The 72,089-nt window shown below is 40.8% G+C and overlaps 1 protein-coding gene across 1 annotated transcript; it reads right to left on the bottom strand.

Annotated features, from left to right (window-relative positions):
* Positions 1 to 7,633: 7,633 nt before the first annotated feature.
* gabra1 (gamma-aminobutyric acid type A receptor subunit alpha1) lies at positions 7,634 to 36,073 on the bottom strand (the record flags this gene model as incomplete). The annotated part of the gene is made up of 9 exons (XM_081390051.1): positions 7,634 to 7,951; positions 13,686 to 13,888; positions 18,201 to 18,353; positions 21,285 to 21,428; positions 21,862 to 21,944; positions 22,528 to 22,748; positions 24,620 to 24,687; positions 33,119 to 33,225; positions 35,994 to 36,073. The coding sequence occupies 9 exons, from the start codon at positions 36,071 to 36,073 to the stop codon at positions 7,634 to 7,636; spliced, it is 1,377 nt and encodes a 458-aa protein (XP_081246177.1).
* Positions 36,074 to 72,089: the final 36,016 nt, after the last annotated feature.

A 72,089-nucleotide genomic window follows, 5' to 3' on the forward strand; every position in this document is an offset into this window, starting at 1 on the left:
TGTTTAATAAAAGTTTGAGATGTCATGTACTGTAAATTACAATGGCTAATGTGAACTATTTGTTTTTTATATAGAAAGGACTTTTAGGACACTTGGATTTGTTTGTTTGGTACCTTTGTTGGTCCATGCTGCATGTGTGATCTTTAATTGGTCACCATTTACCACTCGTTCTTTCGTAAGCAACGTGGGTTTGCTGCTACAGATCTACAGGGCTGCCTATCTCCATTTCACACTCTTTTGGACTACTGGATTATAACATTGCATCGCTCTCAAATAATCGTTTGGATCATCGTCTTATTCATCGAACTCTGATCAATCATGATAAGTTTCATTTTATTGACTCTCTCTTATGCTCAAGGACAAAGACTGCTCTGGTGTTTAAATTGATTTATCTGTTGTGCACTTGGGAATAAAGCAAAATAGGAAAGTATTTGTTTGATGAAGTGGTTGTATTTTCAGTACATGTCGAATTCTGTTGAACCCCTCAGATGTATCATCTTAATTTAAAGGGATACTTCAGGATTTAGCATTAAGCTTTGTATTAGTAGAAAACCTGTAGTATTTTCGAATTACCATGCTTTCCACCCTCATATCCCCCTGAGACAAGAGATTTATGTATTTTTTGTCTGGAAAAAATCCTCCGATGACGCAAAAATCGTCATTTTGCGTCATCGGAGGATTTTCTGGCCAGAGGCTAAAGACTACAGCCAGTAGATGGCGTTGTTCCGCATGTTTTCAGCCCGCCCATAGAGGGTTGGATCTCACTCACAGAATGTACACACAGTGTCAGCCGTCTTTCTTTGGAAGCTAAGCTAGCAGGCTCTTGTTCTGTGGAGAAAGCTGAATAGCAGAAGAAAGCTGAATAGTACGGGTTACCATCCTCCTTTACCCGGACTTGTCCAGCGGGCGAGATCGTTCAAAATGTCCGGGATTCAGCTTTTGCGTTCTGCGGTGGCCATTTATTGTTTACATGCACACCTTTTGCTACAATCTAACTGAATTCATTCCGATTGGTGAATCTGAATGTAGTGTTTACATGAACGCTAAACAAGTGATCGGTTGATTTGCGTTTTACCATTGCTAAGAAAATTCCCGCTCCTCGGTGAGAGATGCGAGACCCGGCGCGTCTCAGTAATGACGCCACCGGCCTCGCGCCGTTCTCCCGCGGCCGTCAGCCTCGTCCTGCTCGCCACAGTAAACATAATGAATGAATGGTGACTGTAGAACGCAAAAGCCGAATCCCAGACATTTTGGGCAATCTGTAAATCCCTGGTAAACTCATCATGTAGACTAGCTAGCCTTGTTGTTGTTTTCAACTGTACACTCTTACCGGTAGGCGTGGCCTCCTAAGGCAGTGAAGCAAGTGCATTCTGGGAGTTGTTGTCTTTCATCCACATAAGCCAAAAATACATTTTCTGGCTTTTCTCAGTCTAGAAAGCTCCAAATTCAAAAATTTCTTCACATTTCTTCTACTTAAATGACCTATTTTAAATACAAATTCATCTTCCCAGAGGTGAAGTAACCCTTTAAGGGAGGTGTTACAACCTTTTGAATGGACTGTAAATGGTAATGAAATACAGTGATCTATGAGCTTCAATTAAAGTATATTGATGACTTTAGTTCACCTTGAATTATTATGGCTACTTATGATATGTTGCAACTGATTGTAAAACAGCAGGGCCGGTGTTGTCACGTTTCAGTGTATGTTTGGACTTTCAGTTTGTGTTTTGATTTGTTCCTGTTTTCCTTTGTTCTTTTCTCATCACTCCTTCGTTTCCATGGTTACTGTCATTATCAGTTCAGTTGTATCACCTGTTTAGTCATTATCGTCATCTGTATCACCTGTGTTCTGTTAATCAGAGTAATCTGTGTTTGTATTTAAGTTCTGTCTGTTCTGTCAGTCTCTGTCTGATCTCAGTTATATTTAGTGTGTGTTGCTACCTGTTCTGCTGTCCTGTGTTTAATTACCAATAAACCTTCGTTTTGGAATTATATCCTCGTCTCCGTCTGCCTTCCTGCAACCACCCGTGATAGAAGATTGGACCAGCCCATATGGACGACAGGGCTTCATTTGTCGCTATTGCTCAAGAGAGCACAGAGTTTTTCTCCTTCATGGAGAACTTTATTCGTTGAGCTGTCACTAGCCCCTTGACGACAACCCTCAAGCTGCTTTTCTTGATCGGGGCCAATTTCCACCATTCCATCGAGCTCCCAAACACAGATGGACTGAATTGGAGGGAAGCCATGAGCAGGTGTTTGGTGAGCGTCGCGTCCCGATCCAGAGAACAACCACCATCACCAGCAGCCGCCGAGATCACCCTTCCAGAGTCTCGTCCCGCCGAGACCATCCTTTCGGAGTCTTGTCCCGCCGAGACCGCCCTTCCAGGGTCTCATCCCGTTGAGACCACCCTTATAGAGCTTCTTCACGTCATGCCCGTCGAGCCCTCGGCAAAGATGGCCGCCGCCTTGCAGCCTGAGTCTTCAGCCAGGATGGCTGCTGACGCCACACCGCCTGAGCCTTCATCCAGGATGGCCGCCACGCCACGTCAGAGCCTGTTCCTGAGCCTGTATCTGTTCCTGAGCCTGAGCCTGTATCGGTTCCTGTTCCTGAGCCTGTATCTGTTCCCGAGCCTGTATCTGTTCCCGAGCCTGTATCTGTTCCCGAGCCTGTATCTGTTCCCGAGCCTGTATCTGTTCCCGAGCCTGTATCTGTTCCCGAGCCTGTATCTGTTCCCGAGCCTGTATCTGTTCCCGAGCCTGTATCTGTTCCCGAGCCTGTATCTGTTCCCGAGCCTGTATCTGTTCCCGAGCCTGTATCTGTTCCCGAGCCTGTATCTGTTCCCGAGCCTGTATCTGTTCCCGAGCCTGTATCTGTTCCCGAGCCTGTATCTGTTCCCGAGCCTGTATCTGTTCCCGAGCCTGTATCTGTTCCCGAGCCTGTATCTGTTCCCGAGCCTGTATCTGTTCCCGAGCCTGTATCTGTTCCCGAGCCTGTATCTGTTCCCGGGCCTGTATCTGTTCCCGGGCCTGTATCTGTTCCCGGGCCTGTATCTGTTCCCGGGCCTGAATCTGTTCCCGAGCCTGAATCTGAGCCCGAGTCTGTTCCCAAGCCTGAATCTGTTCCAGAACCTGAGCCTGAGATGGTTCCTGAGCCTGTTTCTGAACTCCCACCCAGCCTCCCTCTCCCACCTCCTCCCATTGTCCATTCCTCAACCACGCTGTCGCCACCCCCTGCTAGCCCCACAGCTTGCCCACATTCCACCTTCAGTGAGGTGAGCTCTACGCGGGTCTACCAGTGTTCAGCTCCAGCATGGTCGGTGGATGCCCGATCTCTACCTCCAACCTCCGCGACTAGGACTCCACCTCGGCCCGCTGATCCATCAGCTCAACCTTGGCTCCTACCTCCCTCATCTCCATCATGGCCCATCAGTCTCCGCCAGGCTCCCTCGTCCCCCCGGCCCTCGCCTCGGGACTACACTCTTATGGCTTCGCCTCGTCCCTTCGTCCCTCTGGCTCCGTTGGGCTCCTCACTCCCTCCAGCTCCAGTGCGGCCTTCTGGATCCCCGCCTGCACCTCAGTCGCCAGAGCCGTCGGCATCGCCATGTCCCTTGGGATCCTCAGCATCCACCCTGGCCTCCTGCACAGCCTGCTCCACCCTGGCCGCCTGCACCGTCTGCTCTGCCCTGGTCCCTCCTGTCTTCTGTCTGCCCTTCAACTTCGTCCTCCTCCTGAGCCCCGTTTTGATTTGTTCCTGTTTTCCTTTGTTCTTTTCCCGCCACTCCTTTGTTTCCTTGGTTACTGTCATCATAAGTTCAGTTGTATCACCTGTTTAGTCATCGTCATCTTTATCACCTGTGTTCTGTTAATCAGTGTAATCTGTGTTTTTATTTAAGTTCTGTCACTATTCGTCCGATCTCGGTTATATTTAGTGCATGTTACTGCCTGTTCTGCCATCGTGTTTAATTACCAATGAACCTTCATTTTGGAATTATATCCTCGTCTGCCTTCCTGCAACCACCCGTGACAGGTGTGTTGTAGCCATTAAAGAAAACATACTTAGTTTAGTATTGATGTTTAAATATTTAAATATTATTTGTTTAGCATTCCATTTATTTAAATGTATGTTAATTATGAAAGTAGACCATGATTGATATGTCATGAGGCTGCGGCTAATGGAGTGAACAGCAAAAAAAATGCTGGGAGACATGGAATGGGTGAGATGCTTTTTTTATCACTTCATTTGACTGTTTCTTTTGGAAAGCTTTTCTTTAAAGTAAATTTTGGTTTGTATTAATTATATTGTGATTTCAATTTAATGTACTAATATTTGTATTGGAAAACAAGACAAAAATATGGATTAAGCAAACAAAAATGACAATCTATGGATTTCTTTTCTTTTTTTTATTGTATGGCTAATGAAGATAATCAAATTATACAGGGCTATAACATTAAGACAGCAAACCTTTACGAAGACAATAGCCATTTCCCAGTATACAGTGCAGAATAAATCATTCTTCCCTCTTGACAAAGTTGTTTGTGCCAATGACCATGTATGCACAAGTTCATCCTTTAAAGTTAGTAGTTACTTCAACTTTTGCCAAGCACAAATGTAGTTTTTTTTTTACATTTTTTATTACAGCATGTGTTGAATATCTCCAGTACACTGCAAAATCAAAAATAAAACCACGTTCATAATCTGGTATGCATATGAAATGCTATAATCTCCCATAAAAAAAATACAAATTCTTAATTCATAACACATTAAAAATATATATTATTAGATGCAACAAAACAATCCAAATGTATCTATTAATTGATGTGTAAATAATATAAATACACTAACTGAATTATTTTTAATCCATATTTTTTATTGCAACATTACCATATCTTTGATTTTGTTTATTCCAAAACTGAACAACCCATTTTTAGATTTTCTGAATGACAAACAGTCCTACAGCTAAATAGGGTGCACAGTTTATAACTGACTTTTTACAATATATATATTGAAAACGACAGTGATGAGGGGTGGGAAGCTAATTAATATGGTTTAAAGCTATCCTTGCATAGCACAAAGCTGACTACATAAATATCAAATATGCCTATAATGTGCAAAATGCATAACAACAGGTTGGTACAAATAAAACGCTGCATCTTTAGAAGTATCATCATGGATATTGTTTTATATATATGGTTTCAACATGATATTAAACATCAATTCAAGATATTGAGTTGAAACCTCACTTAACTTAATTAAATTTACCGCATTCACAAAAGCCTGGCTCCATAGGACACCATGACTTTGCATGTGCATACTGTTTCCACACATATCCCAGAGTAAACTTTCGGTCTTTGCTTGATCTGGCACAAACTCAGCAAATTCCCAGGTACTTTCAAAAAGGTTTTTAAATTGGGGTAACATGACATTTATCTGCATCATCAAGTGCAGATAATGTTTCAGAAATATACTTATTCAGTGACATACACCAACAACATCCATTCAAAAATTTTGAAAAAGAAAAAAAGTATATTTTAAACAAAGAAAGTAACAAATTGACAAAACCGAGGAGCACTGCCAATTTAGGCATACATTAAAATACCAAGAATAGCAATTCAAATTGATTATAAAGGTGTGCCTTTTATCACTTCAATCACAAAAAAAGCCCTTACTAATCTATATTGCTACATCAAAGTAAAGTATGATTATGTCCAAGTTCCTCATTTAAAAGAACTTTTCTCTCTCTCCCTCTCTCTCAATCCAAAAATAGAGAGTATACTCCTTTATAAGTTTTTTTTTTTTTTTTTTTTTTTAGGTGCTTGAGCAACTGACATGCCACGAACATAAAAAAAAAATGTGGCATTGTTATAGCATTGCAAGACATATTTATATGTAGAACAGTGTATTCGCATACATGGATAATATCTAGAAATGTTTTCTTTTAGTTTGCATTAACAAGCAGAGACAAACATGTCTGTAATGGATTATGTTGGATTATGTTTATATGCTTACTATGACATGTGAGACAAAAGGCAGTGTGGCTGATACTTTCTTCAGTGATGTTTTTAAAAGGTTGCCCATAAAATTAAAACAAATAAGTAGACCACCTTCTAAGAAAGTACCCTTTCAACTTGCAAATACTGTATATACAAGGCACTACTCTTGAACCATTCTGACTTGATCACACTAAAGTGATGTTAGCAAGTAACTGCACACAAGTGATAACACTAGTGCCATAATTGTGCACCACCCACAATGTTTCAAAAACCATCTACCAAAATAAAGACTAAAGAGTATTTTAATGTTAATATAAAATTGCATTCTGACATCAACAGAAGTTTACATTTTTTTTCTAAGTATCTATTGTAGTCTCTCCTCTTAAACTCATTATAAACTGTGCAACTGCACACATATACTTTCATTTATTTATCATTATCATGAAAAAGTAAATCAAAACTAGTGTCTAGTAGATCTAGTAGATCTAAAAAAAAAAAACAATTCCATACCCATATTTTCTCAATGACCTGCACAAATCAAAACACAAAGCTCTCTTTCTGCCAAGCACTGAGTTTGTACCTTGTAGTTACATTTAGCAAAGCTCAAAATTAATATTGACATCTCTAACACTTTATATTTACATGAAAACTAAATAAATAGTATGCTTTATGATATACACATTAATCTTTTTTAAGTTCTCTTCAATTTTTTATATCCATGAGTATTTTTTTTTTCTCCACTGAGACATGTTTTATTGCTGTTAATGGAACCCTAGTAGAATATAAAGTCAAATAACAAAAGATTCAAAACACAGGCTAAAGAAAACAGAAAAACACATGACTCTTTTAAATCAAGCTGTTGATTGGGTATAGAAAAGCTTCACCCATGCAAACTTATTCCATGTACATTGCTAATGCAATGCAAAAACATAGTATTTAAATGTTGAAATAAACATCTAAAGAATAGTTCACCCAATTTACTCAAACTGTAGGCTTTTTTTTCTGGAACACAGAAGTAGAATATTTTTTTATTTTTTTTTATTTTGCACGTACACCTACATAGTCACCACATAAAAAAAAAAAAAAAAAAAAAAAAAAAACCACCATAAAAATATTCTATACAAAATCTATACTGTAAATCTTCTAAAGCCATATGGTAGTGTCATGTGAAGAATGGGACTTTAGAAGACTTGGAATAAAGTGTATGGTATATTTTTACTTTTATGGTGCTTGTTATTGGTGTTTTTGTCCTTTTCAGGTCTCGACAGACATAGTCACTAAACTGCCATTGTAACAAAAAGAACAAAGTGTCTCATTTTGTGTTCTACAAGATCATACATTGGAACAACATGAAGAAGAGTACATAATGACAGAAAATTTATTTATGGGTGAACTATTCCTTAAGGAAATTAGTTTTAAACTATTATTCTGTTACACTATTTCGATGGTCCATTTTAAACACTCTACTAACAATAAGTAACTTTGCAATCATATAGGAATATACAGTATGTTACATATGTTGACACAAACTTGAAAGTGGGAACTTGACTAACATTGAAACAAATTTGAGACAAATTGTTTCTTTTCACTTTTTTGTAATTGTTTAGAAACATAAGGAGAAAAAAAGATAGAGGAGATAGACTTAGTGTGGTTGCACGGCACCCTGTAATTTGGGTTTTTTATTCAAGTAAGTTGCCCAATACACTAAGTTAAAGGTTCCGAATAGCAACGGGAAGGCTATTCTGGCAATCCTATCGATCTTGCTCACGCTGTTGAAGGTCTTTTTTGCCTCAGGAGCTTTGGGTTTTGGCTCTTCCTTGGGCTCAGTTGGGGGAGGGGGGGCACTTTTAGCAATAGTTGCCAAACCAGGGTCTCTGGCAATGTTTGGAGCAAAAGCTGTTGCTGTTGCAGCAGTGTAGGTGTTGTTCTTTTTCAGCAATGACTCCTTCTTCTTCTTTTGCTGTAAAGGAGGTCAACAGGAAGTATGTCATCAGCTGTTACTACCACTGGATATTGCTCTAAACCTAACTATAGAGTATTTAAGATACTTCTTCATATACGTATTATTTGTCTACTACACCCAGGTTTTTAAAGAAGTTAACCAAAAAAAATAATAATTGAAAATTCTGTCATCAAAAGAATTAACTGCTTAGCTCAAAAAGTAAAAACAAAAAAAAAAAAAAAAAACACACCCTAAAATCAATTATAGTGCAGTATATTCCGAGTTAGTGATTTTATGTGAAGAACAGACATCTTTCTCATAATTATGAGGAAGTTTCTCAGCATTATGAGATACCAAGTTAGAAGTATTAGAAAGTTTCAGAAATAATCATATTTTTCTACTCAACTGTGGCAGAAATAGGCTTCCCTCTCGGTTAGTCACTTAAACGTGGAGTAAATGTGATGACACTAGGGGTTACACTTGGGAGCCCCAAACACCTCTGATACTTCAGAAAAGACCAATGAGAATTGGTGAGTGACATTTGCATGTGCCACTCCCCCAGACATACGGGTATAAAGGAGGCAGTGCACATCCACTCTTTCACATTTGTTCTTCAGAGCCGAGTGGATGTCAGCAGACAAACACTCATTTCCATTCACTCTACTTGCTTTGCAGGGAAATTTATGCCACATTGCAGCGGTCTCTCCATCCCACGCATAGATAAATATAGCAAGTTTCCCCTGGGCGCTTCAGCAAAAGAGCTATTTCAGAACTCTAAAAGAGTAAAACTCTGGGGGAAAGTGTCTTTTTAAAGATGCATTTCCGATTGTGTTCTCATTTGGGGCTCCAGATGAGGGCGATGTTTCAATAGCAGAATTTGGGGGTGGGCTTTCACCTTATGATGCTGAAGACTCGGCTGGGATCTAACGTTCTGAGTTGGCAGCCATGCTTGCCCAGGCCAACGCGAGCATTGGACTAGGGTGGAATCCTTCGCCCTGTCCTGAGCGCTCGCGGATGGATGATTGGTATCTGGGCTTGGAGCGCAATTCACAGTGCCTTTCTTCCTGGAGGTCTGCCCGGTCCCGCTTTGCGACAGTGGGGCAGACAGGGGGTACATGGAGTTTCCCAAGGTGCAGCGAAAAATTGCGGTGCATTTATGCCCGCAGAACACTGGCACCTGGAAGAATCGTCCCCGACTCTCATCCAGGATCTGGAAGTTAACTTCATCCCTAGTGCCCGACAGGCCATCTCTGCATTGCAGTTAGTTGTTCGGGTTAGTTCTGAGCCGGGATTAATGCAGTAACTGAATTTGGCAACTGATTTCGCTCTCAGAGTGACTAAAGTCATGGTGCGGGCTCTCGGCCAGGCGATGTCCATCATGGTGGAACACCATCTCTGGTTTAACCTTGGTGAGATGAGGGACGCCGACAAAATTTGCTTTGAACTAGGGGTAAAGTTAAAGTGCCCATTTGGAGACTAAATAATTGGTAAACAATTGTAATTTTTTGGCCTGCGATCTATTGCACCTCCTATGGCAACCTATTTGGATGGGCCTTTGTCCACATACATACTACATTGCCTTCCTCTATGCCCCAAGGGTGGCCTCTTCAGCGACACCGTCGATGACTTTGCCCAGCAGTTCTCTGCAGTCAAGAAGCAGACAAAGGCTATTAAACACATCCTGACTTGGCACAACTCCAGTGCCACCTACAGAACAAGAGGGATGGCAACCCAGTGATGGCAGAGACTGTTATTTTCCAGGTATCAGTGTGCAGCAGTTTCCTCCTTCCCTGGGTTACACAGTTCACGGCATGAGCATGCCTGACGCGAGTACCCCACCTCCTCATGTTCAACCGTTTCAGGCCATTTGCAGTGGGATACACAAAGCAAGGTAGGTGCCTATATGCACCCACATTCACAGATCTGGGACGCTATGAGAAAGATGCTCCTGTCCTGCATGCAGAAATTGCAGTCCTCTTGGTGAAGGAAGCGGTGGGTTGAGACTAATCCTAGACCTGCGTGTTCTAAATCGGCCCTACACAGGCTCCCGTTCAAGATGTAGATGCAGAAATGCATTTTTGACATGCGCTTGCCGACATAATTAGTTCACGGTGATAGACCTGAAGGTTCCTCTACTTCCATGTCTCGATTCTTGGCTAATCCTAATGCACTCTCGAGATTAATTGTGTGCACACAGGGACGCCTAGGCTGTTTGGGGCTTCAGGTCAACCAGGAAAAGAGTAAGCTCATTTCAGTGCAGAGCATCTCTTTTCTCAGAATGGAGTTGAACATGACAGCACATCTTACAAACAGATGTGCCCAATCAGTGCTAAACTGTCTGAAGACGCTTAGGGGGAGAACAGTGGTTCCACTGAAGCAATTTCAGAGGCTCCTAGGGCATATGGCATTGTCCGCGGCAGTAACACCACTAGGGTTGATGCATGTGAGACTGCTTCAGACTCGAGTCCCGAGATGGTGCTGCGTCACACAAAGCATGATCATTAAACAGATCTGTCGCCGTACATTCAGCCCTTGGAAAGACCCTGCATTTCTATAGCATGGATTCCTTTAGAGCAAGTGTCCAGGCACGTTGTTGTCAAAACAGATGGGGCTGGGGCGCTGAATAAAAATTTGGTACATCGATTGCCTCGCATTGCTGGCAGTATTGCTGGCCCTGCAGAGGTTTCGGCCGCTGATCCAAGGCAAGCATGTGTTGGTCTGGATGGACAGCACCGCAACTGTAGCTTGTTTAAACTGTCAGTGCAGTTTTTTCGCTCAGGTCGCAATGCCGCAACACGGCCGCCATCTCCTCCGGAGTCAGCAGTGTCTGTTCGCTAACTGGTGTGCTTCACGAAGGAAAGACCCTCAAAGATGTGCAATCTGGGTCAGTGCTTTCCTTCTTGAAGGAAAGCCTGGAGGGTCAGCTGTCCCCTTCCACCTTGAAAGTTTATGTGGCCACTATAGCAGCACATCACGATGCAGTAGATGGTAGGTTGTTAGGGAAACACGACTTGATCATCAGGTTCCTTAGAGGAACCAGGAGGTTGAATCCTCCTAGGCCTTGGTTTATTCCCTCATGAGATCTCTCTGTAGTCTAGCTGGATGCCCTCTCACTGAAGATGACAGTCCTGACCACACTTACCTCCATCAAGAGGGTCTGAGACCTGCAGGCATTCTCTGTCAGCGAAACGTGCCTTGAGTCCGGGGTGGCATACTATCAGATTATGAGACCCTGGCTGGGCTTTGTGCCCACATTTCCTACTACCCCTTTTAGGGACCAAGTGGTGAATTAGAAAAGAGGGAGACCAGCCATATAGTTGCTGTGTCCAGTACGCGCCCTGCACATTCATCTGCACCACACACAGAGCTTCATAAGCTCTGAGCAGCTCTTTGTTATGGGGGATAGCTGTCAGCAAACAGAGGTTGGCCCACTGGATCTTGGATGCTATAGCCTTGGAATATCAAGCACAAGGTGTGCCATGCCCCTTTGGTGTACAAGCACACTCTACTAGGAGTTTCACTTTGTCCTGGGAATTAGCCAAAGGCGCCTCTCTAACAGACGTCTGCAGAGCCATAGGCTGGGCAACATCTAATACTGTTGCGAGATTTTACAATCTCCTGGTTGAGCCAGTTTCTTCCCATGTGTTGTCAGGTACGAGCAACTTCCCGGGTGTACGACTTGGCACCAAAGGTGTAGCACACAGCACCTTTTCCCTCCCTGAGGTGATAACTTGCACTTTTTTTGTCCATGTGAGTTTCCTAGACCGCTGAGCCCTTGATGTATTTCGCCTTTCAGCCCCTGAGGCAGTCAAATTCAGCTGAGGAATTCAACGCCAGGCCTGACTCATGATGCATGCCCTTTCAGGTCAGTCTGTAAACTATGGTATATTGTATACCTGGTGCTCCGTATGTTGTGATTTCATAATGGTAATTCCATATGATGTATTGCCCATGATACGGATTTCCTGATGGTAAACATGTGTCTTCTCCTTGGCAGAGCTCTGTCTATGCCGTCAATCGTGTTTGTAGTAGTCCTACCGCAAGGACTTCTGTCTACGTGTGGTACTTCCTGGAAGGTAAGTCCATGTGATGTATTTTCCACATGTGAACCTTCCTTCGGGCAGGATGTGGCCTCCGTAGTGTTCTTTCTCCCACCTGGGAGGAATCTTTCTGAAGATTCTGTAGATATTTCCTTCAAAACAAAACAAAACCGAAAAACAGAAAAGGTCAAAAGGAAATCCAGCGACCTATTCCCATTGTAAATACTCTCCTTTCGATCCCTGAGTGGTACAACGGACTAGATAGCTTATGTGGGGTGCTGGGTAGGGTACATTGTCGCAAGTGCACCTGTTACCGGCACACAGTTGTTTGCCGACATCTGCATCACCAGGACCTCATTGTTGAGTTTTCCATAGGGACCCCTTAGTGTTATCACATCAAAACCATGTTAAAGTGACTGACAGATAGGGAATGTCTCGTTACTGTTGTAACCTCCGTTCCCTGGGCAGGTATAAAATGCCTCTTTTCTACCCATATGTCTGGGGGAGTGGTGAATGCAAATTCCACTCGCCTACTTTCACTGGCCTTTTCTGAAATATCAGAGGTGTTTGGGGCTCCCAAGTGCGACATCACGTCTCATTCCCTCCATAAGGGAACGAAGTTTACAACAGTAACCAAGATGTTCTGAAGTTTGATCATGACCACTCAAGTTTTGTTCCCTTTCAGTCGGTCACATTCTACTTATGTCTCCGTTCCCTCCTTTGGGGAACGAGGGCCACAAATGTAACCAAGACGTTTTTCTTTTCAAGCTTGAATCTAAATGCCATCTAACTAATGATTCCTGGGCCTTAAAAAAATTATGTCATGACAATGTTGATAACACAACAAGAACATGAACATGTACAGTCCTAGACCATTCACTATCAATTATCTGAGCATCAAAATAATTGATTTCATCACATTACACATTAGTGAATTCCCATATATGATGGTTAGATGGCATTTAGATTGATTCCATCACATTAAACATTAGTGAATGCCCGTAAATGGAGAAAGACTTTTCGCAGCCAAAAGGTATAGTTATGAAATCTATCAGCTAACTGAGCAAACTGGAACATGCAAAACAGCTAAACTGGACAATTCAAAACAGCCAAACTTTGACCCCTTGGATGCAACACATGTAAACGTGTTTTAATATGCACAAGCAAAAATTTGATTTTTTTTTTTCAAAGGGCCGCATTTACTAGCCAAATTAGCGTGAGACTGTAATCTCATAAAAGTGCCAATGCAAGTGAAAAGTTCTGCGGGTGATCTACTGACAGTTAGAAAATTAAAGAACACAGACACAGCCAGCTCATTTCCATCATGAGCAAAACAATCTATCAAGAGCAGCACAAATTAATGTAGGGTCGCAAACAAGTGGAGCCGATGATAATCAGGTGTGAGTGATCTACTAACAACTCGGGCGCAGCAAATTAAAAATAATGTGGCTTGGCAAACAATATGTTCAGATAACGTCTTCCTCTAGCATTGCAAAATGAAAACAAGTTGAGAAATGTTTTCAGTGTATCGAAAGTACCAAACACGTTCAGTGTATGGAAAACAGCAGCATTAAAATATCATATGAAACACAGTAACATGAGTGAGAAAATGATGACAGAATTTTCTTTTTTTTTCTCCTTTAATTACATTTATCTCTATTTGTGTAAATTTTTATTTTTTTTCCTTTTATTTGAAAACTGAAAGGCTTTACCTTTTCTGGCACCACACTTTTCCCATCCCAAGCGTAACCCCTCTTTGTGAAGTAGTTAACCGTAGCAAACTCTATGAGAGCCGAGAAGACAAAGGCATAACAAACAGCAATGAACCAGTCCATGGCTGTGGCATATGCCACCTTGGGTAGAGAGTTTCTCGCGCTGATACTTAGGGTAGTCATAGTAAGGACAGTGGTCACTCCTGCAAAGAAAAAAAACATATGGAAAGCACCTGCATTAAGCAAGTATACAGTATGTCAGGTTTTTATCAGTCTGCCAGAAAACAAAATAGTGTTTAAATACGTTTAAATCGATTGCTGGATTTGTTTTCTAGGTTAGTAGCTTCTTTAGAGATTTAGAATTTAGTTTGAAGCACATAGTAAGCAAAGTCAATATCTACTTGGAGAATTCTCTTGAACCCTTATTTAACTGACAAAAGTATAAAGAAAAAAGTCAAATTTTTTCACTGACCAAAGTTTTTTTTTACAAATAAACAAATTTTGATTGTGATGGCTGCACACACTCCAAAAAAAGTTGGGACAGAGGCAAAATAAAAGTGAAAATATTGTTTAAATTTTTAAACGTTTAGAAACAGTCCACAATTAGCAGGTGAATTGGTAATAGGTAAAGGTATTTTGAACAGAAAATAACATCCACCAAAAGCACAGACTTTGCAAGCATAGATGAGTCATGGCTCACTACTTTGTGCCAAATTTCATGTCGGAATTGTCAAACAATTTAAAAAACAGATTCAAGGTCAGATGAGTCCACTTTTCAGCTTGTTTTTTGGGAAAAAATGGATAATGAGTTCTCAGACCCAAAGATGAAAAGGACCATCCAGACTTTCATCAGCGACTGATGCAAAAACATCTGTCATGGTAATGGGGGTGCATCAGTTGCACTGCGAGTTTTGAGCTGGGCCCTTCACTGGCCTCCGTTCAAGATGCTAAGGAAGAAATGCATTTTCAAATGCAACCGTTCCTGAGATTGGTTTGCAGCGATCAACGCTGCAAGGGCAAGATCCCAATTCGTCAGATCACGTCTGACATTCCCTCATTACATACTTGACCGAGACATTTGAGCTGCTAGAACTACTTTGTTTTAGGAAATGTCAGTTTCATGTCATTTGTCTTTATGTCGTTAAAGGGAAGCTCAAGTTATTACAATGTGTGTATGGTGGGGTGGGAGTTGTATTAATAGTTCTGACAGCTTGTAGCCATAATTAATAAGCAACACTATTAACACTACCCCAACCCTTACTACCTAACTACAGTATATTGAACCTGCTGATCAATAAAGGTGTCCTCGAAGGAATAGAAAAGGAAGCCCTGCATGATTTGAGCATTGTAACAATATGATCGTCGTATAAATATGAGCATCAGTGTCAACCTGTCTCTATTTCAACTATAGACCTACTGAATACAAGTTTAACACTTTATTCCAACTATAAAAACATATTAAGCAATTTTCCACTTTTTGATATTTTCAGAATTTCTTAATTAAAATAAAAGTGTCTCAGAAATGATATGTGATTCGGAAAAGGAAAAAGAAAAGGATTGGAATAGGGCCCATTCTTACTCTCCACATGAAAGTCCCAGTTACCAGCTTGGTTTCTTTTGTAATTCTGTCTGGCTCACCCAGACAATGGTGGGTGAAGTTAGTGTAAGTAGTTTTTGTCAACAAAATTAAGCGTAGCGTCAGTTTTGGCAGGTCACGATAGTCAACTCGCATCAGCTGACTCTCAGCTGATACACGTCTACCTATAGGAATATGACGCCTATCACTGTATACATATATAAGTTCCTTCAGTATTATCAGCAGCTATTGCATTTCTCAGGAGCGAATTACCCTCCTCCCTCCCCAGCTCCTCTCGTCATTTAGGATTTAGCCTTCTGATTCCCCCTGAATCAGACTAAAATTCTCTAATTATGTTGTACATTAAAATTACTTAATGATATCTGCAATACATTCATGTTGGTTCTGTTCTGTTCTGTTTCCCCTTAGCGGGGTTATTGCTGCTCTTATCCACACTAGGCTGCATGGATGCGCAGGGAGTTCTTGCCCAGAACAGAACCATACCGCAAATCCTAACTGTATGCTAATTGTCAATCGTATTTGACATTAGTGGTTCTGACAGAAATAGGCTATTTTTTTTATTTTTTTTTATAGGTCCAAACACAAAACTGAGTGTCGTATATTTGACCCATTAGTCATTTTCAATCAAAAGTTCATAAAATTGAGAACACGAATATAGTTGCCCAAGGCTGCTGTAAAGCTACCCAGCAAGAAGTAAGGCACAGACAGCTCTCAGATGCAACTTTTTGTTTGTCTGAGATGTAAACGCTTGGGAATTCAGAGTGCCCAGTCAGGAGACTTCAAGCAAGGGTAGCCCAACAAGCTGACAGAAGAGCAAAATCTTTCTTTTCTGATGTGTTATATAATACATTTTGCAGGCTTCTCCTAAAAGAACTTACAACCAATGCATGCAACCTTTTAATAAAGTATTTAAAACTATTGAGAACAAAACTTAAGAATTTGACTAAAACATGTTATTAAAAATGAAGTACTTTTCAAGACCAAATAAGAAATAGAAAGATGTTTGATTTTTTTTATGCAAAATTATAGCAAGAACCCCAAACCCTGTTCCATTCCAAAACCGGCCAACCTGGTGAGCTGCCAACCTAGACAGCATTTTAGGCCACCATGGTCATGCTTTCTACTCAAAGTCTGTTTCAAAAAGTACGTGGCACAATTATTGGGGACGTGCAGAAGTTCAATACCTTATTAAAAAAGGAATTGATAATGACTTCAAACCAAATAGCAATTTCTAATTAAGAATATTAATAATAATAAAAAATAAATAAAAAATAAATAAAACATTAGATGCAATCACTCTCCCACCCACCCCACACACAAATGAAACCTAAGTACTCTACTAAAGAACTTCCCCCCCTTTTAATTTACCATTTAGTATTATTGTTAAAAAAATAATTATTGTATGAATAATTAAATAATTTTGCCATTGCTACAGATACAGATGCAAAGGTACTTCGCTGTACACCTCTGTGTGTCTCATGAGGAACACTGTTTTTGTGGTGTAAGGAGCTGCTGCTTAGGTAAGCCCCTTTCACACAGCGCGTTGATCCCGGGAAATTGCTGTAAAATTGCTAGAGTGCCTTCTGTGTGAATGCAAACACGATCCGGGATCGATGCCGGGATCGATGCCAGGATGGGGACTTAGTAATATTGCAGGGATCAGTCCCGGAACGCGCCCTGTGTGAACAAAAGCCAGGACCAATGCCGTAAGGGGTGTGTTGATGCAGTGATGACGCACGTTAGGGCTGTCAAAAAAATAATTAGAATTTCAAATTTTCACTGAGAAAAAAAAAAAAACACATTTGAATGCAAAAACTGTGTATCCGAATTTTTGGTGTGTCAAGATGTGCGTGAGACATCGTGATGAAGTAACTGACGCAGGTTTTTTTTTTCTTTTAGCTTATACAGTAGTACACAGCGTGGTGCGGTTGCATTGTTTATTTGATAAATGGTGGGCAAAGGCTTCCTGCTGACGAAACCCCTCTTAGGGCAAAAATCGTGCAGTATGTATGCACATATTGCACGACTGGCAAAGACATACTTGACCACACCTGGCACCGGTCAGAGCTGAGCGTGTGTTTTCATCAGCTGGAAACATTGTCAACAAAAAGCGCTCAGCACTCACTGCAGATCAAGTTGAGCTTCTGGTGTTATTGACGAACAATATGTAGATGTAGTGAGTGCAAGTGGATTGTTTCTGAATGACAGTTTGCTATTTTTGTGTAGTTCAGTCTGTTGAAGCGTGTTTTCTCAGTTACTGATGCTCAAACACAGTTTTATGCACTATTGTAGCCTAATTGTCCTTGCATGCACATTGTCCTTAAGGAAATTATATTTTATTTAGGAACAATTGTTTGAAAAGTTAATGCACTTTAAAAAGTGAATATAATTAAATTTCAATAAAAGATGCGATGCTTGATTTTGTTTAGGCTATATTTTTTTATTGCGCTCACTTGCGTCCTCTTGTGAAAGTCGGAGCCAATACAGTAATTTTTTCCTCTAACGTTAAGTATTGTCTTTAGAATTCGAATGTAATTTAAATTTTGCCAATTTTGCTAATATTTAAGAAAGAAATTCGAATTTAGCTTTTCAGCCATTTTGACATCCTGATGTACGTGTCTTTATGGGATTTTTACGGGATGTGTGTGAACGCACTCACAGAATGAACCAAAATCAAAAGACACATTATCCGTGTATTTTCTGGAATCTCTGTGTGAAAGGGGCTGTAGATTATTCAAAAGCAACAATTTATAAGATTCCATTTCATGCAGAATGCTGATTTAGAAAGTAGCTACGTAGACAGTAAAACAGCTCACTAGATTTGAAGATTTGGGAAAAGAGCTGTTGAAGAGTTGGATACTGCTGTAGAGTGATGGTAACATTGAATGGTTAACTTAAATAACAATTTGGACACTCACCAAACACAGTTCTGGCAGGGACAGATTCCCTGTTTAGCCAGAAGGACACCTGGGACAGGATCACGGTCATGATACATGGCAAATACGTCTGGATGACAAAGTAACCAATCTTCCTTTTGAGATGGAAATGTGTTTTCATGACAACATACTCTCCTGAAAGTGCAGAGAAAGAGATTGAAGTGAGAAAGTTTTGAAAGAAGGACTATAAACATGAATTGGTGTGTATATTAGAACAGTGAATTTAACATGTTATTTTACCATGGGTTACTATAAAGAAATGAACATGAAATGAAGGGATTTCCGTATCCCCTGAAAAAATCAAGCTTGAAGAGCTACTTTCATGTTTGAGTCTTCAAGTTTAATCAAATTGCACCATTGGTTCTCAATCAGGGGGCCGTGGTCCACTAGGGGAGCTCAGCAAACTTCCAAGATGACTTAAAATTATTTAAGTTTGATATTAAAAAATCATTTTAAAACTGACAAACTCAAATGTAAGATGGAAATCTGTGGACTATAGCCCAGTGATAGACTTGTGTTTAACTATATGAAAAAGAATGAGGGAAAAACAATCAATTTACCTCAAAAGTAAATATGACTATTCAATGATTTACTCATCTTCTATAACAATACATTTGAAACATATTTGAGGGACTTTTCTCTGCAATTACTGATATGCATGATTAATTATAATTAATCTGAACAGAAGCCATATGTTTTTTTGAATGTGTGTCTGCAATCCTCCATTGTGTTGTGTGTCTGTGAAATCAGTCAGGATTTTTCAGTCAGGACTCGCACCAGTTCTGCTCGGTTCAACTGCAGCGTGGCAACTCCGGTCATGGGGATCGCAGTTTGAGTTGGCAGACACAGAGTTTGAGACACTCTCCGCAGACATTTTTTATCTTGAAGTTCGCTCTGGGAATTTTTCAGACCAAAACGTGGAACTCATGCTTTCTGCATCTAATCCTGAAGGGACTGGATTTGGATAAGCAGGTGAGTGCTCCAACAGAGCAAATTCCTCAGTTTGACACGTTTGAAGAGCTGCTTGAGGTTGTTACTTGTGCAGTGGCCAAATTAAATCTGGATTGGCCCAAAGAGAGAAAATGGATGTAAACTGGATGACCACTTCCTCATATCAATGTGAGTACAGCCTCCTCACCGCCATATCACATTATTTCCCGATCTTCACACTGAGGTGTCAAGATTGTGGAAGGATCCATCCTCCGCTCATGTTCATACGCAAGCGTCATCAACCCATCATTAGCCCAGTTGGAAGAGCTAGCAACACGACCTCGAGATTGTGCTCGCTCATATGAAGCATTTGGGGCTCAGGCTGAACCTCAAGAAGACTGTGCTTTCTCCAAAACAGAGAACCACTTTTCTAGGAATAGTATGAGAATCGACCATAATGCAGGCACATCTGTCACCTGCACATGCAAATTCAATCCTAACTGTGAGAGACTATCAAGCTAGGCCAATAGGTCTCTCACGGGCTGAGGTGCGATTCTCGATGGCTGACCAGCCCGTGGCCTTTGGGAGGGCCCTCATACCTCATGGCACATAAACTTCCTTGAGATGAGGTCAGTGTTTCTAGCTTAGAAACACTTCCTCCCACAGTTGAAGGGACACCACATGTTAGTCCGCAGGACAACACCTCGGTGGTCTCTTATATCAATCACCAGGGCAGGCTGCGTTCTGGACACATTTTCAGGCGGGTGCAGCAGATCCTTCTCTGGGCAGAGAACAAGTTCCTGTCTTTGAGAGTAGTTTATATTCTGGGGGTTATATGCCCTGATATGGCAACTGCTTGTATCTTGATCTAAGCAACATGATGTGGATCCATTTAACTGCTCTGTCGGTCCAGGATTGGAGTTCCTTCAAGAGGATCTCGCAGCAGGGATGGCTCCTGCTACCTTAAAGGTGTATGTAGCAGCCATTTCCGCTAGCCACACATCTCTGAATGGATCTTCTGCTGGCAGGCACCCCATAGTTTCTCAGTTCTTGCATGGTGCCAGATGGATGCGGCCTATCTGTTGGTCACGAGTTTCATCCTGGTACCTAGAATTGGTCCTGGGAGCCTTAACAGAGGCCACGCTTGAGGCCTTGGAATCAGTCCCAGACATTACTCCAGAGAGTAGGAGACCTGCAGGCCCTTTCAGTAGCCTCCTCCAGCTAAGACTTTGCTTCAGGTGATGTCAGAGCTATACTACACCCTAGACCGGACTATATCCCAAAAGCTCCTTCTATGGCTGGTTAGCCAGTTGTCTTGCAGGCTTTCTTCCCTCCACCTTTTGAGACACAATGTATGTCCACCGCTCAGGTTCGTGGCATTGATCCTCTGTGCTTCTAGTTTCTTTCGGTGGTCACAGTGGAGGAAATACGGTCACCAAGCAGTGCATCTTGCATTGGATTACTGATGCTATCACCCTCTCCTACAAGGCGTGTGGTATGCCTTCACCTGTAGAGGTCAGGGGTCACTTCACTAGGAGTCTTCCAAGGCCTTTGCTGAGGGTGCATCACTTCACGATGTATGTGCTGCAGCAGGTTGGTCGACTCGGAAAATATTCATCAGGTTTTACAGTTTAGATTCAACCCCAGGTTCTCAGAAACTAAACAGAACTGAACATAAACTGAAGCTAAATATTACAATGTGTTTATATTTATGGTAGATTATGCATTGCTAATTCAATTCTACACTTTTTTTGTTTCATGTTTTGTCATGGATTGTCCATATGCTGCTATTTTGCACCTGAATTTTGCTCATGGGAACAAATATTTATTATTTAATAATACTTATTGCTCATATGTTGGCAAGAAATCTATCTGCCATGTGTTTTCATCTGGAAGCTGTGATATGTAGAGCATTTGCTCGTGTAAAACTGTTCACAGTTCATATTAGAACACAATTCAGATGTTTATGATTTAGAATTTTTTATGAATTCTGATCAATTGGCCAATAAAAAAAGAGAACAGAATAAATCAACAAGAAAAATTATGGACATGATACTTTGAAGTAAACTTGCACAAATAAAACCACAGAATGAAAAAGTATTATTATGTAACTTAATTTAAGGGTATAAAACGCACCAGTGCTGGATTGCACCACACCCGAATCGACAGTCTGTCCCATCAAGTCATACTGGTTGAGGCGCGAGCCGTCATCAGCCACAACCACAGATTGCGCTGCCCCTCGTGTCCATACATACACCACTTCAGCCCTTGTGTATGCATCTGGTGCAAACAAACAAAACACAAAATAAACTGTTTAAAGTGAAGAAGTCACTTGTCAGCCGTCAGTGCTTCCTGGGGTCATATACTGCAGTGGATTCTCAAGCACAGCAGAGACGCAGCAGACACTGAAATATTTAGAGCCTTGTGGCTTTGAGTCTCAAGCTTGTTTTTTATTCATGTTTCTTTTCCTCCTGATTCTTTCTTTACACTTTGTTCTTTCTTTTCAATGATTAGTTGGGCCAGGGTAGAGCTGGCTAAATCTGTCCGGCTGGTTGTGTGAACTCAGTTATGTGAGTTGCTATGTCAGAGATGATCCCTACACTCTGTAGACCTATGAGAAAGTCACCGTTTGCTCACAGGTACTCAGTTTAGAGACTCTGTGTAGGATCTGAACTTTCTACTGAACAAAAATGTAAAAAAGCACAGCACTTACAACTGCCGAATTTGAGAGGGCAAGCATGGGCATCCATTGGGAAGTCTTCTAAGTGCATCGGACATTCAGCTCTGACTGTAAGCCTGAGACACAAGAGAGAAGGTGGGATACATTATTTAGACCCCTTGGCAGTTAATTACAATTTTACCCAGTTACAACATACTCTTTCAAAATGATAGAAATACAGTTGGTATTATTTGTATGTATCTGTTATTAAGCGGTGTAATTAGATGCATTGATATGGAATTCACCTGATATGCAGTCACTGCTCATCCATTCCGAATTTAGAGATGTACACATCGATACATTTCACTTTTTGTGTTTAATATATTTCACTAGATTATCCAAAAATTGGCATTATCACAATGCTATTTAATATATACACCTTTGTTGTTGTTTTAATATTTAATATATATATTTTTAAATATAAATAAATATTTATATCCAACCATCTATCCTATTCATTCCCAAACAGCTTATCCTCTGTAGGGTCAAGCCACAGACAGGGAAACACCCTGGACAGTCAGGCCAGATATAAATGACTATTGTTCGGTTCTCAAGTGCAATCACTTGAGATAAAACACCAACATTAAAAGGAAATAGCATGAAAAGGTCACCAAATGCACCTCCTGTTGAAAGCAGATGAAAAACAAGTAGCAGCTTCACCTCATGGTGTAAAGCAGAGTTCCTTCCTCTGTGATCCGTAGAAGTTTGTTAGGCATGGTCATATTATGGGCGACTGACTTCTTGCCATTGTGGAAAAATGTGTCGGGGGTCCAGATTTTACTAGCCATGAGATTGTTGAGACGAAGCACTGCCATGGGACCTTTGAATTTCAGCCTCTCATCCTTCCAGCTCTGCCTGAAGAACACATCTATGGTGTACTCCTGCAAGAGTAAAATTTTTTCAATTTTATCTTAAATCAATGTGTAGTTTTAGTTTCAATAAATAATTAGTTAGTAACAGTATTTTGTAAAAAAAAAAAAAAAAATACACTCTTGTCACTGAATGTGACAAAACAAGCTTCTTCTCAAATACTTTAAAGGATTCTAATTGATACTTGTAGAGTAGCTGCTGTGCAGTAATTTCGGTAAAACTGCAGTCACAGGAGGAGCCATGAGCTTTCTGAAGCATTGGTGGCTATAATTAGTGGCATGAATCATTCTAACAACTACTGATTGTCATAGCTGCAGGCATCCCATCCCCCCCCCCATTTTCACATGATCATCCATTATGACACTGATTAGTGTTGAGTAAGTTACTCTAAAAAATTATTAATTAATTGCTACTAATTACATCTTCAACACTGTATTTAGATTACTGTACTAATTACTCTGTCTAAAAAGTATTGCGTTACTAATTCTAATTTCTAAATAACATATCAACTTCGACCAGTTGAACAATAATAGACATGAAATTGCTCTTTTAATTCTTTCAAATAAATAATAATATAATTGCATAAATTATTCTTGAAGAGACTAAAGTATTTAAAACGTGAAGGTTTCATTAATAACAAACATTTTTAACATTAGACGTTAAATTCTGATGTTAAATCCACTATTGCTTTTAGAATTGTTTTATAGCCTATACAGTATTTAATGCAATTACATCAGAAGTAACTGTAATTAAATTATATGAAATTAAGAGTAATCCCTTACTTTACTTTTTCAAGGGAAAAGTAATTATATTATACTAATTGATTACTTAGGAATACATTACACCTAAAACTGATACTGGTACAGCCGGTTGTTCTAGGTAAACTTACATAAGTGGATAAAAAAAAATAATAATAATAAAATTGCATGGACAATATGCAGAATTGCTTTCTGAAGGAACTTTGAATGGAGAAATGTGATATGGTAATATATTTTTGTAAGCATTTTTAGTGCTTAATATCTGATACTGTATGCCTGCAGGATGTTTAATTATGCAAAATATATTATGTAATTAATAATTAAAAAACAATATTTTTTTTCTGAGTTTGAGTTTTGTTTGAGATGTTTTCTGAGTTGGTTTTTCACTGTTTCCTGTTCAGTTTCCTGTGTTTGCATTTGTTGCTATGGTTGTTCATTGTTTGATTAAGTTGCCACAACTGTTTCTTGTTTCCTCTCTTTGATTATCCTTTGTATATACAGCCTTGTGTTTCTAGTGTTCTTTGTCCGATCTTGTCTGTATTAGTGGTTGTTCTGTTTGCCGAGTTTTTGTATTCTGAGAATCTGAGAAGTGTAATTTTGAGTTTATTCATTTTTTATTAAAAATCAACTGCTTGCGATTAGATTCAGCCTCTACTAACCCTAGAGTGACACATAATCATATTAAGCTGTTAACCCGTGGGAGGATGCCGGCATCCTGAAGCGTTCTTTGTTTACATTAGTTCAAATTTACTTTAAGTTTTAAAGCAAAATAATATAATTATTGGCAAACAATAAATCATTAAAAAGGTCTAAGACTCAAGCTTCATTTTTTGACCTCTGATCATAGAGTGCCCATGCATGAGCAATTATGTTTTATGACTATTTTTGAAAAGTAAATATCAATGGAATGTTTATTTTTTTGTTGCTTTTTTATAAGGACATTTGATACATGTCAAAGAAGGTGAAATGACAAGTTTTATCAAAGCAATAAGGTATTAAAACCATGTGAATAGAAAGTCGTCAGTAAGTATAATAAAGACAAAATAATAACATTTAGAGCCATATCCCAGTTGGAGGGTTAAATGTGTGTGACTTTTAAAAAAAGAAAGAAAAAAGAGTTTTACCATGTCATGGTCCGATACTGGTCCAATACTCGTCACAAAAATGTCAGTCTTGACTTCAGTTACACGCTCTGTTGAAGCAAGAAATTAGGAGTTTGAGTGTCAATCATAGTTGGTCATTAGTTTAAACAACCCTTTAATCCAGAGGTTCAACCAGCCTGTCTTTGATCTAAGTGAGGTTCAGCAAACTCTCCACACTCAAACTGCATGAGTTCTACAGTTTCTCTCTCTGATTCCTGGGATATTTTGGTCCAGTTTTCTTTTCTTATCTTATCATTTCTTTTCACAAAAGTACTTAAATTCAAGTAAAAACCTTGCTATAACGTTCTGCGTGCATAGTTTGGTGTTGTGTATGCAGAAATTAACCTTAAATTAAATTGTCTCTCTGTCATGTAATAATGACTGATGTTGATGGAAGTTGGTAGTCTATCAGGTATTGGGAGTAAGGCCAAACAAACATATTGAAAATTAAAAAAAAAATATATGCCACACGTGTGAAGACATTCTTGCCAACTTAATTAATTAGTCAGTTCTGTTCAAAGCTAATTCATGGCATTTTTGACAAGGAATGTTTCTGCATTCAATATGTAATGTTTTTAAAATTAAACTGATGATACTTAGCTAAAAAAAAAATCCAACCCTGATCGCATGCTTTCATTACAGTTATGCATATATTTTTAATATGTTACATATTTATTAAACATTTGGTTTATCACCACAGTACACAGCAATGTGATCTTTATTTCTCCTTTTTGTACTTTTAACATTCAGTTCATTCAATAGCAAACAATGCAAGATATGTTTCAAATTACCCTTGTTTTTTAAATAAAGATGGTACAGTACTTTTTTTTTTTTTTGGTACTGTTTTCACAAGTTGTACATTTTCCAACCTCTTAGTAAAAAAATCCAATCCAAAACCATTTTTTTTTCAAAACCTGCTTTCATGCTTTAATTACATGCTTTCATTGCAGTTATACATATTTTTGGTCCACGTAATCATTGTTTCAATTCAATACTATTGCAATATGTAATGAGTACATTCGATTTAATCACCAAAACACAACAGTGTGATCTTCTTTCAATATAGTACCTTTAACAATCAGTTCATTAATTTGCAAACAATGCGAGTTACATGTTTAAAATCACATTGTGTGTGAATTAAAGATGGTACAGTACTAGTGTCTACAGTTGTCAGATTAGACAATACACTTACATTTAGTGACATAATTGACATCAAATGTTTGTAAAAGTATCTATCCAGCTTGTTATCAAAAGGTTTGGTGACACTTTATAATAAAAGCTTTATAATAATAATAAATCATTTGCAAACAATTATTTTATAGTTAACTAATAGTTTATAAATTGTAGTCTCTACATTGTTATTATAATAACAGCAAAATAGTGAGTTCTTCATTCAATGTCACTGTAATTAACAAAGTATTATTGTTTAATAAGCTAAAGAGTCCATGAGGTTTTTTAATGCTTTATTAAAATCTTGTTATTCATACCTATCATGCAGTTAAATGTCATACTTGTGTAAAGGATGTGTCAATGATAATTCAGAGTAAATATATCCCACTTTAGATTAGATCATTGAAAATACAAAATTGCCATCAATTAAGTGCTTTAAACCTATCTTTATTAGACATTAATAGTAAGTGTTCTCAACATGTTTATAAATACATTAAGTCTAATTGTGTATTATTTTACTTTATACATAAACCTTCATATATCAACACCATATATATATGAGATCCCTTAACTCTATCTCCAATCCTAAACATTACATCTAAATTAAATAAATAAATTATAAATTATAAATATATATATATATATATATATATATATATATATATATATATATATATATATATATATATATATTAGTTTATGATTAATTAATGCTTTATAAGCTGTAGTTTGTATATTAATAGACTATGTAAGGGATAATGTATAGCGAGGCGGTTGTTATAGCGAATAACAACGACAGGCTGCGGCGCAAGCGGAGGGTTCTTGAATCAGCCTGAAGGGGTTGTTATTCGCTATAACAACCGCCTCGCTATACATTATCCCACTTATTACATGGTTACCTACAAAATAAATAAATAATTTGACACAAATTATTGATTTAAAAAGGAGTTTATTGATTTAAAAACGATTGTATTGCTTCCGCTAAAGAAAATAGTCTGTTCCGCGTCCATAGCAACGCGCTGTTTTTCATGGCGACGGTGTGTTATAATTCGCAGCGGTCTGTTATCAAGAAATAACAGACCGCATTCTACATTGGAATTCAACCAAGCCATTTAATAAATACAAATAATAAGTTCTTCATTGTCACTGTAATTAACAAAGTGTTATTGCTTAATTAGCTCATTTGTAAAGAGTAAACTTTATTTACCTTAACCTTAAAGTCCCCCGTAGTCAATAACTGTATCCCTTAAAACTAATCTTTGATCACAAAAATTACATTTAAAAGTTTTTTTCCAGGAAAAAAAAATTCTTCATGCCTTAAAATAGCTTGAATGTAACTCTACACCCTTGCCTCATTTACTATACACGGTTCTATGAATATGCAAATGAGTCCCGCCTCCACTCACTCACACCAGCTCAGAGATCCAAGAATTACAAGGTAGTTTATGACGTCAGAAACACCAGCGATTTGAAACCGTGTTTTTGAGACTGTTTTTGGTTCACTGCAGGTTTAAGGAGAACATACTCAGGTGTTGACATATAAAATGGTGTTGACTCATGCATTTGCACATGGTTTGTTTTAAAGCATATTAAAAACACCACATAGACATATAAACAACATTAAAAGCTTGATTTTCAACATAGGTTTAAAGCACTTAATTTTAAAACAAAGCTTGATTTAATTCTTTATATATTAGCTAATTAAACAATAATAATTTGTTAATTACAGTGACAATGTATAAAGAACTCATTGTTTGTATATAGTCTATTAATGCATTAACTATAGTTTGTAAACTATTAATTAAATATAAACTAATAGTTTGTAAATGATTTGTAAACACTTTATTACTGTAAACTTATTATAAAATGTTTCTAAAGGGGGTATGAAAAAATTAAAGGGGGTATGAACAAATACCCGATCACTGTGCTGTGAAATTAACCAAGCGAGCTTGGCTGTAGCCAGAAGCTACCATACAGCGCACTGAGTGACCAAGAGCTTAGGTGCCTGAGGTGCAGGGTCTAGCACAGCTCAATACCCTCCCTTCCTTACTTACCTTACTTACTTTGCTCTACCCTCAAGTCTCCTCAAGGAGAAATAGCAAAAGTACCCTTGGGAGATCTGGCGAGAGAGCACCTAGAGTGGAACCATGTTAAAAAAAAGTATGTTGACAAAGTTAGTTGCCGCCTGCTACTTCCGCGGCTAGAGAGGGCCACACAGTAGGAGCGACACCCACTGCGATTTCTCTGAAGTGCCCTATTACCGAAAGAATGTCACCGCTGAACCCCAAGAGAAGCACTCTACCTGTCAGTCAGGTCTCCTAAGGAAATGAGCCAATGTATTTAATTAAATTTATTTAAATTTAATTTTTTCTGTATTTAAATTTCGTTTTTTTTCTTTATTTAAATTTAGTTTTTCTTTATTTAAATTTCGTTTTTTCTTTATTTAAATTTCGTTTTTCTTTAGGCCTATTTAAATTTCGTTTTTCTTTATTTAAATTTCGTTTTTCTTTATTTAAATTTCGTTTTTCTTTATTTAAATTTCGTTTTTCTTTATTTAAATTTCGTTTTTCTTTATTTAAATTTCATTTTTTCTGTATTTTAATTTCGTTTTTTTCTTTATTTAAATTTCGTTTTTCTTTATTTAAATTTCGTTTTTTCTTTATTTAAATTTCGTTTTTCTTTATTTAAATTTCGTTTTTCTTTATTTAAATTTCATTTTTTCTGTATTTTAATTTCGTTTTTTTCTTTATTTAAATTTCGTTTTTCTTTATTTAAATCTACCCTTTACTGTGTCAGTAATTTGTTAGTCAGAAAAAATATTAGACTACCTTAAAAGTACTGCTTAAGTTAACAGACTGTGTGCGTTTTATATCACTAGTGCAGTGTCCGTTCTCAGAGAATATAAGCCCTGCTCGCGTGAGGTGCGCCGCTTCCCGCTCGCGCTGTTCTGTAGTTTACTATTAATTCTGAACGTGTCGCGTCTCGCGTGTCTGTCTATATTGCACCAAAAACTGCAATCCCTTGTGAAGTCGATTGGATGAACGGTTCTCGAAATAATCAAAATGCAAATGGACAGACAGACACATAGAGATTACTACCTATATTCCTTACTGAGCGCGAAGCAGCAGTGCAGCCAGCCACAGGTGCGGTTCCCGAGTGTTCTATGTGGTGCGCTAAAAACTGTGGCACTGTTACAAAATAGCGTAAATTAAAGCATTTAAAGTTGGGGATAAAAACATAGGCTAATTATATTTAGAATACAGTAATATATAACTGCTTATAAAGGAATAAATATCAAGGAGTAAATCAATGAAAATTTCTTTATTGGTGAAAAAAAAAAAAAAACAATTATGCGACTGGTCGACCAATGAGAATGTCAGTCGACCAAGACGGCATCGACCGATTAGTCGACTAAACGACTAAAGTTGACAGCCCTATTATCCACTGCATCAGAGGGGGCAGCAGATGGAAGTAGGACGCTACTAGCGGTCATGCCCACTCTTCCTACTCTGTGAACAGCCCCTTCCCTTGCACATCATATGGCGAAGTGCAAACATACTGTTTCCACACTCCATGTATTGGTCATATGAATGTGATTCCATAGGAAGCTCATTGAAGCTTCCTCCATACTCCAAGTGCCAGAGAGGGCGACAGATTAGGAAGTGTGATGCGAGTGGTGGTATTGCCCTTTCACCTCCTCTTTAACAGCCCATTTATATGTGATTACAGAGGGAGCACATTGCTTCCACCTCCATACTTCCAGTACCGGAGAGGGCAACAGATGAGGAAGTGGGACCTGAGTGTCGGTATTGCCCTAATACCGTAATTGCTCCTAATACCGACAGACAAAGGAGAGGGACGCAAGTGCCGGAATTGGTCACTCTCCTTCTTTGCATTAGCCGACCTATTCGCAATAGAAAAATTTGGAGGATACTGCCTCCATACCTTGTGTACTGAAGATCATGACAAATAAAAGAGTGGAACGTAAGTGGCGGCACTGCCCAATCTTTTAATTTGTTTTAGTCTGTTCACTCGGCGGCCATATTTGCAATACCAGGCATCCAAGACCAAGTCTTATCTATTTGAATCCTGACATCTCAAAAACTGCTTGCCGAACTCACAATTAAATAACATATTTCAAATCAGCAACACAATCTGACATGAACTGTCCCATAAATGTTGTTTCTTATGCTCAAATAGCATGAAAAAATCTGAATTTTTAGGCTAGACCAGCCAATGAGCATGTGCAGTCCTAAGTGCGAGTCTTCTAACGGCAGCTGTAGTGACGCAATGACTTTGCCAATCAGAAATTGGCTCTTTTACATAGAAGGCGTATTCTGCCATATTGTGCGTTGCATTTTCTCCAATTCATAAGTAATAGAAGTGAACCGTCATTCTATATAGTCTTTGGTCTAACTCATTAGAACAATAACGAGCTCTCTGCTAGATCGGAAGAAGCGGCCAAGCGAGCTTCCAGATCAGGCATGAGAGCGGCTAAGCTAGTGGGTGAAGTTGGAGAAAGGGATAGACCAGTCTCTAACTCCTCCGCAAGTTCCATTTGCAAAACCCATGATCTAAGTCACTGCGCCGCCTCGGCAGCAACGGGACAGGAACCACGCGGGGCAGACACCTGGCTCTTATCCCCCTTAAAGAAAGCCAGGTGGAAGTAAAGCTTCATCACTGTAAAACAGTTACAGTGAACACAGCCAGCCCCCTTTGAGAGCTGACCGTGCATATGCTCCGCTCCAAGACAGATGACACACATCTCGTGTGTATCCTCTACTTGTAATGAAACGAGGTCAGGGCATGATACATTTTCTAAACCAATTTTTCTTTTCATGCTGCATGACACTTTTCAAACACAGAGAAACACGGGTTCAGATTTCACATACACACACTCAAACAAAGTGGCTTCCTGAAGACAAAAGAGCTGATGACATTTTCTTCTGGCACCCTCTTATAGCCTGTCGGTGTGCCTGTGATGTCACCCAACTGCCGTAGTCAATCAAAATTGCCATGTATTCACACGTATTTTAGGCACCGGTACACATCAACCCCATGACGCAGCGTCGAAGTTCCACTTCAGAACACTGTGGTTATTATATGAGATAAATTGCTTATACTATTTATATTTAATTTGGTTTTCTGTTTCGGAAATTGCAAACCAGTTGTATAGAACCTACATCTATAAACATCTTTTGATAATCTGTTAATGGTACAATGCATTAATAATAGTATTATAATAGTATTAAACTGAACAAGAAGACATGCAAATGAAACATTTGATAGTAATAGCATAATGAAAGGCAGTTATGACTGAAAGATTTACATAGATGAAACTATTAAAATGATACTTTTTATAGATTTAGACATTATAGAAAATGTTTAAATGCTTGGCGAAAAAAAGCATTTTTGATGATATTTTGTAAGATAAGTACTAAGAGTTTTGTAAATGTACCATTTGCTTGTGAAAATTGTACATAAACAATTAAAAACAATTACCATTGTGTGAAGTATGGAAAAGCACGGTTAATGGCTTTAAAACAAATAATGAATTCTATCGAATAATAGGAAAAATATTTTCGGCTGGGGATAGCACAAAATTATACATAAACCTCTAACATCACTATGCAATAATGAGTGTGTGAAGTGAATGAGTGTGAACTGAATACAATAAGCACTGCACGATCGCAGATAATAGCCATGAGTAATATAAGCTAAAATACAAATACACTATATGTCTATTTAAATGTTTTAAACCTTGTACAATGAGACACATGATATGTGATACTCTCTCCCGGTAATGGCAAGCATTTATGTATTCTTAAGGCTTTAATTTGTAAAGATTTGCATTTTGTATGAATATTAAAATTTGTTTTAGCAATTTTCAACTATACCATCTTCTATCAACTTGAATGTTCTTTTATTCATTTATAAATGATTGTTTATTCATTTATTATTATTGTTTTAACTAGAAGACATTTAAATATGTATTTATCGGGATCGGGGAAAAGTCCGCTTTGGTCACCCAAAGCACAACCGCACTACATGTCGTAGTACAGCTAACGAGACTATCGATTCCGATAATTAGAAGAATACTAAATGAATATTAAAATTTATTTTAGCAATTTTCAACTACTGAATATCTTCTATCAACTTGAATGTTCTCTAATCAGGTATTTTATAGAGTCCAAATAAAATATATATTTTTTAAATTAACATTTTATTTTATTTAACATTTTATTTTTTTTATTTAAATGTTTTTTTTAAATGTAATCTACCTATAGGAATATGACGTTGTATTTAACGTCGTATTCCTATAGGTAGATGTGGATCAGTTGAGAGTCACTGATGCGAGCTTGACTAACGTGACCTGCCAGAACTGACGCTATGCCTAATTTTTAAAAAATATATATTTATGAGTTATACAAGGCATATTTGTTAAATGATTACTATGAAGGGAACAGAATTACAATTAAAACAGTCTTCTCAAGTAATTTAACAAAATCCGTTTAAAGCTCCGCCCATGTCTAGGTTTTATCCGGATACAGATACAAATAATTTTGAGATTGTAACAGATACAGATACTGGTTTCACTGCACTTCCCTAGTATAAAGGACATGTTTGCCACTTTAAAAAGTCTCTTATCATGATTTAATTGTGATGGAAAAATGCATTTGGCAAGTAAATAAAATTGAGCTACTGGCCAGTGAAAATTTGGTGCAATAAATAACTTAGAAAAGCTTACATGGTTTAAAACCTAATAAAATAATAACAGCGTGACCCTCTGTCATGGGTAGCATGCACCTAAATCCAAAGATGAGATGCGTGACGCAGAATGATGATGAAACAAGAAACTTTAATAAACACAGAGAACGACAGCACACTACACATCTAACATCAGCTTTAACGTGGAACAGAGATAAAAGAAAACAGAAATACACGCAGAAAATGAAAGAAGCAGATAACAGGTGTGTAACTAATTAAACCATGGAAACAAACTAGAAACGAGAACTCAAGCAAATAGGAACAGGGAGAACCATGAAAACGAAATTAAACAGAACATGACAATGAAACTATTAAACTAAACAAGTCAAGATCACGTGAGTGCATCAAATCAGAGAGATAAAAACAGACTAGACATAAATGGTGAATGGTGTGTGTTTGTGGAAACTTTTTCCCCTAGACTACATTTACCACCAGACGTTTATCTGGAAAGCCATTTTCTTTTTACCGTTAAAACCAAAGAACTCCCACAAGGCTGAAAACTGGGACATATGTATAAAGCATTAGTGAAACTTGTGTACCTACCTCCTAGACCAGGCCTAAGACGGTTGTCATAGCCATCGAGGAGGCTGTCCAGAATCCTGGTGAAAACTGTGGTGTTGTCTTTCTGCTCATCTGTATTCTGATTGGAGCTGACAATGCAAAACAGCAGATGTTTAATTCAAAACCCAACAAAAGCAAGAATCAACAGCAAAGGGTGGCTAGAACACACCCTGTTGTGTAAAATCAGACACCCTCCTCGGGGTAATTCTCAAACATCCAGCCAGTTTAAAGAGAATTTGCAATGTATTAGCCTGAAGACAAAAAAACAAGTCTCCTTCCATCTTAGGAGCAAAGGGGTATATTCAGAGGAACAATGCATTATTAATTAGCTAAAATACTGTTTTATATGCAAATTTCCATGTGGAGTTCTGGCATCATGAAGCCAAATGTTAAAAAGACACTCTCATGACTGCAAAAAGAATGAACTCACTAACATTTTTGCTCATAGGTATTTCAGACAAATGATTATGAGCAAAATGCAGTTTAATCATATAGTGTAAAATGGTATTTTATGATTAAGAGCTTGTAAGGATGGTGAACAATTTGTCATCCCCTAAAAACCATCACCGGTGGCCGTTCATACGTAATTGCTTGCTTTTTTGGTAATCATTGACATTCTTTTCCTGCTAAAAGGTACTGGACGACGAGTGCGGCTGCAGACTGTTCGGCGTTTCAAAAATAAGCTTGGCATGGAAACAGATTTCAAGTAGAGGATGAGGTCATCATGATTAGTGATGGACCACGGATCGGAGTGTTTTGACATGGCAAAGACAGAGGGAGAGAGCACGACAGAAAGACCCCAAAAAAGAGAGACATCGCACGCATTGCAATGCAGGTTATCCTTGTATCTCGTTGTTTCATATCTGTTATTGCACATAATTTCACTAGGAATATTCCACTAAACCCACATAGACAAATGATAACTATCGATTCAAAGCAGTTAAATAAAATTAGCTGAGAAGAAGAGTGCGCACGTCGTGCACTTGTTTTATGTACTCATCTCAAGCAGAATTTCCTTTTCACAAAGAACAGATTTTATGAGGTCTATGCGGTTTAAAAGTCTGAACTTTGAGAGTCTGAACAGTTTCACTTTGAAAATCTGGGATTTTAACTGTTTTCAAAGAAACGTTATGATTGGTTATGACTGGTCAGTGCTGACCATTTTAATCACTATTTCATTGCTTCAATTACAGCAAACATTTTAAAATCATGCTGGTTTATACAAACAGCATTCTCTCAATATTTTGGTGATAAATTCTGATTCTGTTTTCATTTTATTCGGTTACATTTTATTTTAAGATGACGTAGTTACATGGTACTTAAATAAGTGCTGAGTAATATTAACTACACGTACTTACCATACAATTAGGGTTATGGTTTGGTTTATCTAATTTAATTTACTCTTACTACTATAATAAGAACATGTAATAATGTAACCATGTCACCTAAAATAATGTGTTAACCTTTTAATCTATTATAAAAATGCAAAATAGAGGTTTTTTTTTCACAAGTGGTCTCACAACTTTGGAACTCATCGAATTCAACAACAGACTGCCACAAAAACAACGAGAAAATTAAAATGAGAAGACTTCCACCCTTCCCCCATCGGCGCAGAGAGACATACACGCACATGCACACAGACTCTATGAGCGACACTGAAAAGGGGTCATGAGAGGAAAACGTAGTCTCATATAATACGCATACAACACTCACAGCATACTGGTAATGTCAGCCTGACCTAAAATTACATATCCGCTGTTATCTCTGTTAATAATAATAATAATAATAATAATAATAGAATGCACAAAATTCAGAGTCAGAGAAAAATCGCAGCAGACTACTATGTGTGTGTATATATATTGGTACATTTGGTGGTAATTGGGTGAATGAGGAACCATGCAGTGATGAATAACACAATGTAAAATCCATGTGCTTATGAGCAGAAAACAGATCTCCATTAAACATTGTACAGCAACCCCATCTACAGGTCATATAGACAGCAACAGTGCTCTCTCCTCTCACACACACAGCTTACAAATAAGATATTGTATGCCTATGGCATTTTTAAAGTATTGTTATAAAGTATTAATGGGAATGAATACAATACTGTGACTGTCACCTGTCTAAACGTATAACATATATCTAAGGCAAGCAAAACGTGGCATGACATTTGTGTTGCAGTGATTATTTTACAATCATGATTATTGATCTGTGCAAAAAGTGGAATTATATGCATCATTAAAACACTGTTTTTTGTTGTCGTTGTTTTTCCTAAACCGCAGCATAATTCTCTGCTAATAGTACAGAACAATCCAAGCTCCATTGATAAAAACGTAACAGTAAATTTAAAATAAAAACTCGATCAGATCGAACAGGACGTACGCTGTTTGAAGCCACATCCTCCCAGAGGTTTGATTACAAACCTCTTCATTTATCCTCAATGTTTAAAGAATCTTACTATGTTTTTGTCTTATTCCAACTAAATAAACTAATTCAGTGATATTGCTTAAGTATGATGGACTCATGTATAATCTTGTTTTCTTACTTCACAATGTATGTCAGAAAAAAAATCACTTATAAATGAATAACACACCATGAGCCACGCAGTATAACAGTAAAAGCAAGTAACAGCAGGATGAAAATATTAATGAAAGCGTCATTAGCATAACATCCTCTTTGAAGTCGGAGGTTCTGATCCTTGGTCTAAGTTAACATCATAGGTTAGATCAAAGACCTAGATTTAGATCAAAGTCATTACATATAAAAAAAACAGAGAGCGATCAGCAAAAGTAGAGAATATGTTAATCATTCCAAGATATGAGTACAACATGTACCAAAATCAAGTGCATTAACATACCTTTTTCCAGCCAGAACACTGGTCACCAGTAAACAGGCCCGAATCCAAAGCCAAGCTGCTCCCCTTCCACCCCACATCATTCTCCAAAGGATGAATCCTCACTAAAGAAGAGAAAATACAAAGTTAAGGTAATAATCTGCTTCATGAAAAGCATGACTTTGTGATTATATGGAGTGCATCAATTTTCATTTGGAACATGCTTAAAAATCTGATTAAACAAAGGGTTTTTTTTAGACAAAAACAAAAACAATTTTTTTTTTCAAAGTAGATCTTTAGCGTAACTCACAGTTAACATTCAAAGTCTATATGGACAGCAACTTTGTTATGTGATTTGTTAATTCACAATAAGGTAATTTGACATGCTGCATATGCATATAACATTATCTGGTAACACTTTACAATAAGGTTTCATTAGTTGAACTAACAATGAACAAAATATTTGTTGTAGTATTTATTCATCTTTGTTAATGTTAGTGAATAAAAATACAGTCATTCATTGTTTGCTCATGTTAGTTCACAGTGCACAAATAATGTATTAGTAAATGTTGAAATTAACATTCATTTAGATTAATAAATGCTGTAGAAGTATTCATTCAAGTTAACTCCAAGTATTAAGTAATGAAACCTTAAGTCTTGCCAATTATCTAAAAGCAAATCCTTTAATTGCACAATATCCTTTATGGCAGTACTGAACAAAATGTTCATATTTCCTCGTTTTAACCCTCTGTCTAATTTAAAGCCTGAGCATATTCATAAATACTGCGCGTTCATGTGAATCGGTGCTTTGTGGTGGTCCAAGCCCCCGCTACAGTTTACGTATAGTGTAGATTAATACTACAGCAATTATATGCATTATCAGGATAACGATTAAATAAATATCAAAGTTGTGCATGACAAAATACGGCAGTCATTCCGCATATGATGAAGCCACAAGAAGCCCTCTACGCAAATACTAAATGTTTAATCGCACTTACACCTTTCAGACTATTATTTTGTGCTCATACACATAGAAGGCTGTGCATCATATGAACAGAGTTCTATACATAGGCTATAAATTATAGGCAAGAGCAGTGTGCTTTCATTCCGACGGTCGGCGCTACGCATTTACGCAAATCATTACACACACGATCGGTGCTCTAATCCTACATAAACATCATGCACAATGATTTACAGCTTAATGCAAAAACCTTGATCACACTTCCATGATGCACGCATTCAAATTGTGCGTGATATATCTGGGCAAAATTGCCTGACTTCACATGGATTAGAATGCGTACACCGTCCATAACATTCACACTTTTAGAGTTCCGTCGCGAGAGCGCATCGTCAAAAGCATGTCTCTCAAGGTATCTCAGAATTAGTATTGGGCGTGCGCCACGGGGTTCTTCCTAAACGTGTAGTAATTAAATTGGAGTCATTAAGCAAACAGTGCCCTGCTACAGTATAGCCAAGTTCGCAGCAAACATGCACACCATAAACATCCTACATATAAAAGTAGCTCATAATCAATTTTAAATTTCCAGGAATATGGCACTACCTTTTAATGCCGTCGTGATCCCCCAACCACTGGTTTTTACAATTTCCAAGACACAAGCATCAAGTCATATAGGCTACACTTACGTCAAATAGATCGCACCTTATCGTCAAACTTTTGCAAACGTCTTTTATGTCTGGATGCGAGGAGATGATGCTCTGAGATGCGAGCTGTTCTGAATTTGAGCTCGAGGCTGCTGCTACTGCTGCTGATGATGATGATGCTGAGCGCGCGCAGCTCTCGCGCACTCTTCATCGAAACTCTTCCCGGTTTACAGCAAATTAGTCATATACCAGAGCCAAATCCACAACAGTAAAGCTTTACTATAGCAGAGCAGCAACCGTGCTATGCCCCTGAAACGAGATCACTCGAGTACATGGCGATTGTGTTACAGAATGGAAGGTACCAATCTCACATCGAAAGACCAATCCGTCCTATTTTTATATGCAGCACAATTTCACTCGCACTGCTGTCGACTTAATCTCTCTCAGTGGTTGGGGATCAAATCCTCTTACATTTTACCCGGATTTCGCCTCTTTCTCGCCTCTCTTCCGTTGCGTTGGAACAATAACACAAAGCGCATCATCTCCATCACAATTAGCATGCTATTAATTATTACACCAAGGATATTGAGCACTGCCACGTAAAAGGCATGTCAGACATGCATGCAAAAATATGCATGCCAAACCGCAGTGCATGCATGCATGCATACACCCAAAATAAAGTGGAATGCATGCATTTCTCACCGAAAAATCCCGATGACTCGAATCTTTCTCCCAAAAAATTCACCTCGAAGCAGTCTCTACAAACCCTCTTCTCACTGACTCACCCACCGCCTGGAATATTGCACTGATATTTTTAAACAAACGCTTAAGGAAGATCCGCAGTCCTTACAGCGCATCTGCAGAGGAGCTTTTTTTGATAATTTGCGTAGTGAGCGCACAAACTAAAAACCGGAGGCATAAACGTGACATTAACGAGGAAAATAGCGCATCTTATTAGAGGCCACGTCGCGAGCTTCCATTTCAATCTGCTGAGTGTTAGAGAGCGATGACGGTTCGGATTGAAACATTAAGTAAGCATTCATACAAACAAACTCCACGGCGTCTTGACGTTCATGTACATGTGCATGTTCATGCATGCGCGAGACAGGATTTATCTCAATAAACGATGAGCTCGCGCTCGCTGTCATTAGCAGACTATATAGTTCAACTCAAACCTGATGCAGTGCGAGCAACAGCTGCAACGCAAACACTTCTAGTTTTAAAGTTTTAAACAGAATGCCAGTTTATAATGTCTTGCATCTTAAAGTCACCGTGTTCTCATCCTGGGAATACCTGAGCATAGAAGTCGGATCTCGAGTATCACGTTTCGCACGTGACTGTGCAGATGGTGTCATGTGCGTCAGGAAAGTTTTTATTTGCCTTCATCTAATAAGTAACTCATAAATGATTCACATTTAGAGAGTGGCATTAATTCTAAAGCATGATCCGGATGACTTTGCCCGTTTCGCTTCAGCACCATGGACAGCCACGAGACAACAGACAGCTTTAAAAAGCTCTCCAGATGAGGTTTCTTACAGCAAGCACGTGCACTGAAGGCTTTTGCACAGCAGAGGTCTACTTGATGAAACCTCTGAATCACTGATTAAGCATGATATTGGATATAAGTCATCATGCTGTTTCCAAATGAATACATCAATGAAAATGTCAATCATTTTACAACAACAACAACAAACATTTATTTCGGTCCTCGCACATAATTTTCCAAAGTAAAAATAATAAAAAAAATATATAATAGGCTGAAACCTAAATATGCCTACCCTTTATGCATAGTATGCCTACCTTTATACCCGTTTAGTTACATAAGACAATTTTCAACATGATTACAAAGGTACAGATATTATTTCAATAGTTTACATATGACGTACACAAAATATTCATATTGAGTTATAATTATTTATCACCTTGTTTTTAAACATTTTCTTGAATTTACAGAGTGAAGTACACAATTTTAATTCCTTATCACAATTATTCCATAGTTCAGTCAGGACAACTTCGTCAAGTATATACATTTATTAACATTAGCATACAGTTAGTGTTGGCGGTATGGTTCTGTTCTGGGCAAAACTCCTACTCCTGTCCATGCAGCTCTGCCTGGATAGAGCGGGGAGAGCAGCAAGTCAAACACCCCTGGGGTACAGAACAGAACCAGTATATGCATTCATAATTACAATTCTCAATTACATGAGTTGTGAAAATACAAATACATGATAGAAAAGCTTGCAATGTATTGAACTGTACGGGGAAAAACAAAATAGTCAGAATGACTATGAATGACAGGTTCGGTTGGGTGGAGTTGGGGTTGGAGGAGGGAGTGCCGCTGTGATAGATGTCGACACTGGATTGGAACACGTCAGGAACAGCTGGCTATCAGCTTATGTGAGCTAACGCAATGCTTGATGTTTACCCCTTTAACAGATATACAGTCTATTTTTTGTATTAGTTTTTGCTCTTACTGTTTTAAACATACATTAATCTCAGTTTATACTGACTTTCTCTTATTTCGAACAGCCTCTAACACAATTTGGAAGTAAATTATTATATACTTTATATACATAATCTTTGCAGTATAAAGGTCAACTAAATCAACAATTTTTAAAGCTTGCAAATTAATAAACAATATATTTGTTGGTTCATAATTGTCATGATTCCTGTCTTGTGTTCCCCTTGTCTTGTGTGGACTTTTGTTATTTCCTGTTTTGTGCCATGTTTTGTAGTCCTTTGTAGTTTTTCTTGTTTATTAGTCTCCCAGGTGTTTATGATTAACCACACCCCCTTGTTATCTTGTTTAGCTTGTTTGCCTGTGTATTTAAACCTCTGTGCTTCAGTTGTTGGGTGTCGGTCGTTGTTTGCTGTAGCTGTTGTCATGTTTCTGTCCTGAGTTTTGTGTTCCATTGTTTGCCCTGGTTTTCCTTGTTGTTTTATTAAATTTAGTGCTTGCGTATGGATTCTCTCTCCGCTTCATTCCTGCATCATAACAGAACGACCGACCAAATGATGAATCCAGCAGCATTTTTGCCAGTGTCTCTTCCCCAGCCACCAGAGAGAGGACAATCTTATGAGGGGACCCGGTTGGTCATATTTCGTGGGATCCGTGGAGGCCGCAGTAGAGGAGGTGGTCGAGAGGAGTCCCGACAGCACTCTCCACTCTGGCCCCTCTTCGACCCTGGGTTGGGGATGTCCAGCCCAGGGCCCTATTCGCCACTGGTTCCGTCCAGCACAGAGCCATGCTGGTTTCCGGTGGTCCCGAGTCCGGTGGTCCCGAGTCCGGTGGTCCCGAGTCCGGTGGTCCTGAGTCCGGTGGTCCTGAGTCCGGTGGTCCCAAAACTCCCCATCATCAGTCCAGCCGAGCCTGCATTTTACGCCAGTCCAGCCGAGCCCGCACTTCACGCCAGAGCTGCCGAGGCCAAGGCAGTATGCGTCGTGCCCGCCGCGCCTGTGACTGACAGCGTTGTGCCCGCCAAGCCTATGTTCAAGGTTGATGACTTCAGCGATCTTCCTCCTCTTATTGGGCCTGATGAGCCAGAGCTTCACGTCAGTCATGCTGAGCCAGAGCCAGAGCTTCACGTCAGTCCTGCCAAGCCAGAGCTTCACGTCAGTCCTGCCGAGCCGGAGCCTGAGCTTCACGTCAGTCCTGCCGAGCCTGAGCTTCAAGTCAGTCCCGCCGAGCCTGTGTCCCCTGACAAGATGGCCGCCGCCGAGCCTGTGTCCCCTGACAAGATGGCCGCCGCCGAGCCTGTGTCCCCTGACAAGATGGCCGCCGCCGAGCCTGTGTCCCCTGACAAGATGGCCGCCGCCGAGCCTGTGTCCCCTGACAAGATGGCCGTCTCCGAGCCTGTGTCCCCTAGCAAGATGGTCGCCGCCGAGCCTGTGTCCCCTGACAAGATGGCCGCCGCCGAGCCTATGTCCCCTGACAAGATGGCCGCCGCTGAGCCGGTGGTGTCTGTTCCTGAGCCGGTGGTGTCTGTTCCTGAGCCGGTGGTGTCTGTTCCTGAGCCGGTGGTGTCTGTTCCTGAGCCGGTGGTGTCTGTACCTGTTCCTGAGCCGGTGGTGTCTGTTCCAGTTCCTGAGCCGGTGGTGTCTGTTCCAGTTCCTGAGCCGGTGGTGTTTGTTCCAGTTCCTGAGCCGGTGGTGTCTGTTCCAGTTCCTGAGCCGGTGGTGTCTGTTCCAGTTCCTGAGCCGGTGGTGTCTGTTCCAGTTCCTGAGCCGGTGGTGTCTGTTCCAGTTCCTGAGCCGGTGGTGTCTGTTCCAGTTCCTGAGCCGGTGGTGTCTGTTCCAGTTCCTGAGCCGGTGGTGTCTGTTCCAGTTCCTGAGCCGGTGGTGTCTGTTCCAGTTCCTGAGCCGGTGTCTGTTCCAGTGCCGTGGCCGCCCGAGGGGTCATCTCCGCCTTGGCCGCCCGAAGGGTCTTCTCCGCCGTGGCCGCCCGAGGGGTCTTCTCCGCCGTGGCCGCCCGAGGGGTCTTCTCCGCCGTGGCCGCCCGAGGGGTCTTCTCCGCCGTGGCCGCCCGAAGGGTCTTCTCCGCCGTGGCCGCCCGAAGGGTCTTCTCCGCCGTGGCCGCCCGAAGGGTCGTCTCCGCCGTGGCCGCCCGAAGGGTCGTCTCCGCCCTGGCCGCCCGAAGGGTCTTCTCCGCCGTGGCCGCCCGAAGGGTCGTCTCCGCCGTGGCCGCCCGAAGGGTCGTCTCCGCCGTGGCCGCCCGAAGGGTCGTCTCCGCCGTGGCCGCCCGAAGGGTCGTCTCCGCCGTGGCCGCCCGAAGGGTCGTCTCCGCCCTGGCCGCCCGAAGGGTCGTCTCCGCCCTGGCCGCCCGAAGGGTCGTCTCCGCCCTGGCCGCCCGAAGGGTCGTCTCCGCCCTGGCCGCCCGAAGGGTCGTCTCCGCCCTGGCCGCCCGAAGGGTCGTCTCCGCCCTGGCCGCCCGAAGGGTCGTCTCCGCCCTGGCCGCCCGAAGGGTCGTCTCCTCCCTGGCCACATGAAGGGTCGTCTCCGCCTCGGACGCCTGCACTGCCTGCTCCGCCTTGGCCTCCTGTCCTGCTGCAGTATCCGGGCCCTCTTCCGCTCCACGGGCCTGGCCCTCCATCCCGCCCCCGGGTCCGCCTCCGCTTCACCACCCTCCTGGACTTTTGCTGAGGAGCGTCTGGAATCCGCTCATTAAGTGGGGGGCTATGTCATGATTCCTGTCTTGTGTTCCCCTTGTCTTGTGTGGACTTTTGTTATTTCCTGTTTTGTGCCATGTTTTGTAGTCCTTTGTAGTTTTTCTTGTTTATTAGTCTCCCAGGTGTTTATGATTAACCACACCCCCTTGTTATCTTGTTTAGCTTGTTTGCCTGTGTATTTAAACCTCTGTGCTTCAGTTGTTGGGTGTCGGTCGTTGTTTGCTGTAGCTGTTGTCATGTTTCTGTCCTGAGTTTTGTGTTCCATTGTTTGCCCTGGTTTTCCTTGTTGTTTTATTAAATTTAGTGCTTGCGTATGGATTCTCTCTCCGCTTCATTCCTGCATCATAACAATAATAGTCAGCCCGTTTTACAATCCTTATTGCTTTCTTTTGTAACATATATATTGAATGTGTATTAGTTTTATATGTATGACCCCACACCTCCACACAATAAGTAATGTATGGAACTAATGAGTGAACAATACAATATGATTTTTCGTTCAAAATGTTTTATTTTATTTAATATTGCAATGGATTTAGACATTTTTGTTTTTACATTACTTATATGTGATTTCTAGCATAATTTATGATCTATTATAACACCCAAAATTTATATTCATAAACTCTTTCTATTTCCTCGTTACTAATCCTAATTTTAGTTTTGTTATTACTTTGTCGATTGCTAAATATTATGAACTTTTTTTTACTCAAATTCAGTGAAAGTCGATAATCATCAAATCATCTTCTTAAGAGCATCAATTCAATTTCAACTGTATTTAGTAGCTGTTCCAATTTTTTTCCTGAACAGTATACATTTGTGTCATCAGCAAACAATACATTTTTTATATTTTAGACACAAATATCATCTATATACAATACAAACAATTTGGGACGTAACACCGAACCTTGTGGAACTCCACAAGTTACTTTCATTAGATCAGATTTAATATTATTTATCTGTACAAACTGATATCTATCCTCAAGGAAACTTCTTAACCAAGAGAAGGCTTTTCCTCTTATGCCATAGCTCTCCAATTTCCCCATTAATAAACTGTGACCAATAGTGTCAAAAGCTTCTTTTTTTTTTAATCTAGGAACACCCCCACAGTATATTCATTATTATCTATAGAAGCAGCTGGGATGAGAATCAGCACCTCCAAATCCGAGGCCATGGTTCTCTGTCGGATAGGGTGGCTTGCTCGCTTCAGGTTGGTGGAGAGTTCCTGCCTCAAGTGGAGGAGTTCAAGTATCTTGGGGTCTTATTCACGAGTGAGGGAAGGATGGAACGGGAGATTGACAGATGGATCGGTGCAGCTTCTGCAGTAATGCAGTCGATGTACCCATCTGTCGTGGTGAAGAAAGAGCTGAGCTGCAAGGCGAAGCTCTCGATTTACCGGTCAATCTACGTTCCTACTCTCACCTATGGTCATGAGCTGTGGGTCATGACCGAAAGGACAAGATCCCGGATACAGGCGGCCGAAATGAGCTTTCTCCGCAGGGTGGCTGGGTGATTCCTTAGAGATAGGGTGAGGAGCTCAGTCACTCGGGAGGAGCTCAGAGTAGAGCCGCTGCTCCTCCACATCGAGAGGGACCAGCTGAGGTGGCTCGGGCATCTGTTCCGGATGCCTCCTGGACGCCTTCCCGGGAAGGTGTTCCGGGCATGTCCCACCCGGGGAAGACCTAGGACACGCTGGAGGGATTATGTCTCCGGCTGGTCTGTGAACGCCTCTGTGTCTTGGTGTCCGCTGGAAGAAGTGTCTGGGGAGAGGGAAGTCTGAGCATCTCTGCATAGACTGCTGCCCTCACTTATCCGTACTGGTCCAGTTCTTTGAGTTCTCTTATTGTGAGTACTTTGGCTTCTTCAGGTGTTTAATTTATTTAGCCGTATCATCACTTTGCAATTCCTTGTCAATGTAGCTTGTATCTTGTTCTGTTTCCTCAGTATGCATGTGCATCTAGCAATATCGGCGTTCTTCTTGGTAAGATGTTCATTCAGATACACCCCTGTACCCTTCAACTTCTTAGCTTGCCTCAGTGACTCGGTATGGGGTTTCTGATTCACAAACCGAACAATTATGACAGGCTTTGCTCTGTTGTTCCTTTAGGGAAGGGTATGACAGGCCACAACATTATCACTCTGAATGTTCATATTCTTACTTTCAAAGAACTTTATTACTTGTTTTTCCAGTGTTTGAAGTTCCTCTGGCAGGGCGTCTTCACCGACTTTGTCTCTGGTGTGTTGTTTCCAATCCATTTATAATTAAATCCTTCATTCTTGTATATTGTTCCAAATCATCAATCCTTCTCTCCAATCCTTCAATTTTCTTATCCTTCTCTTTCACAAAGTTCTTCAGTTGTTTAACTTCATCCATCAGATCAAGCAGCATAGCTTGTTGTTTAGCAACTTTGCTCAACTCATCCGACATGAAGTTTAAAGATTTTCGAATCTCCTCCAACTCTTCCTCAACTGCGTTGCTGATTTTCTTCGGTGGCATTTTGTTCGCTTTTTGTCTCGTTTTCTAATAATTTAACAATATCACTTTAGTTTAGTTTAATTACGGTCTCTTTGTTCTTTCTGAAGTAACTGCATGTCATAGGGTGCCGCCATCTTGATTTTTTAATGACACACATATTAATAATATTTTATTAATATTACTGACCATGGTTGCATGTAATGTTGTAGTCTAGACCAAACCGAGACCTAATCAAGACCAAGACCAGTGTGTGTTCAGACCAAGACAAGACCAAAACCAAGGCAGGGCGAGAGGCAAGAGACCGAGTCAAGACCAAGACCAGAACAGCACTCCTCAAATTCTTCAGAAAAATCCACATTTACTGCCTGATAAATGTCTTATATTTAATCAATAAAAACAATTAGAATAAAAAGACACTATAGAGCTGTTAATCAAATGAAATCATGCAGATTTCATGCGCACAGAAAGTTGCATCTGAATTGGTAAAATTACAACTGCATAAATAATGTTGAGATTGTTTTAAAAATAATATAGATATTTTTGAACGTTTGTATAAAATCATTATCACATTTGCAGTCGTGCTCATATTCGTGAAGACAGCTCTCTTGCTCTTGTGCTATTGCTTAATTGTATCATATGTTATACAGTGTTACGCTATTGAGAGCGAAGTGAACAAGATATACAAAACAAGATCTTGTTCAAGTAGAATTTTGTGGGCATTTGTATTAATTTGGTGGCATTTTTGCACAAAAGAAACCAAACTAGAAGTAAGTTATTGATTGCATCTGAGGCAGGACGTTTTATATCCAATCGCATGATGTTTACAAATCATAATGCACTGGCAATTTAATGATATCCCTGCAGTTTTGGTCTTGACCAGTCTTGAAATAAAATCCCAAGTCCTCTTAATCTGAGACTGAGACGAGACCAAGTACAAAAGCGGTTCGAGACCGAGACAAGACCAAGATCTTCAAAAAAAATGGTTGTGAAACCAAGACCGGTCCTGAGTACACTCAAGAACACTAGTTGCATGTGCATAATTTTCTGTGCAAGGTCAATATTTAGGATAAAAATGCTCCACAGACGTGGTATTCACCATATGTAAAATACATGGACACAATTGTCCTGCTATTCTATTAACAAATCGATTAAAATGTATAGCCTGCCCTAAATGCACAGTAAGTTGTCTCATTCATGTCTTTAACACTTTTTCAATATTTCAACGTTTCGCAACTATCTGTCCAAAATTTTACCCAGAATTACCATTTTTTGGACATGTTAAGATATAAATTAATGTTCAGCTACAATGTTTAGTTACAGCTACAGCAACTGTTTCAACATATTTCCACATATTTTAACACATCCTTCCTAACACCACCACAACCAGAAACCTTTGTGTGCAGTGAGCAGTGAGCAGTTTATGTAACAGTGATTACAAGCTCGGGATTTAGTAAACCACTGCACATATTAATACTTCTCAGGCCATCTGTTTCACCTCTTGCTTGCCTTCTTTAATGTTTAATATTCTTTAATACACATTTAAGGGGACCTATTATCCCAAAATTCTTTTTTACATGGTGTTTGAACATAAATGTGTGTCGGCACATAAATGTGTGTTAACAACCACCCTGTAATGGTAAAAATACACCCACTCTTCTTTTTTTAATCCCTATAAATTACAAGCAGTGTCTCAGAACAAGCCGTTAGCAGATTGTAGCTTTTGTGATTTCACAGCTCCTGACGGACTCTGCCCTATTAGCATAGACCCCGCCCTGAGTGAGCAGCACACAGTCCGCCATGTTTATCTCCTCACCAGAGCATTTAACAGCAGCATTCAAGTAAGAAGTTTATTCTTATTAAAGCTAATACAGAAAATTCAATCAAGAGCAGTGAGTGATTTTCTGTTTTTCTTTTTGTTGTTTTATTCATATTAACAGCATGTATAGCAGTAGGTAGCCTACTGTATATAACTCTGCTTTTACTTTAATACACAGATCTAATCTTTACTTGCTGTTGACGTTCACAGGCATAAACCGAGTGTTTTATGTGAACTTTGTGTGTTTTTTATATAACCTTGTGTGTATTTGACAGTTTAAGTGCAATATTAAGACATGAAAGAGATATATTAGACTGCCTTACTGCAAGCTATCTGTGCGTGTGTGCTTCAGATGTGTGCACTCAGAAAACGATATATCAGAAGTTTAGACTAAAATGGTTTTGAAACGCATGCAGATAATATGATGGTGAATAACTGCAATGTTGCGTGCACATGACCACGATATAGATGATAATTAAAACTAAACAGGGCCCGGTTTGCCAAAGCGTTCTTATCTCTAAGTAGTTATTAACCTATTGCTTAACCTCTCTCTTAACCTTATGGGACGGTTCCCGAAACGTTCGTACGCTAAGTATATCTTCTGTAAGTCACACTTTCGTAAGGTTGGTCTGGACCATTCGTAGCTCTCTCTTAGCGTTGTTGCAGGTCTAAATGAATATAATTCTGAAGTTTTAATACACCCAGACAGTATTAAATTAGGCTAATTCAAGTGTTTTCATGCAAAGAATAAAATTGTCATTACACTGATTGTTGTTAGATTTTTAATTAGCCTATATTATTATACAATATTATTAATTGAATTAAAACACTCTTTTAAAGGCCAGTGAAAGCATAGGCTACTGTCAGTTAAGTCCTATTCGGACGCTAATATTGTTTCTCATGGGCTCGTCCGGTATTTTAAACATTTACAGGGGTAAGTCGGTGATTTTAGTGCCGTCCGAATCCATAATATCAGTGTTTTTCTCACCCAATCCGCGTAAAAATCCCTGGCCAAATTAGTACCTTCTGTTTTTTGACAAACAGGTCATGTGGTGATTTAATTGCCGTCTGAATCCAAATCTCCGAGTTTACAAGAGATTCAAAATTCACGGTTTAAATCCTTTTTGATCACTGCCGAGCACCGTACGCAAGATGTAAACTTTTATTACTGAAATGCTGGAAAGTATTTACACAAGAACAATATTTAATCACAGCTCCACCTCAGCGAACAAAAATGGGAAAGAAAAGGCGGCACGTAAATTTTTGAAAAGGTTATTGTGGCAGCAATAGGCTATATGTTACAATTTTAAAATATGTAGGTTAGGCTATTATAGGCTATTATAGTTTGGATTATTTTTTATAATATCCAATAATCATAATAAATTGCAATTTCAACTATTTCTGAAGTGCTTCTTTTATAAAGATGACAGCTTTTTCACATAAACAGCCCCTGCACGAGAGAATAATTGATTGTCGAGCCATAGATTTCAAACAATTCAGCACCATCGCCACGGACAGCGCCGGGTCACGTCGCACTTAAGAAGGTATATCTCAAGCAGCTTTCTAAGGTATAGTTCGGGGAACACACTTAGGAAAATAAACAAATTTGGTAAGATATATCTTGGTAAGATATATCTTTCGAGTCTTCTTAGCAGGCTAAGAGTGAGCGTTATCGGGAAACCGGGCCCAGATGTTTTTTTTTTTTTTTTTTTGCAGAGTGTCCGAGACACTACAGACTCCGCCCTTTTCTGGAAACATGGATGGAGAGTAGCAGCTTATTTGCATTTAAAGACATATGCACGAAAACGTCATGTTTTTCCTTCAACTCAAAAATGGGCATTTACAACATGGTATAATAAATGATCTGTGGGGTATTTTGAGCTGAAACTTGCGGACACATTCTGGGGACACCTGAGGCTTATATTAAAGGTGAACTAAGTAACTTTTTTACCTTAACTGAACAGCTTAGTAGTCATTGGTATGGTTATATTACTTATTTCGGGTTGAATGGTGGTCGTTTCGCACCCCCCTGGTGCCCGTGAGCGGAAAATACGCACTTGCAACTTTGAGCCGGTGGGCCGCCGGCCGCCGCGTCAGGAAGTCTCGCGTGATATCAGGTCTCGCGATGTAAACAATTGCTTTACGGCCAAAAGAAATCTGCTAAAACGCTGTCATTATTGCGCTCCCTCATGCTGTCCGAACCCGAATGAAGAAGACGTTTTAAAGAATGTCCCATCTGCTTTGATGTTGTTGATCTATAGCCTCTGGTGTCTGAGAATCACCAACGAGTTTTTACAACAGTGTTGTCAAATATCTATTCCGAAGCTGTGGTGGGAGCTCTGGAGAGAAACCTGCGAGCAAAAAGCGCGAATACAGCGAAGAAATCCCGAAGCTACTGAGTGCTGCTTTAAATCTTGTGAAAAGAGGCATAATAGATGCCCTTTAAACAGTTTTAAATAACACTATTTATCACAGAATACCAAAGTTTCAAAAAGTTTCAGCTTGTTCAAGAGAAAAGTAAATGTCTGATTCTCAATTCTGAGTTTGTGTCACTAGAATTGGCCTGAGGCTATGACAGTAACTGTCAACCCACGCTTGAAATAGGAAGAGAAGGACGAATCTTAGATTATTCTCGCCTGTGAATGAAAACCTGGAAGAAGTGACATAATCAACACCTATGCACCTCAACTGTTCAAGGCTGCCAGATTTTGTCACTATTTTGGGAGGACCGGCAACTAGACTTCCTGGTTTCTGAAGCACGAGATACAATGAGGTGCACATTTAATCACATGGCAGGCAGAAAAAGTGTCAGCTGGCTCTTGCCTGCCAAACCAGGTGTGAATGTCATCAGTCAGGACACCAACACATGGAATTAATTCGGAGACACGATAGAGAAATATGCTAAAATATAGAATCTGGAGTGTACATATATATATATATTTTTTTCTTTTTTCTTTTTTTTTTCTCTAACGAAGTTACTATATGGATGATGGAATTAAATTGATTAGGCTGACAGGCCCTATCTAATACATATTTGGCAATGAACATTATTCTAAAATTGTGATGCTAACCATTATAATGAGTATTTTATTAAGAGAAAATAGTTATGGTGTAAAATTTTAAGATTTCATAAGATAATACTGATAATACTGCTGTGGAGCTCTACAAAGTGTATTAAAAAAAAAAAAAAAAATAGGCAGCATAATTATTTTGTAAGATTTCCTTCACAAAGCATTGTAACCAGCTCAAAAATGAATTCAAAATGATGGTCAAAGTGAGAGAAGTTTTGAAAAAATAATATAAAAAATATTATATTAAATATAGTCTAATTCAGTGGCACCCTGTTTTTTTTTTTTTTTTTTTTTTTTAACCGGACCCACCTTTTGCTGAGAGCAAAACTATTTTCTTGCACCCACATATAGACACTCTCAGACATGACCTTGCTTGCAAAATCCTATAGGTGTCACGATTCACGGGTCTTCACAGCACTACACTTCACAATCCTTCCTGACTCACCTGGACACACTCTACCATCACCTGCACCTGCAATCAATCACCCTCATCAGCTCCACTCCTTAAAAGCCTGCACCACACGCACTATCATTGTGTAGTCTCAACTAGGACTCACCCAAGTTGTGGATGTTCCTTACCTGAGTCATCTCCTTAGTTCTATACTCAGTATAGACCCGGCAATTCGGTCTAGTTTGGTTTCGGTTCTGTGTCAGGATTCGGACATTCATGTTCTGTGTGTTTCTGTCTCATAATTTCTTTCTTGTGTGAGCGTGCGGTTTCGAGTTCACTCGGGCCATAAGCTCTTCTGTCTGTCTGTGTTGTTATGTTCTGTGTAGCACGTGGTTTGTGTTTACATCGGTCACGTGCTTTCATGTTATGTTTTGACTTGTGCCATGTTTTGTGTGAACATTTTGAGTGTTTCATAAGCTGCGTGTTCATATCTTGTTTTGTTTGATCACATGGCTTATGATTTGTGTTCGCTGGCCATGAGCTTGTGTTTTTGTCATGTTTGGTGTGAGCACATGGCTTGTTGTGTGTTTCCTTTTGCCATGTACTCTCCTGTCTATTGTCTTAACGCCACCCATCTTGTTACTTGATAATTGGTTCATTTGCCACACCTATCCTCCCTCGTTACCTGCCATGTTTGCTACCTATTTATTCCCTATTTATGTTTGCAGTTGTATACCAGATTGTCGTTGTATGTCTACCCATCACATGTCCTCTATGTGTGTTTCCCTGTGTGGTAGTTTTTCCCTAAACCTAACTATCTGGGGCGTCTCCAAATCGACACCCAACTGATCTTAATATCGGCGGCGTCTCCAGATCGACACCAATACCTTTATCTGGGGCGTCTAGCCGTCTACTAATCGACACCCAATACCTTTATTCTCTAGCTCTTGCGTCTTCAGTCGACAACTGGCCGAGTTTCTAACAAACTTGCTTCCCTAAACTAGCTTCCAGCGCAGGAATAAATCGACAAGCAGACCTGCAAATGTCCTTTAAATGCTTTAATCACGGCCAGGAGATCTTCCCGAGCAGTTCTCAGGGAATCTCTCCCAAGAAGCATGGCCGGAGGATCTCAGACAAATTCCATTGAGAATCCCACCATAAAACACAGATACAACAGTTTTTATAGAATCGAGAAAACAAATAAGACTAGCATGTCACCTTCAATATGATTGGTTCAAATGGTTCAAAAGCCCCAACCTTTTTCCTCTGTCACTGGCACAAGCAAACTCTGTTTTAATGATTACTTCATTTGTTAATCACAAGATTCTAACAGACTGTCTAGTTTCATTTCCCAAACTATGTTATTTTTATACACACATACGCACACAGTCAAAGTCACAAGTTTTCCATTTGTTTCATACAGTACAAATCCTGTTCAAATGTTAGATGTTAAATAAGGTTAGATGTTAGAAATATGGTTAGTTTAATATACAGTTTAAAATTTCTACGACACCTGCTTTCTGTCAAGTCAAGTCAAGTCAAGTCAAAGCCAAGTCCTGTTTTCCCCCTTGGGTAGTTTTTTTTTTTTAGTATTACTATTATTATTATTTTTTTTTTTTATAAAAAGTCCATTGTTTTCTTGCATCTTGAGTACTCGCTTCATCCCTTCACCCCAACCCTGAAAAGTTCATCAGGACTTGCTGGTTTAATGTGAGTAGGACAGCTGTCTGTATGATAGCAGTGTTGTTTATCTTGTATAACTGTATTCTGTATTTAACACATTAATGATGTAAAGGAAAAACAATATAAGGTTAAACCAAATGATTTATTGAAACATATGATTATAAATTTGTAATTTTTTCGCTCCCTCTTCTTAAAGTAGAATTTAAAGTCTTGATTGTTTTAGTTATGATCATATTATTAACCAATGTCACTGTTAAACTGGATAAGCATTTCAAAGCATCAAAGAAATTATCACCTGTTTCAAATCTGTTTTGGTGGCGAATGGGTGGTGATGGCAGGATGAGGTAAAGCGATGGTGATGGCAGGACGTGGTGATGGCAGGATGAGGCATAGGGATGGTGATGGCAGGATGACAATCCCCTGGCGGCAATGGTGGAGAAAGTCCGCTAGCACAGACCCAGAGCTTGCCAGTGCAGACAGCCCATGGTGGAGTAGAGGGAGGGAAGAGCCAAGATGGCATGGAGGCTGACGACAACTAGGGGACTACTGACGGAAACGAGGCTGATGGATCCACAGGAACAGAAGGAGACTCGATGAAATTGAGTAACATCACTGACACTGGAGATCAAGGCGATGCCGTGATGACAGACATAGAAGGCGGAGCCAGAGTACCCGAGGGCTGAGGTGGAGCCAGTGTGATGGAGGACAGAGGTGACGCGAAGGGGATGGAGTTACCCTCTGCAGCCTTAGGGGTGGAGGGAGTCCGTGGCGGAAGTGGTGTGATGACTGACCAAGAGGGAGCCAGCAGGGTGAGGGAACCCGGTGGAGCTGCAAGTCCTGCGACCTGTGACTCATCGTCATAGCAGGAGACTTCCACGGAGACGGCGCAGGGCTGTAAACATCCGGCAGCAGCAGGGCTGGATGGCGGCAACAGAAATCTTGACAGAATCACGGTAAATATAACACAGTCAATGCAGGTCGATGAAAATAAGTCATAGTTCATGGTGCTGTCTAGAAACAGTGATGAGGAAAGTACTGGGTGGGAGCTGCTAGCTTCTCACTGAAGTTTTTCAGCCAGTCCTCATTGTCCATAGTCACTTCTCCATCGCCCGCTGATGTCATGGGCTCACACCCCTGGTCAGAGTCATAGTTGAGCTCCACTTCCGGGGCAAGTGTCGGTCCCCTTTCTCTCGGGTTCTGGCTGACGCGACGCAGCAGGTGGTAGCTCTCTGTCTGCAGGGGTATATATGAGATCACTGCGGTCAAAGGTGGTGATTTGGGCTCTGGGTCTGGCTGTGTACTGGATCGGGGAAGGACGTTCTCCAAACACCGGATGGCAGCTTCTTTCCAATCTTGTCTGGGAGGTCAACGGGGTGATGGTTATTATCCCCAATCCAGAACAATGACATCAGGGTCTCGTCATTGAAAGGGCAGGTGACAGCAAGACGATAAAACTAATCAGAAAAGGCAAAAAAATTTGCCGCAAACTTTGCTGCATAATCCATGGTATTCTGTAACGCTAATATCCACAGAAGACGAAAATGATGATGATAATAATCCAAGTTTAATTAAACAATAACCAATTCAACATGCGAGACAGTGTGTTGAACACAAACAATGCCGGATAATGAACAGAACGAAGGGAGGAACTAAATGCACAGTGATGATTAACTAAAAGATGAAAAGCTGTGATGATTAGTGTCCATGGTGACTGATGAATGGCTGGACCTAGAACAAAAGAAAACATGTGATGAATAAAAACAAACTGAAAGTCCATGAAAATAATCTACCTAAACATAACGGCGACACAGCGATGCTGGAATTTTCCGCAGGGATTGAAATAAGCAAAATGAATCTAAAGCTATTAGCATTTTTCTTTTATTCATTTTTATCATTTTTGACTACAAGGTGGTGCTGTCTTAACTTTTTGAGTACCTTTATGAAATGGTGACGATGACACATACCAATTTGTATTTTACAACAAAATTTAAAATGGCTGACGCTCAAAATGGTTGTCATGGGAAAACGGGCCCCAGAACACCTCCCCGGGAAGGCGTTGAGGGGTCTCAATGTGGAGGAGCAGCGGCTCTACTCTGAGCTCCTCCCGAGTGACTGAGCTCCTCACCCTATCTCTAAGGGAGATAGGGTGAGGCGGAGAAAGCTCATTTCGGCCACCTGTATCCGGGATCTTGTCCTTTCGGTCATGACCTACAGCTCAAGACCATAGGTGAGAGTAGGAATGTAGATCGACCGGTAAATCGAGAGCTTCGCCTTGCAGCTCAGCTCCTTCTTCACCACGACAGACCAGTACATCGACCACATTACTGCAGAAGCTGCACGAATCCGTCCGTCGATCTCCTGTTCCATCCTTCCCTCACTCGTGAACAAGACCCCAAGATACTTGAACTCCTCCACTTGAGGCAGGAACTCTCCACCAACCTGAAGCGAGCAAGCCACCCTTTTCCGATTGAGAACAATGGCCTCGGACTTGGAGGTGCTGATTCTCATCCCAGCCGCTTCACACTCAGTTGCAAACCATCCCAGTGCACGCTAAAGGTTCTGTTCTCATGGGGCCAACATGACAACATCATCCGCAAAAAACAGAGACGAAATCGTGTGGTCCCCAATCCGGACACCCTCCGGCCCCTGACTGCGACTAGAAATTCTGTCCATAAAAATTATGAACAGAACCGGTGACAAAGGGCAGCCCTGCCGGAGTCCAGCTTTCACTGGTATCAAGTCTGACTTACTGCCGGCAATGCGAACCAAGCTCCTGCTCCGGTCGTACAGGGACTGGACAGCCCTTAACAGAGGGCCCCGGACCCCATACTCCCATACTCCGCTACCCGTCAGCTGCCTCAGGAGTCCCACAAGCCAGCTAGGCATGATCGGGCTTCTTCTTCAGCTTGACGACACTTCCAGTGTCCACCACTGGGTTCGGGGATTGCCACCTCGACAGGCACCAGAGACCTTACGGCCACAGCTCCGAGCGGCCGCTTCGACAATGGAGGTGGAGAACATGGTCCTCTCGGGCTCAATGTCTCCAGACTCCCTCGGGATCCGGTCAAAGCTCCACCAGAGGTGGGACTTGAAGATCTCTCTGACAGGGGACTAGGCCACACGTTCCCAACAGACCCTCACAGTACGTTTGGGTCTGCCGAGTGTGTCCAGCTTCCTCCCTGATGCCATGTGCACTGATGGACACCTTTTTGCTTGAACATGGTGCTCGTTATGGACAAGCTGTGACTAGCACAGAAGTCCAATAACAGAACACTGCTCGGGTTCAGATAAGGGGGGCCGTTCCTCCCAATCACGCCCCTCCAGGTGTCACTGTCACTGCCCACGTGGACGTTGAAGTCCCTCAGTAGAACGACAGAGTCCCCAGTTGGAGAACTTTCCAGCACCCCTCCCAGAGACTCCAAGAGGGCCGGGTACTCTGCACTGCCGTTCGGCCCGTAGGCACACACGACAGTGAAAGACCTGTCCCCAACCCGAAGGCACAGAGAAGCGACCCTCTCGTTCACCGGGGTGATCTCCAACACATGGCGGCTGAGCTGGGGGGCTATAAGCAAACCCACACCAGCCTGCCGTCTCTCACCATGGGCAACTCCAGAGTGGTAGAGAGACCAGCCTCTCTCAAGGAGTGTTGTTCCAGAGCCCAAGCTGTGCGTGGAGGTGACCCCGAATGTCTCTAATCGGTTGCTCTCAACCTCCCACACAAGCTCAGGCTCCTTCCCCGCCAGCGAGGTAATGTTCCACGTCCCTAAAGCCCGTTTCCGTGTCCAGAGATCCGGTCGTCAGGGCCCTTGTCTTCAACTGCCGCCCGATCCACTATGCACCGGCCCCTTACGGTCCGTCCTGCAGGTGATGAGCCCATGGGAGGGCGGCCCCATGTCACTCGTTCGGGCCTCAGATTTAGCCTCACATCCGTTTGCACTTTATTATAAAATGGCTGGGTCTATAAAAAAAATATATATTTTTAATATCTTTTTGCCAGCATTTTTTGAGGGTGATCTGAGGCCATTTTGGTGAAAATAAGACAACTTGTCTAGAACAAGTTGAAAAAAGATGCCGGAAAATGATGAATCAAATCGTCTTTTTCTTGCCCTTATGTTTCAAAAGTTATTAGCATAAACATGAGTGCATCTTTGGACAGTTGGTGGTGCTAGAAGGGAATGAGTTAGAGACTCAATTTACTGTGGACGAAGAAGAATGAGAATAAGAAGGAAGAAAAAGAACACTAATCCTTACAATACGTGCCTACATACCTTTGCCGCTTGGCCCCTAAATACACATAATCTTTAACTAACAAACTCAGATACTGCACTGAACTCCCTGAATTTACCTGTAAGTACTTCATTGTATCTCCTGCTCTTTGTCTCCATTGTTGTGTTTTCCTCACTGTATTTCTTGCGTGCTTCTTAACAATATTGACACTGACAAATCTGCAAAGACATTACAATTACCCCAAGTTAAGCCATCATTGAGTTATTGAACTGTCACTTACCTGTTTGTCTCCCTTCTGCATATAAACTCCCCGTTGCCAAGATATACCAGACTCAACAACCCATGATCTTTCATTTGGTCAGTATCCTTCCCAGTAAACGAGATACGCAAGGTGACCCCAGTGGCGTCGGGAGTCCAGGATTTCATTCACAGCTTAGTCAGGCTGATCCTCAAGGAGCAAAGGCAGGAAAGGTTAAAGGCTTCACTTGACCAAGCTCTGTGAAGTAAGGAAACACAGGAGGGTTATGAAGTTTTAATAGAGAAATGTTAATAGACCCTTGAGGGGTAACAAACAGCAGGCCTTAAGGGATCTGTCCACAATGACAAGGTGTAACCAACGGATGGAGGCAGGTTCATAATGAAGTCCACCCCCAGGTTTGACCAAGGGTGACAGGGAACGGCAGTGGGGGAAGTTTGCCAGCTGGTCAGTGGCATTGAGTTTTGGACTCTTGACATCCCAGATTGAACCTTCTGATGTCCTTGGACATCCGAGGCCACTAGAACCGTTTCTGCGGGAGCGATAGGGTTTGATTGGTCCCTGGGTGGCTAGTGCCCACTAAAGAATGCAGATTCATTTAGGGGTAAACACTGGGAGGTTGGGATGTAAGTGCAGTTGACAGGGCAACATGGCAGTGCAGGCTTATTGGTGGAATCCTCGATGGGACTATTGTGCAGGGACCACTGGATGGGACTGATGACAACATTAGCTGGTAAGATGGTTTCAGGAGTTTCTTGAGTTTCCTCAGGGTAGAAGAGACAGGAAAGAGCATCAGCCTTCACATTATTTATACCTGGACAATAGGAGATGATAAAGTCAAAGCATGTGAAGAAGAGGGCCTATCTTGCTTGTCTGTGATTGAGTCTCTTGGCCTCACAAGAAATACTCTCGGTAGCAGTGTTCGGTGAGTAACAGGAATAGATCACGGGCCCCCTCCAGGAAATGTCAATACTCCTCAAGGGCCAACTGGATGGCGAGTAGTTCAAGGTTGCCAAAGTAATAATTTTGCTCTTTTGCTCTGCTTTGGAGAGCTTTTTGGAGAAGAAGGTTCATGGATGGAAAGATTTCCCTCTGCTGTTGTGACAAGATGGCCCCACTCCCATCGTAGATGTTGTAAGGGCTAGACCGATCAGACACACAATTATTTGTTATATTTATCAAATAATCTCTAAACCTCCACAACCAACAAGCAAACTGTGTGTAAAAGTGGTATGTGACAACCCACCAAAAACCTCTGGTTAACATATCAGCAAATGGTTTTACGATCATCTTCACTTGACAGAATGTGAGGAGAGGTACTCTCACTGCATTCCTTTCTGACTTTTTCTCCACATTAATTTATTGACAATCTTTGCTGTGAATAAACATGCATCTTTCCAGGACATTGGCCCTCATTTATCAAAAGTGCGTACACCAAATTTCCAGCGTACACCCAAAACCACGGTGACTTTGAGATTTATCAATATGAACGTTGGCGTACGGCACGCTCAAATCCTACGCCAGCTCAGGAGGTGGTGTACGCACGTTTTGAGTGCGGGAATGCACAGAAAAAACAATTCCTAACACCACAAAACGCACTGACAAACTAAAAGATATGATATATTATGACCCACTGTAAAAAAAAAACAACATAGTAATTATAAACTTCAGTGTTTATTTTTGTGCAACATGGACTTCAATGTTTAATTTGTGTGATTTTACCAAAGCATTTGATTTGTAGGCATATGTATTCCTTCAGTTGCGAGCCTGTGCGCTTTACCTGACGTTTCAAGCCTTGTTTATACTTTCGCCTGGCTCCGCAGCGCGAGTCTCCGCAGACTGCGCGTGCACCTCCCCAAACGGACGAGGCGTTTATACTCGACGCGCTCACCGTTGTACTATTCTTTGAAACGATGGTTAGGCCAGGGTTAGGCCCGGCAGGTGTGCACGGACTAGGTTCAGTAATGAAAGGCTTTCAATGACCAAAAAAATAATTCAGACTGACAAAATAATAAAAATGACATTCTTCTTCTTTTAAATAATAATAATAATAATAATAATAATACAAATAATAATAATAACGACATTCTTCTTCTAAATAACAATAAGCGTCATTAATAATAAAAATCTAGAAATCAATTTTGTTTCTTTCCACTTCCCTGGTTTCGCTTTCTCTTTCTCAAAGAAGTTTCTCTTCTTTGCCGTCTTCCATGTGTCCATGGCGTAAAATGAGGGCGAGGGGGGAGCGGAGACTTGAATATATAGGGGCGTGTTATTCTAATGACGATCGATTTCAGCCGCGGCATTTATCAAGGGCAGGTATTGCGTACACCTGGATTTCAAAGGTACGCACAGCTTCATAAATCAGCGATGAGAGGAGTGTAAGCATAATCTTACGCCAATATATACGCCCATTTCTACGCAAGAATGATAAATGAGGGCCATTGTGTGCATTATTACTGTTTTGTATATTGTCTTTTTCTTTTAACTGTATACTGTTGTTTTATGCAAGCTAGGATAGTATTATTAGATAATGTACCCTTTTTCTACCCAGTTTCATAATAATTTGAGACATGAACAATCATGTATCAAATTTCCCAATGTGATCACACAATCATTTATAGTATAGTGCTTTAATGATTGAATGAACGCGTTATTATTACTTGATTAATCAAAATCGCATATACCATTCACGAGTTTGTGTGCCCATTAATCTTAGCATAAGTGGTAAACGGATTTGGCTTGCTGTCTGCTATAGAGGGGCTCAGAGAGGACATTCTACTCAAGCTCTGATTGCCCCTATTACAGAGGAAAAATATGGTAAAAAAAGAAGGAGGAGGGATGCCAAAAGAACTAATGACGAGAAATGGTAAGAGGCTGGTTTTTATATCTTGGTATTAATTAGAAGATTAGATGGGTATACTCCTCCCGAAATTACGTTAATAACTTCACTTCTTGTCATCTAGGAATTTGTATTTTAATTACCTAGATGATTGTGTATATTATATGTTGATACTAGTGGTGTGTCTATATATCTGTATCTGTAACAATCTCAATTTTTTTTGTATCTGTATTCTGAAAAAAAATAATAAAAAAAAATAAATAAATTGGAAGTGGGCAGGGCTTTGCCTGAAAATTTGTACAATTACTTGAGAAGACTCCCAAGAAGACAACCAAACTATGGTTTTACAGTCCATCTGTTTTCTTAATAGTTATCACTTAACATTGCATAACTGGAAAAATTAAATATTTTAATATTATAACATTTACTTAAATATCTTCTAACTGTCAGATCCAATAGCCTCATGTAGGCGATGCTTTGCAGTATAATGCGGTTGTACTTCGGGCAACCCGAGGCCCAGCTCGGGGAAATTTCATTATTAAAAAGGTCCATTTAAAACAGTATTAATAAATGTTAAATAATGTGAAATACGAGTGTATATATATCTGGATAAATGCAGTCATGGAGAGAGAGTGAGACAAGGAAATATGTAGCCTATCATATCATACAAAGTTTAAAACATTTAAATAGACATAGAAGCTAGAGTAGAAAATGTATTTTAGTAGATTATTAGGCTACTTTTGACAGAGAGCTTATCTAGTTTCTGAAAGACTCGCAGAGATGGAACGTGGCTGTATGATTTGTGATCTTGCTTTGCTTATTCCATTAATTTGTGCATCATATCGTACAAGGTTTAAACCTTTTAAATATGATGTAGTATTTTAGTTGCCGAGCTCTGATTTCTGCAAGACACACAGAGAGGCAACAGCAGCAAGCTATTTGATCTGCACTCAGTTAATTCATAAAGTTAAACACTCATTATAGCGTGGTGATTTTGGAGGTTTATGTATAATGTTGTGCTTTCCCCTGGCTCACCTGTTATCCAACGAACGAGGAGTGCAGAATTATTAGTTATTTGTTTTGAAGCCATTATCAATACCTTTCCAAATAAGATATTTGGCTTCGGGCACATCCCTAGTTGATGCCTATGCAACATATTCGCATTAAAAGAATCTTTACTAGTTTTCGCATCAATACCCAATCCATCTATATATGCAAATACGTCAGCTTCCAAACAAAGGAACTTTTCCCTCTGGAAAATTGCACCTTTCCCATTGTTTAGCCCAACTCTGAGAGGTATGACTTTTATCAGACTTTATAGAGCATCCACACAAGTTCCTCCCTCTCTTCGCTTTTTGACGGTCTCTTCATCTTCGTTTCTGGATTACAGTCCATGGACCCCACAGGGCAAGCAGGCCCCAACTTACAACCAACCATGTGCTCAATCAGCTGGCAGAACTTATGAAGAGTTGGACTTCTTTAATGGTGGTTGGAATGAACCAGGATAGCAATGCTTCCACCTTCCCCTCATCCATCTTAATACCTTCAGCGCTGATGTGATATTCGAGGAACTGGGTGGAGGCTTGGTGGAATGTGCACTTCTCCACATTGAGATACAGGTGACATTTCCAAAGCTTTTCAAGGACCGGCACAAAATGTTGGAGATGTTCGGCCAGGTTCTGGGAGTATACAAGGATGTTGTCATAGTGCCCAGTATGTGTCACATAGGCTGTCTTCCACTTGTCCCCCTTCCATATCTGATTGATGTTGTATGCACTTTTGAGGTCCAGCTTGGTGAAGAATGTGGTTCCACAAAGCAGTTCCAAGGAGGCTGGGATGAGTGAAGTGGATAATGAAATTTGATGGTGATCATATTGAGGGACCAGTAATTGATGCAGGGCCACAAGCCTCCATCCTTCTTTGTCATGAAGAAAAAATTGGAAGCTGCAGGGGAAGTGGATGGATTTATGCTTGCTGGAGGGCCTTTTCCACATACTCCTCTATGGGCCAGTCTGGGAAGCAGTCAGGAAAGCACTGGGAGCCCCACTTAAAGATGTTGCCATTGGACCAGGACAGGATGGGATTATTTTCCATGAGCCATGGGCGCTCTAAATGACATTGACTGTTGACTTTTCTAGATGTCCAGGAAGACGATGTTCTTAGTATGAAGGAAGCCCACATGTAGTTGGATGGGACACACCAAATAATGGCTGCCATGGCTGAGGGGTTTTTCTATTATGGAGTTTTTTTCAAGCAGGATTCACTGAGCCTTTTTTTTTTTCAAGGTTGCTGGTTCATTCCACCCACTGGATACTGCAGGGTATGAATCTTCAGAGCCTAGTTAGTTATTTAGTTTTTTTTTCCTTTTGTAACTTATACAGTTGGCTTTTATCATAGAGTGAACAGTGAAACCTTCAACGTACATAGATGGTGAGAGAAAAGTCCTGTTGTTTCCGTGCTCTGTCGGGAATTGGGGCTCAAAAGTTTGGCTCATGCATGGGTATAAAGGCGGCAATCAGTTCATGGGTCTGTAGTGTGGCCTTTTTTTATCAGGCTGTTGAGATTGCAATCAGGTGGTTCATTGTTTGTGTTTCCTCTGCCTCTAGACATGCATAATTGTGGTTGCCAGGGGCAACGCTGATACTGGCATGGACAGCTCTTCACACTGTGTAGATTGGTTGTGAAGGAGAGCTGGTGTGACAGAGGTGTCTGGTACAAAAGTGTTTTCTGGTGTGGTAAATGCACAGCAGAGGACCACAAGATATTTGAATGGGTCTGGTCCCACTGGGCTCATGTTTGTTCTGGCCTTCTGTCAGGATATACCAGTCTCAGAGACCCAAATGCTGGCGTTTATTTACACAATGGCAAAGGGGTCAATGCAGGTAAGTAAATGAGAGATATACAGTTCAATGATGAGATAAGGGATAAATAACAATGCTCTCTTTCCTTTATCAGGGTATCGGATGATTCGCACACAGCAGAGCAGTTGAGAAGTTAGCACACTCAAACTGTGAGTATAGGGCGAGTAATACAAAAAAGGAGATCGCTGGAGACTTAAGAGCCAACCACCAAGGTAAGTAGAGCAGGTAAAGAGTTTGTTTCCTAGATGTAGGCCAGATGTTGGTTTGTGCTTATATGGAGGTCTGTGTCTGTGTCTAAAAAAAAAAAAAAAAAAACCGCTTACCAGGTTTTTCATGGATATATTTAATGTAAAAAAAGACATTTGGTTGAATTTTATTACCTGGATGTTTTAGACATCATGAATCTACATACCGTAAATCCTCTAATAGTGGCCTGTATTCCATTAGTGGCCGGGTCTCTAACATTGGCCGGTCTCGCTGTTGGCGGAGGTAAATAAAGGCCAGTCTCTAATAGTGGCCGGGGCTATTATTAGATACAACGTTTTTCTGGGCAGGCCACAACATTATGCTTGTGATAGTAACATGCAAATACCACAGGGGGGCAATGTTTGCTAATGAATCCAAGCCATAGCTATGGTAGTCTGGTCATGTCAATCACTTCGCTCTTGACTCGCACGTGAGAATTCAGTCACCGGTAGGCTAATGTTGTTTACCATGGCAGCTGCGGAGCCAAAGAGGATTTTTGGCGAAAATCTATTTTTTAACCCCCTGGGATCGACAATCGCACTGGCGCGATAGGCTCGCTTTTTTTCTTAAGTGCAAACGAGTTTCAAAATAGGCTACTCTGTTGACTTTGATCTCTTAATTACGGAGAGCGCGCGTTATTCAAACGCAAATAATCTGAGGCGATCCACGCAAACCTGAACACCCACAATCAGCTGGATAACACACATCTATCTAAGTAATAATAATCCTGGAAAATTTACCTCAGAAGTGCTTGGAAGTATTATTTCGAGGAGCAACGGATCCAGCTGAGAAATAGGTCAGTTCTATTTGCTTTGTTCTAATCGCAATAGTGTCTGTAAGTTACACGCAAAAAGACACGCGTTTCTAGTGTGTGAATGAATGAATGAAATCAATGAATGCACAGATGCGCGCTGTTGTGGAGCTAACGTTACTACTGCTGGAACAAATACTGTTTCAAAATGAATCATTGCTTTTCACAAAAAATATTATTTATATTATATTTATTTGTTGTTAATGTTCTGTATGCATACCATAATGTTATATGGTAACTAACTGTACGTTTTCAATAAATTAACCTAGTATTTTATAGGTTAAAATAGACACAAAATCTCGTTTTTATTCATTCTACTGGTAGTCCGTTTTGCTCAAATACAAATAAAGGCCTGTCTCTAATTATGGCCTCCTTCCAATAAAGGCCTGGGCCGCGATGCGCTTGAGTAAAATAAAGGCCCGGGCCTTTATTAGAGGATTTACGGTAAACTTGATTGGTAACACTTTAAAATACGGATCCTTCGTTACTGAATAACTACACAGGAACAAATGAGTAACACAATGTTAACAATCTAGTAACTGCAGTTAACTAACAAGTAATTCTGATTAACAAATTAGTAAGTAATTGTCACAGTGTCTGGTTTATGTTCCTTGGGTCACCACTAGATGTCCTCCTTCCTCACGGTGTCCAGCACACTCTTGAACTACATTCCCCATGATCCTTGTCTTTTCATTGCACTCAGCTGTCCCTTATCACTGATCATTGCACTCAGCCTGTTTCCCATTATCATTGTCATTTCCCTGTGTATAAATACCCTGCCTGTTTAGTGTTTGTTTGTCACGGAGTCCTTGTTGTATTTCACGCCACTTCTGTGTCCGTTTCCTGCCTGTTCCTGTTTGTATCTTGTTTTGGATTGCCTTATTGGATTTTAAACCCTTGCCTGGACTTGACCATTGCTTTTGGATTACCCTTAATAAATCTTATACTGCGATTGGATCTTCCTTTGTTTCATTTAGTGTGGTTCGTGACAGAAGGACTCCGTCACACTTAGATCCAGCGGTATGAGTTTTCATGACTGTTCCACAAACACTAAGAGGGAGAGGAGGCAGCTGAATGGGAATTCTCGAGCTGAAGAGGAGGAGCCGCGCATGACTTTATATGAATGTTTTGCGTTGGTTGCTCGTATCAGGGAGGAGAGTGCTGCGATCCCGGTTAATTCCGGGGAGAGAACAGCACCCAGTCACTCGCGGACACAAATGAGAAAGAGGAAGACTTCCTCCATGCCAGTTCCGGGGGTCCTGAGTCCGGTGGTCCCAGTGCCGGTGGTCCCAGTACCAGTGGTCCCAGTGCCGGTGGTCCAGAGTCCGGTGGCTCCAAAACGCAGGAGGAGGAGAAAGGCTCCCTCCATGACTGTTCACTTCACGTCTGCCCAGCCAGAGACTGTTCACGTCCAGCCAGAGACTGTTCACGTCACGTCTGCCCAGCCAGAAACTGTTCACGTCACGTCTGTCGAGCCTGTGTCTTCGGACAAGATGGCCGACGCGGAGCTAGTGTCCCCTGAGGAGATGGCCACTGGAACATTGTTTGATTATTTTTCAACGCTACTTAAGATCCTAGAAACACCCAGGAATGTTCACGTCACGTCTGCCGAGCCTATGTCTTCGGACAAGATGGCCGCCGCCGAGAGCGTTCACGTCACGTCTGCCAAGCCTGTGTCTTCAGACAAGATGGCCGCCGCCGAGAGTGTTCACGTCACGTCTGCCGAGCCTGTGTCTTCAGACAAGATGGCCGCCGCCGAGAGTGTTCACGTCACGTCTGCCGAGCCTGTGTCTTCAGACAAGATGGCCGCCGCCGAGCCTGTTCACGTCAAGCCTGCCGAGCCGGTGTCTTCGGACAAGATGGCCGCCGCCGAGCCTGTTCACGTCACGCCTGCCGAGCCTGTGTCTTCGGGCAAGATGGCCGCCGTCGAGCCTGTGTCTGTTCCTGGGCCTGAGCCGGTGGTGTCTATTCCTGAGCCTGAGCCGGTGGTGTCTGTTCTTGAGCCTGAGCCAGTGGCGTCTGTTCCTAAGCCCTCAGTGACCGCGACACTGGCCATTATGGCCACAGCCATGTGGTGTGTGTGGGCTATGCACACACTTGAGCCGGTGGTGTCTGTTCCTGACCGGGGGTGTCTGTTCCTGAGCCGGTGGTGTCTGTTCCTGGGACGGTGGTGTCTGTTCCTGAGCCGGTGGTGTCTGTTCCTGAGCCGGTGATGTCTGTTCCTGTTACTGTTCCTGAGCCGGTGGTGTCTGTTCCTGAGCCAGAGCCAGTGTCGTCTGTTCCTGAGCCGGAGCCAGTGTCGTCTGTTCCTGAGCCGGAGCCAGTGTCGTCTGTTCCTGAGCCGGAGCCAGTGTCGTCTGTTCCTGAGCCGGAGCCAGTGTCGTCTGTTCCTGAGCCGGTGGTGTCTGTTCCTGAGCCGGTGGTGTCTGTTCCTGAGCCGGTGATGTCTGTTCCTATTCCTGTTCCTGGGCCGGTGGTGTCTGTTCCTGAGCCGGAGCCAGTGTCATCTGTTCCTGAGCCGGAGCCAGTGTCGTCTGTTCCTGAGCCGGAGCCAGTGTCGTCTGTTCCTGAGCCGGAGCCAGTGTCGTCTGTTCCTGAGCCGGAGCCAGTGTCTGTTCCTGAGCCGGAGCCAGTGTCTGTTCCTGAGCCGGAGCCAGTGTCTGTTCCTGAGCCGGAGCCAGTGTCTGTTCCTGAGCCGGAGCCAGTGTCTGTTCCTGAGCCCTCAGTGACTGCGACACTGGCCATTATGGCCACAGCCATGTGGTGTGTGTGGGCTACGCACACACTTGGACCGGTGGTGTCTGTTCCTGAGCCGGAGCCAGTGTCTGTTCCAGTTCCTGAGCCGGAGCCAGTGTCTGTTCCAGTTCCTGAGCCGGAGCCAGTGTCTGTTCCAGTTCCTGAGCCGGAGCCAGTGTCTGTGTCTGTTCCAGTTCCTGAGCCGGAGCCAGTGTCTGTGTCTGTTCCAGTTCCTGAGCCGGAGCCAGTGTCTGTGTCTGTTCCAGTTCCTGAGCCGGAGCCAGTGTCTGTGTATGTTCCTGAGCCGGAGTCTGTTCCTGAACCTGAGTCGATGGGGCCAGTTCCAGTGCCAGTTCCGGTGGTACCAGTTCCAGTGCCAGTTCCGGTGGTGCCAGTTCCAGTGCCTGAGCCGTTGGTGCCAGTTCCAGTTGCTGCGTCGTGGCCGCTCGAGGGGTCTTCACCGCCGTGGCCGCCCGAGGGAAAGTCTCCGCCCTGGCCGCCCGAGGGGTCTTCTCCGCCGTGGCCGCCCGAGGGAAAGTCTCCGCCCTGGCCGCCCGATGGACTGTTGACACCGCCCTGGCCGCCCGAGGGGTCTTCACCGCCGTGGCCGCCTGAGGGAAAGTCTCCGCCCTGGCCGCCCGATAAACTGTTGACACCGCCCTGGCCGCCCGAGGGAAAGTCTCCGCCCTGGCCGCCCGAGGGAAAGTCTCCGCCCTGGCCGCCCGAGGGAAAGTCTCCGCCATGGCCGCCCGAAGGGTTGTCTTCGCCATGGCCGCCCGATGGGCCGTCTGCTTTGCCCTGGCCCCCGGCTAAGTCATCACCCCCTGTTTCTGTTCCCCTCCATGGTCTTGGCCCTCCATCCCTCCCCCTGATCCTCCACCGTTGCACCTTCCTCCTGGACTTTTGTTGGGTTTTGTTTTTTGTTATGTCTTGGAGCGTCTGGTAGCCGCTCCGTGGAGGGGGGGTTATGTCACAGTGTCTGGTTTATGTTCCTTGGGTCACCACTAGATGTCCTCCTTCCTCACGGTGTCCAGCACACTCTTGAACTACATTCCCCATGATCCTTGTCTTTTCATTGCACTCAGCTGTCCCTTATCACTGATCATTGCACTCAGCCTGTTTCCCATTATCATTGTCATTTCCCTGTGTATAAATACCCTGCCTGTTTAGTGTTTGTCACGGGGTCCTTGTTGTATTTCACGCCACTTCTGTGTCCGTTTCCTGCCTGTTCCTGTTTGTATCTTGTTTTGGATTGCCTTATTGGATTTTGACCCTTGCCTGGACTTGACCATTGCTTTTGGATTACCCTTAATAAATCTTATACTGCGATTGGATCTTCCTTTGTTTCATTTAGTGTGGTTCGTGACAGTAATAGCACACAAATTTAAGTGGTAGTTCACTATTAACAAATCAATAACTACTATTTTTTTAATACTTCCCAGAGAACTACTGAATTTTTTACAGATTTAAGTGGTAGTTCACTAATAACTAATCAATAACTACAATTTTTGTCATTACTCAATTTGTCATTGAGTCATTACTAGTTAGTTAACATGATCTTCACTTTAGAATACGGATCCAAATAATTAGTAGTTCCTATAGAGGTATGTAGTAACACTTGAGCCATTACTAGTTAGTTAACATGATCTTCACTTTAGAATACGGATCCAAATTATTAGTAGTTCTGATAGAAGTATGTAGTAACACTTGAGTCATTACTATTTATCATGATTCCATGCTGTAGTTACGGTAAGCCAACCCGAAAGGGTAGAATCATCTAATCATTCACAGGATATATATATCTATCTATATCTATATCAGAGGAATGCCGGAAAATCGGCCACAGGGTAAGTGTTCCAGACAAGTGCATTTATAAAAATAATTCTTAAAAATAATTTAGTTTATGAATAGTTCTCTAAAAGACAGCAGTGCATAGGCTAATTATTGACAGCTTTCCCAAATCATAAGTCTGCTGCTACGCTATTACATATTTATAATTAATGTACAGTATCTAGCAGTAATGTTAATCTAGTGCTAGTAATTTGTCCTGCATTAGTTATTAATTAGTTTTGCATGAATTGTGATTTTTTTTTTTCAATTTCTCTGGGAAGTATTGAAAAATAGTAGTTATTGATAAATTATTAGTGAACTACGACTTAAATCTGTAAAAAAAATCAGTAGTTCTTTGTGAAGTATTAAAAAATAGTAGTTATTGATTAGTTAATAGTGAACTACCACTTAAATCTGTGTGCTATTACTTACTAATTCATTAATCAGAGTTACTTGTTAGTTAATAGTAGTTCTAGATTGTTAATATTGTGTTACTCATTTGTTCCTGTGTAGTTATTCATTAACGAAGGATCCGTATTTTAAAGTGTTACCACTTGATTTTACTGTATAAAAGAGTCACATATATTTAAAGGTATTTAAGCTTGTTTAATTTAAACAAGCTTAAATACCTTTAAATATATGTGATAATTTTACACTATGCCCAGATCTCATTTAAAAAAATAAAAATGTTTTTTTTTTAATTTGTATATATATATATATATATATATATATATATATATATATATATATATATATATATATATATATATATATGCATATAACACTTATTTATAAATACATTTATCAGATGCAATTGGGAAACATTACAAAAATGTTGAATACAAGAATAACAATTAAGAGAAAAAAAGAAAAAATCCTAGCGATCATTGGGAAAAGATGCTTTAAAGACATAGTAATTACTACCCTCACACAAGGTCTATAATCAAGATTAAGCCTTCTCTGCCAGTCTTCAAAGGAAGGAAACTGATGAAGGTCAAGAGTTTAGCAGGTTAGACAAAGGTTCATCTAGACTGAAAAATCATTATTTGTAAGAAGCCCGGCTATTTCAACCTGAGTGACTGTGAGAGCATAAACACAATTTATGCACAATTTCCTAAACCTATAATCACTAATTGATCAAACTCTGTTGTAATATGATAGTATTGTAAGTGCTTTTATCGAAAGGGTATGGCTTGAAACTCTTGAAATATTAATACATATTACAGTTTAAGATCGTTTTTCTAGCAGTAAACATTAAAATTAAACACAAAACACAAATATTTTACTATAATCATGGGGACTTGCCATAGACTTCTATTGGTTTTATACCTGTTATGTCCAACTGGAAATCGTCGGTGCCACAAGGTGGTGTGTTTCAACTCAGTCAACAGGACTGCACTGGTGTCAACTCAAGACTGAGCAAAGAACTCAAGACGACAGGGGTTTTAAATAGGTAGCTTAACAAGTTTCAGGTATAACTAACAAATCAATAATGAGAACTTGTGACAGGCATCAAACAAAAAACACATGGCCAAAAAAAAAGGAACAACAGTCACATAATTCATGACGATACCATTCCCTAACCCTAAAACCTGCTTTATACTTCTGCGGCGGACCTACGCCGAAGCCTCTACGCTGTAGGCAACGCGTTGGTTTTCATTTATACTTCTGCTTCGCTGTCCGCGTTGACGCGCAATTACACGTGCAGAGGAAGCATGTGAAACCCGAGGGAGGGGTTCTAGCAGACCAATCACAGGCTTAACTCGACCCCTATCCCTTCTAAACTTGTAAACCTTTACATTTTGAGATTAAACATAATTTATTGTATTATGTTTATTAATCCATTTCCCTCATGGGAACTGCTGGCCGGTCTTCACAAAGGACCTGTACAGGTACACACACAATTAAAATGTATTACCACAAATCAAAAAAAAAAAAAAAAAAAAAAAAGTTTGCTCTGTTTTTCTTACTACAAAAATGTGGTTGAATTTGAAGAATACAGTCAAGTCTTTAATTGTCTAAAAACTGAGAAGATGGAATTACTTTTCATTAATTGTCCTATGTGATGTAAAAGGAGTTGTCACATCCTGGGTGTCACAGATGTAAGGAATGTTACTTTTAACATTCTTTTAATGGGGAAAATTATGTTGCAACAGGGTTGAGTGCAAAATGTTTTACAGTAAGTTTCTTCTGCCAAACTGACAATCACCCATGGGATCATTGTCTAGGTCATTACCATAATCAGCATTTAACAACTGGAGGCTGTTGAACTGGAGGCTGTTTTTATGTTGATGAAAGATTTTTCATGAGTATTTTGCATTCCATGATGCATGGAATAATGCTTGAATTAATGAAAATAAAGCAGTATACTGTGTTATTTTAATACACATTTGACCCTACTTTATTCTCCATGTGGCTCTACTAGCAGAGGTTCAAATAGCAAAAACATCTGGTGACAGGTTGTAGAGGTTTTACAGAAAGTTGGCTTGAGCATATGGAACCAGCTCGGCACCAGTGTGTTTCCATGGTAATGAGAAGTTAACCTTGTTTTCGTGTAGCATTTATCATTTCCTTTGCAACACAGACACATCACACTTACTCTCACAGACTTAAGCTAAATGTTTTTTTGTGTCACACTTACACAAATAACCCAAGCGTATGTTCATCTACATTAGCATAGCTTCTGTCCAGCATACTCAAGGTGCCATCAATCAGAAATATGCAAATGTTTGTGTATAGGGAAAATAAGGAACATCAGGGGCAGTGGCTCCCTTTGATCTATGGGTGCTTATATGTATAAATACTGCAATCCAGATTATAATAGCAAAGTGTTTGGTATCTGTTTTTTATCTTCAGCCGTTTTTGTATAGTAAAAAAGTGTGATTCTTTATCATGCCCATATCCATCACTTTAGACAGATATGCACAGATAAGATAAAACTTTCAGGTGCTTACATCAAGACATATCCCTTGCTGTTTTAGCATTGTCTTTCAAGGTCTTTAAGTTATTAGCAGCTGTGGATTGATATAACTTTAGAACAGTCTTTCTCAACCAGGAAATCACTTTGAAAGGTCACGCGTGACATAGGCGGAAGTACCGACCTAGTGTTTACAAAGCGAAGAGTCAAATGCCATTTACTAATAATATATATAAAAAAAATAAAAATAAAAAAAGGTGATGGCAGATGATTTTGAAGTTGGAGGAGAAAATGAGATGGAGTTCTTTGCCCTACCCTACCTTTTTGAACCGGAACACCTTTCAACATGACTACGTAATGCGTGGTGCATCGCAGATCTAGTGCAAGATAAGCATTTGTGGTTACAAGTATATATATATATATATATATATATATATATATATATATGATTTTTTTTTATATATTACTGATCGTTTCGCTAGATAAAACCCTTAAAGCAGCACTCAGTAGCTTCGGGATTTCTTTGCTGTATTCTCGCTTTTTGCTCGCAGGTTTCTCTCTAGAGCTCCCCTCACAGCTTCGGAATAGATATTTGACAACACTGTTGTAAAAACTCGTTGGTGATTCTCAGACACCAGAGGCTAGTAGATCAACGACATCAAAGCAGATGGGACATTCTTTAAAACGTCTTCTTCATTCGGGTTCGGACAGCGTGAGGGAGCGCAATAATGACAGCATTTTAGCAGATTTATTTGGGCCGTAAAGCAATTGTTTACATTGCGAGACCTCATATCACGCGAGACTTCCTGACGCGGCGGCCGGCGGCCCGCCGGCTCAAAGTTGCAAGTGCTTATTTTCCGCTCACGGGCACCAGGGGGGTGCGAAACAACCACCATTCAACCCGAAATAAGTAATATAACCATTTCAATGACTCTGAAGCTGTTCAGTTAAGGTAAAAAAAGTTACTTAGTTCAGCTTTTATCTTCGGCTGGGATCGTGTAGAGCCCTTTGAAGCTGCATTAAAACTGCAATTTGTAACTTCAAACTGTTGTACCCCATTGAAGTCTACCATATGGAGAAAAATCCTGTAATGTTTTCTTCAAAAACCTTTATTTCTTTTCCACTGAAGAAAGTAAGACATGGACATCTTGGATGACGTGGGGGTGAGTAAATTATCAGGAAATTTTAATTCT

The sequence above is a fragment of the Scardinius erythrophthalmus genome (genome assembly GCF_964197995.2).
Source record: "Scardinius erythrophthalmus genome assembly, chromosome: 17".
Taxonomy (NCBI): domain Eukaryota; kingdom Metazoa; phylum Chordata; class Actinopteri; order Cypriniformes; family Leuciscidae; genus Scardinius; species Scardinius erythrophthalmus.